The sequence below is a fragment of the Arachis hypogaea genome, chromosome 5, assembly GCF_003086295.3.
Source record: "Arachis hypogaea cultivar Tifrunner chromosome 5, arahy.Tifrunner.gnm2.J5K5, whole genome shotgun sequence".
NCBI classification, from domain to species: Eukaryota; Viridiplantae; Streptophyta; class Magnoliopsida; order Fabales; family Fabaceae; genus Arachis; species Arachis hypogaea.
This window is the reverse complement of record NC_092040.1, coordinates 9,922,091-9,994,179: the sequence shown is the minus strand read 5'-3', so window position 1 is coordinate 9,994,179 and position 72,089 is coordinate 9,922,091. Positions and strand designations below refer to the sequence as shown.

Below are 72,089 nucleotides of genomic sequence, written 5' to 3'. Positions count from 1 at the left end.
TTGAATGTTTAAATTTGATATTCTCTTATAAACTCCCGAAGTGATTGAGTGGTCCATTTTAAATTTTAGATATCATCATTTATTGTTAAGCTTTAAGGCCTCACGATTAATATAAATGACAAGAAAAGATAAGTGTGTAGGAGGACTCTCTGAAAGTTAAATCTTTGATAATTAAGATCTAATCACTGTATCTATATGTTATAAGAAAAAGATTCACACTTTTATCGAATTTTTTTAATGGCTAATAGATTAATCACGTGCCACCTATGAGAATATTAGACAGGATGCGTGTTTTTGAGTACTAAACTTTCATTAAGATATTATCCTTTAACCACTTAACGCATACGGTAATTAATCATAAACTCTAGAAGTACATCTTTTATTTGTTGTTCCAAATTACTGATATTAGATCTTTAATATTTAAAACTGGTTTCTAGGATTGTTGACTAGAAATATGTTGTCCTTTGCTCTCAAACTATAACCTAGCTAAGGAAATTCAAGTTGGCTCCTCCATAACAAAAATGTATATATATAAGTTAAAGCTAATAATAACAATAATACTTGTGAAATTTTACAATTTTATCCAACCCGTGGCATGACATGGATGGCGAAGGCAAGTTGTCAAGGGAACCTAATGATGGTGTAAGAGGCACTAAAGAACAAACTATTTAGACATGTGATGGCAGCACAACTGACTTTGAACTTGTAAGCGGAGAAGGATAAGACTTAGAGATGAGTTGAAGAGCTTTCAGTTTGTAAAATGCAATCGATTAAAATGGCCGTATAGGACGAAACCAATACAAAAGTAGTGGCCACGTTGTGTAGGGATTATTGTTCCCGGCAGAACAAAAATAAATATCTCCTTATATTTAGGCAACCCTAATTATTACTAAAATGCTACTTGTTGTTTAAAATTCAACTTTTGTTCGGCTTTAAATTTAATAATATATTATTTTAATTCTTTAATTAATCAGATCCCTTATTTTTAAGAATTTATTATTATTTAAATAATTTAAATATCTACTTTTAGAATATTCATTATTTAAAAAATAAAAAATATTTATTTTTTATTTTTTCCCCCTAATGCACCACCATCACACCACACATACAGGTCTCTCTGAAATTCTTTTTCTTTCAAGACTGTATATTAGATATATACAAGACAAAACTATATTTAAATACACATTTTAAATTATTAAGAAGTAATCCTGAGTATTTCATTAACACATCTAAAATTTATGTTAAAATGGCAAAGTCACTACAAGAAAAACGTTTGATTATCGTCATTTTTAAGTTGATGGTATAAACGTCGTCGAAAATTACTTATTGGCAGATTTATTTTGTCCGACATTAATTACTGGCAGATTTTTCGTCAGTCTTTTCAATAAATTTGATGAGATTGTGTTTACATTCGACGGTAATTTTCGCGCCGTTTTATGTGTTTAAAAGCCAAGTTTTCGTTGGATAAAATTCTACGCTAATGTTAATTTTATTTTTAAATTTTTTTACATAGTTAAGCCACAATTAGTAAATTCTTTTTAATAAAATTGTTAGCAGAAATTTAACGTTGCCAGAAATCAAGAAATTATCTTATTAAAAAATAAATGGTCTGAAAGAAATAAAATGTCACAAATGTAGAATACAATAAAGTGACAAAAAATGTGTAAATTCTAAACCCTAAAGATCCCGGTAATCTTTGTCGTCATTGATGCCAGCGGCGTCGTGGTCCCCCTACTGAGACGGCGGAGGAGTTGCTGTCGTCGGTGCCCCACCAGCAGCATCGCCGCTTGAACCAGCAGCGCCGCTGCCTCCAGCACGCATCTACTGGCTATACTTCTTTTATCTACTGTCGCAACCGATCAAGCTACTTCAGCTTTTTCGTCTGATCCAAGCTGATGGCAACGCGTGCAATAATCTTTCGATACCTCTGCTCAGGCTTCTCTACCTGCTAGTGAAACTCCTGTGTTAGCTTTTGCACTTCCTCCCTTAGGTCAACAACTTCTTAAGGATTAGCAGGGCTGGTAGCAGAGGCTGAGGAAGCCGCTAACTTGGAGGAGCGGATGCCATTGGTGAAGAACGACCCCAACCCGAAGCGGCGATTCTTGTGGAATTCAAAGGCGGTCTCGAACAAAATCCTATCGGAATCCACCACTGAGGTCTCGAATTCGTCGGCTCCATTAGGCGGCTGAGATTGCTAGGTCGCGGTCTTCAACCTCTGCGTGTACTCCTCCTGTATCATACACGTTAGTTATGATTAGGATAATAGTTAAATAATTGACTTTAAACTAAATAAAGTTGAAACTTAGGATTAATTTATACTCACATAATGGGCCGCAGACCACTTGTCAGCAAATCTCTCCCTATTTGCCTTCAAAGTATGGGTATATTTGAAGGTCTCTACCAGTGTTACCTCACGGTCCAATGACTTAGACTACAAATTAATATATCAATCAAGCAATAAAATAAATGAACAAATTAAACAATGATAGATGAATATAAGTATGAACCAAAATACCGGAAATCTTAATTCTAAGTTCAAAAATATAATTTTAATTTTTTTGACTTCACTGAAAATCTTATGAAAATTCTGACAGAATCTCCCCTAAAATTCGGATTTAGCCATCCTTAAAGTGTTCCATGCAACATTTGCCAGCAACCTCAGAGCCTAATCTAAACTATTCTAACTTATCCTAACCACTTAAATCCACTAAAACAGAAAATTAAACAAACATTTACTTTACTAACTAATTAATTAACTTGATAATCAAAAAGAAAAGTAAAAAACTAATTCAGATAACTACTAAAACATTAAACAATGCCAAAATCTTACCAGTTTGGTCTTCGTCTTCATGAAGGTCATCGACCTACCCATATACCCCGACAACCTAGGCGAAGCCGTGTTAGCGACGTTCGTCAGACGGTGACGCTTGAACCCGTCATTCTCTCTAAAATAAGCCTCCAATTCACACTTGATGTTTGGATGGATCCACGATATATATCAGGTGTCTTTCCCCTGACGAACGTCGCTCATCATCTGTTAAAGTCGTTTGGCTACCTGGTGGCCATAGATCTTTTTATTATGACATTTTATTCTGCATCCCAAATGAATTTCAATTGCACAAAGTGATTCACCAAGATTAGTTATTCGGAATAAAATACAGTTCATATGCAGTTAAGTAATTTAAACAAAATTGGATTCTTACCGCCCACTTCTGAAACCAACGCTCTCTCACATCAGTCGGGATCTGCATGTAAGTTGGCCACGGGTGATCGTGCATGGACTTAATGACCTCGGATATCTCCTGTGTGCAAGCATTGGGGTTTGGTGTAACCTGTCAGAAAAAAATCTCACATAAATAAACTTAAGATAAACAAACTTAACATAAACAAACTTAAGATATACAAACTTAATATTAAAAAATTAAACTCACGACTGCATGCCATCGGGCCAAATTCTCAGCCAGATGACGGGCGGTGGTGGAGGGACATTCTGCTTGGGGGAGTTGGAGGAATCACCCACCCAAGCTTTGTCGATGTCATCACTGCATTTGCAGGGGGCATAGCAGAAGGAGACAATCAGCTCGAATTTGGGATCATGATGAATTGTTGGTTCGATGGACCCACCTATGACGTCACAGGGGTTGACAGGATAGCCATGGTAGAGGGCGATGACTGGACAGTCTTGGGAGATTCGGTGAAATCCCGCCCTCTACTACGACCACGTGACGTACTCGACCTACCTCTGTTACCTATCATCATGTTTTTGCAGTGAATATATTAATAACATAACAAACACAAAAAAATAATAACATAAGAAGAAACTCAAAAAATAACAAATAATTCTAAAAGTGTTTTAGTTTAATAAATTAAAAAATAGAAAACTTACATAGTGTTTTAGTTTCAAAATAATTAAATTAGAATGAATAACTGTTTTGGTTAGTTTAGCAAACTAAAAGATGCCTATAAACCATTAAAACACTAATTGCAAAGAAAAAAAAATATTTCATAAGAACCAAAATGAATATATAGATATATAGTTCTCTTGTAAATTCTATAAATAGTTATTATAACACCAACTTAACAAAATCAAAAGCATAAACTAAGATAAAAATAATTATTCAAACTAACAATTGCACAAAAATATAGCAACCCAACAATTAATTATAACAATTTCAAAAATATAATTTTAATTTTTTTATTTCACTGAAAATTTTATAAAAATTTTGACAGAGTCCCCCTAACATTCAGAATTCTCCACCCTTCAAGGATTCCATCCAAATCAAATATCCATCAACCTTTTTCAACCGGTTAATTTTTTTCAATCATTATTAAGGTAACATAAAAACAACTCGATCATTATTCAGTCAAGTATTTTTCTAACAATTTCAGCAGCAGAAATCAGCAAACAGCTCAAGAATCTAATATATTTTAGCAATCTCATAGTCTAATCTAAACTATTCTAACCTATCCTAACCACCAAAATTCACTAAAACAGGAAATTAAACTAACTAATTAATGAACTTGATATAACAGAATTTAAAACAACCAGAGTTCAACAAAAATCCTTAAAGAGGAGTGGAGGTGTAGTGGCTACAAAAGCAGCAAGGGTATTGCAGCAATGATGGTTGGGGTGTTCAGCAGTGGCGGCAATGGCGGAGGCAGTGACGGCAGCATCAGAGGTTGACAAAGAGGAGAGATAAGAAAGTTAGAGAGAGATAGTGGGATGGTGAAAGGAGAGAGAGACAAAGGTGAGAAGTTAGAGAGAAAGACTGAATTTGAAATGAAGAGGGAGAGGTTTACGGTTCCAATTTAGGGCACGGTTACCGTTGTATTTACCGACGAATATTTCTGACGGTAATGTAGTGCAGATCAATAAAATACAGTGTTTCATTAAATGTCTCTACCGTTGGATCTATCCGACAGTAATCCCGAGGCTAAAATTTGGCTCCAATTTGTTGTGGTTTTTTGCTTAAAGTTACTGACAGATTTACCGTTGGAAGCGGCTATCCGTCGGTAAACATTTGACATGACAAATTCCTCATTAAACCCGTCGCTAGAGGTGGCAACATACACCCTACCCGCGGGTATCCAACCTGACCCCACCCGGTTGGGTAAGGTTGCTAATTCGATCCGCAGTGGGTAGGGTAGGGTGCAGGTAGGGTTTTCGTACGGGTTGGGTATGGTGCGGGTTGAGCCTCAACCCTACCTAACCAACCCGCACTCTATATATGTATATGTTATATACTTATATAAAAATATGTTTCAAGTGGATGTTGAACCAAAGACCTCTCACTAAATGCAAAAGATTCTTAGTTACTAAAAAAAGATTATTAATTGATAATTTAATAGTTTTTTTTAACATAACAGCTAGTTCTATTTTAAAATATCATCAAGTTATATAATAATGTTGTATTTTTTTGTAACACGCGGGTTAAGAACAGGTAGTGTTAGGGTTGTGATATTCTCAATCCGCAGGTAGGGTTAGAGTTGGCTCCAAATCCTACCCTATCCTACCCATTGCCACCCGTCGCTAAATCCGATGCTAAATTTGATTGTAATCGTCGCCACTAATTCGACGGTTTTCAGCATTTTCTTATAGTGAGATTAGTGTTCACATCATAAGATTAAACATAATATTTTGACCGAAAACACATCCAAAATTGAGTGAACAACATAAAAGTATCTAAAATTCAGAAGAGAAATAAAATGTAATACCTTATTTTATTATTAGTTGAGTTTTTTCATTATGTATTTAAACACTACTATTTTTTGGACCAGCACAAGCAACTTTTTTTTATTAGCATTTTTGGGTGTCGACTGCATGTTAGATACATGAAAGTAGATTCAATATACATCCAAATGATTTGTTTGTACATCCAACATGATACTAATGCATGCTAATTATTTCATCAACACATCCAAAACTCATCTATATGATTTGTTTACAATTCCAAATTTATAAGATTACACATCTAAAATTATAAGATTATACAATTAAAATCACAAGATTGCACACCAAATAATTTTTAAGCAACAAAAATCACCAACAAAAACGAACAAATCATCAATACAAATATGAGAATAGAACAATCACGCAACACTAAAACATTAAAGCTCCTTTGTGATAAACAAACAATGTTAGCAAATTAATCTTTCATATAAACAAACAAATAAAGAGGCATTCAAAGAGAATCATTACCAAAAAAAAAATCACAACCTCTCAAATGGTTTTTTCTTGTTGAACTCTCAACCCAACATTCACGTATCTTTCAATTACATAATATTTTTATGCAGACAACTAAAACTCATATAATTGGCTTTTTTACACAATAAATTCTTCGACTCACTTAGACTTTTTTCTTTCAATCGCAACCCTCTAACAAAATTTCTAAGCTAATGAACACTTGCAAGAACAATAATACTCTCATATTTAATTTCTAAAAAATTAAAAATGGTACAACAAAAATACAAACACATCCAATATTAACATGAATAACATGAGCACATCCAAAATTAGATCATTTATTCAGATTAATTACACTAATATTCCAAACTCGAAATCAACATAGTAGTGAAAATGAGGGTTTAGCATATCCAAATTATATTCATATTACAAAACCCTAATCATACATAATTGTGTAAGCATAATTACCTTAGACGAAGAAGGATCGCGATGGTAGATGAGACCCAGGATGAAGGAGGTGCGCGGTCGCCGATGGAGTTGCGTGTCACGAATGGAGAAGTTCTTCACGGGGACGGGGAGGGAGGCTAGTCGCGAGGGGAGGTGCGTGGCGCGAGAGAAGATGAACATGACGAGGAGGGAAGGCATTGCAACTCTGAGTTTTTAGTTTTTACAGATGAAATATTTTATTTGATTACTGTAGAGGAGAGATAATTAGTTAAAATCTGTATTTAAAAAAATATTTTCAATTTTAATTTGGTTATTTTGTTTTTTAGATTTGTTTTTAAATTAAAAACGATAATAAATTTATTTGGATGCATTTATTTTAGATTTTTAAATTAATATTAAAAAATTAAATAAAAAATAATATTTAAAAAATATTTAGTTGTACTGTAATTAATAAGCACAACAACAAAGGGATGCGGCCAAATAAACTTTGTTTTGGCCACATAGGCTCCGTTTGGTTTGTGTATGTACTAATACATAGACATTAAGACATAGACACTTGAGATATATACATAAAATATTTGTGTTCATGTATGATGTTTGGATATAGAGACATGACAGTACTGTAGTGTCTAATATTATGTTTGATTAATAAGACACAAGAACACTACATAATTAAAATGACTATTTTACCCTTCTAATTTAAAATAAAAATTCAATCATTTTAAAATAAAAAAAGATCAGAGAGAGGCAGAGAGCCCAAATTGAGTCGAGGGTTTCTCCCCCTTACCTCAACTCCCCTAAATCTCCCTTCTCCCTAGTTGGCGTCATCCTTCTTCGCTATTCTGTGCAGTCCCCTTCTTCTTATTCTTCTTCTTCTGTGCGATCCCCTTCTTCTTATTCTTGTTCTTCGTCTTTTGTGTGGTGCCCTTCTTCTTCTTAATTGTTGGTTTTAATTGTTGCGAGTGTATTTGCTAGGTTCAGTTTAACAGAGAAAATGGGAAGGCATGGCTCATCGATGGAAAGCACCATGTGTAGAATTAGCATCGAAGAAAAAGCCAATGCCAAAAAGCATCTCCTTCGCACTTGGCATGTATCTACCATACCATTCCTAATATTTACAGCTTCAACTATATCTTTCAGAGTTCTGATTTCGCAATTTAGGATTTAAGGTTTAGTGCATTTTGGGAATACGGTGCTTGATATGTCTAGCTGCGCCATGCCAAGTTCATAATTTTAACAGTTTACATAGTGTAATTATATCCCCAATTTCATAACTTTAACGGTTTAACTAAGTATTGATGAATGAAATTAAAAACTGCATGTGTTATAGAAGTGTGGATTAAGAATTAAAAGATTAGTAATTGAAAAGATGAAAATAAGTCATACTCTTCCATATATTTTGGGATTAAGAAGAACATATATATTTATATCAATGTTTCTTGGTTACTTTGTACAAAGCATATGATGATTTTCTAGTGGCATGGAAGTGAATTAGTAACAAAGGTAATATTTTTACATTGGTTCTCATAAATGATTCATTATAATGGTATGTTCTTGGAACTGGTTCTATATTATTTTAGCCCTTTTACATGTATGTATTAATTGTGTTTGATGAATTGTTTGTATGTGGACAACAATATGCTTACTTTGGATCTATTTAAACAATGTTTGTCACAATGTATGTTTCAATCTAATTTTTTTTTTGTATTTTTTTCAATATTTTGAAGCAAACGAATTTTTTTTGAATATACACTGACCAAACGTGATGGTAAAAAAAATTTGTATTTTTCTAGAGGAGCAAACTTATAAGGTAAATTTCTTTGTGGACCAACCTGCCTTTATGGATCTTCATTGGGTATGCTTCAGTTTCTTGTTGTGTTTATATTGTTAGAAAATTTACTTAAAATTAGAACTAATGTAAAGTGCTGAAGTTATGAGCTTCAAAGGAATATAGTGTGTGTTGTAAGAACAAAGCATGTTTTGAGACTACTAAAGTTGTTATTGAAATTCTTTTTGCAGGGAATGTTTGTGCAATTCTTTCTTCAGGGAATGCTTGGTTGCTATGCACAAATAGAAGTTGGTCATGGATCAAGTATTCAAGGGCTTTAGACAACTGCAACTTTTGACCAAATATTACTTTTGAAAGCTGTATTTTTTTTGTTATTTGGCATTGTATTTGTACAATGAATCATGAAGTTCAATTGGTATAGTTTTAAGAAATATCCAATTGTATGAATTGAAAATTGTAGGAATTGAAAATTAAATGGAAAGTGGTTTACATGAAATTCATTTTAGCTTGCTGTTTGTTATCAAGAATGAGTATTTGGAGTATATCTTGTTTGCTTTGAACAAATATGTAAGTGCAGGAATTTAGAACTCAGGCTGCAAACATCATGTATAAAATTTACACAGGAAGTGCATTATTTTAGAAAGTTAATAATTTTGTTGTGATTTTAAAAAGTGCACGAACTTGCTGTGATATTAGAAAGTGCACAATTAAAATTGTGATTTAACAAGTGCCCACTTTTATTGTGATATTGGAAAGTGCACAATTTTGCTGTGATTTAAAAAGTGCACAACTTTATTGTGAAAATTGACGCTGCACAATTAAAATTTAACTCTACTTAAGTGCAGAAAATTAGCATAAATTATGCAGATTCAATAAAATTTTGCAGGAATGCACAATTTTAAGTGTAAAATTGCACAATACAGTTGAAGTTCACCTGATAAATAACTTAGTGCATAATAGCAGGAAATTAAGAGAAAAGAGTTTACCGAAATGTTTTTGAAAAGTCTAATAACTTTATCAAAATATCCTAGTAAGTTTACCAATATACCCTAACAAGTTAACAACTAAGACCAACTACACCAACAATAACTAAAAGTTGTCCATAATATCTCGTGCAAATGCCGCTTTTTCCTCATCTAAACTCCAAAAGGTTGCCTTCAATTTTGGATTTTGCACAAATTTCTTTGTGATTTGCACGATCTCCATTGTGTCGAAACCAAGACTCCTCAATGTTCGACCAAGATTCACTTGCTCATTAACCCCAGACATTGCATTGGCAAGTATTTGCACATGCTTTCCTTGATCCTGAACTGCAGCCTTAAAAGTTTCAGCCAAGTTTGATAGGATTGCAGCATCCTTGCTAATTTTAGTTGCACTTTGACGTCTTTGATTTCTCTCACTTGATGAAGCAAAAGAGGTCGAATAAGTATTGGGTAATTCGCTCTCAGCAGCTGCTAAATCCTCCATGTCAACATCTTCTCCGTCTAAACCCAAGCCACCAGCTGTGGCTGCAGCAAATGTAGAGCCAGGAGTAACATCTTCTTCAGCATCTTTTCCACTGCAGGCTTCAAGACCGGTAGCTCTATCCTTGCCGAAAATATTTCCAAGACGTTCAAACAACGGAAATGGCTTGCCTGGAGTATAGAGCGTCACATTGCGACCCTATACCATATGACAGAGTATACATTAACAAATTCATATGCATACACTTACATGAAAATTAAAATGTAGTTGTAAGAACAAAGAATAAAAGTGCAAAAAAAAAACACACATTTTCCCAAGCTTCCAACACTTGTTTACTATCTACTTCAACACACATCTTTTGAGAATTCCATCCAAAGCCACTACAACCCAACATCTCAGCCACATACATATATTTTTCTTTCAGGCGCTTGTGTTTATTTCTGATGTGCTTCACAGTGAGACCACATCCAGGAAACTTTTCGTTCATCTTATCTGCCAACTTCTGAAATGCCCCCGGTTTAAATTGACCGGCATCGACCCTCTTGCCTTCAATGACCAATTTCTCCATGAGAACCACAAACTGTTCAGTTTCTTGTTCAGTCCACTGGCGTGGTGTGGAAGCCATTTGTTGCTGGATAAGATATATGCACAATAATGAAAAGGAGCACCATAAAGTACAATTATTTTGAGCTATACATAAGAATTCTTATGCCAATGAGCACAAATTTACTAGCACGACTATAGTAGAATTTTCACCACATTAAAACAAATAATTACCAGCACAATATCAACACACTTTAACATTTTCAAGAACATTATATACGTTTAACATCTTGTGAAACAATTAAAACAAACTCTTATCTAGTTGTGTCTTTAATTAGAATACAAGTCATCAAACTAAATTGTATGCTAATACACATGCCACAAGGGAAAAAACTCAAATGAATTCAAATATAATAATAGTCGACGACAATTGCATACATCATAAAATTATCAAAAACAAAAATTCTACGTGCCATGTTCTCCTCTCCATATTTCTCACATTTCAGTTGCTAGGTCCTCACGCCATTGAGTCCACTCGTGGCTACTTTCCACAACATCAATTGTGTCGGCTTCATCAACAATAGTATCATCTCCTATGGGTATGTGTTTTGGTGAAAGAGTTGCATCTTCTTCAGGATCAACATCCATATTCATACGAATAAAATTTTGTAACAAACAACAAGCGATAATAATGTGGCTTTGAATCCTAATAGGGTAAAATGACGGACTTCGTAAAATCGCTCATCTTTTCTTAAGCAATCCAAAGCACCGCTCAATCACATTCCTAGCCGAAGAGTGCTTCTTATTAAATAACTGTAGACGATTTTGTGGTGCACGGTTACCTTGAACCCACTCATTTACATGATAGCGAACATTTCTTTAAGGAGATAAAAATCCTCTACCATTGGTATAGCCAGCATCCACTAAATAATAAGACCCTAAAACGGAAGGATGAAAAAAATATAAGAAATAGGGTAGAATTCTTTAATAAATAGTTAAAACTCTTATGAAAAGATTAATTTAGACATACCAACAGGTATTTTCAAGCCATTATGTCGAGTAATTGCATCCCTAAGTACCCTTGAATCAGATGCCGATCCTTCCCAACCGCTAAGGACATAGACGAAATTCATATTCCGATTGCAAACTCCTAAGACATTGGTGGATATTCTAGATTTTCTCGTCCGATATCTAGATTTATCATTCTTCGGGACAGTGACATCTATGTAAGTTCCATCTAATGCTCCTAGACAACCCTATCAAATGTTAAAAAAAATAGTTATTACACACCAGATAAACTTGACCAGCAAGAAATTGAGCTATATACAAGACCTACCTTAAACCATTTCCATCTGGGATCCACACAATCTTCCGGAACAGGATCTGCCGTTGCAAATAATATACTTTGAACACGCAAAACCGAACACAATACCTTGTGAAAATACCTACTTATAGTTTCACCAGACCTATAGAATCTAACTTGTACGCTGCGATTGTTGGTATGGTGAGCTAAAATGATTAAGAAAGTAGCTACTTGCTCACCTATGCCAACATGACCATCTTCGTCCAATCCACCCTGAACTTTTAGCAATTCACACAAATTGGCAAATGCATTCAAACTCATTCGTAGCTCCCATATGCAATTTCTATCTCCACCCGCCCCAATAATATTATCTAATGCATCTCGCCTTAATGGCAATGTGTTCACTCTTCGACCAATCGAAGAATGACTCCGCCTTCTATTCCTAACATACATATATAAAGTAACTAAGATAAATAACATTAACGTGTCAAACTGCATTCTCATAATCCAGTAATATCCAACACATAGCTTAATTTGCTCAGAACGATCCATCATCACTTCCTAACAAACAATAAAAAGTAAATGCGTAAAAATAAATAAATAATAAATATTCGGGACCAAAACATTCAAATAAGCTTTATATAATCACCGTAACAAATCCAAAAGAAGCAGAGCTAGCAACACTAGAGCGGGTTGGGATCCAACTGCCGTCCAAGAAATTTAATATCTACTACCCTATAGTTACCATCAAAGTCTTTTTCCACAAACCATTACTCTAAATTATAAAAAACAAAATAAAAAACTTGAATTCAATAGTTTAAACTTCCAACTCCACAAAATAAAAGATCCATGACCCACACCGAATTCATACTTATATAAAAGCCTCTGAATTTTCTCATTAATATCTCAAAACTTTCAAATTCAGAAGAGATTACAACTTGAATTTCAAATCTAATGCAGTTTTAAGTTTAAACTCAAACTTTTTTGAGAAAGATGAAAGACACCTAAACTATGTGCTTTTCATTAAATAATATATTTCAAAAATTGTTTGCTACTCATACAACATAAACAGTTTTCTTGCTGTTTGAAAATACAAGAAAGGCCACCAGACCATGACAAATATTATTGAGAGTTATTTGTTGAATCTTTTTAAACATTCATTATACTAATCCTTACAATAATCAGATAATAGCCCCAAATATTAACTAAACAACAATAAAACCCAATACTTCTAATTTGCTCATCATCCCGCATTAATCCCCAAAACAAATTTCAACAATCACAATACTTCACAGCCTACCAGTATTATTTGTTCCTTATTCACACACCAATATTTTTTCCAAAACTAAATGTATTAAAGTTCATGGTAAAAGGGCAAGCGAAGATAAAAATTAAAAAATTGAGATAATAAAAGAGAGGGATAGCATAATCACAAACCTTCAGTGGAGTTCTCAAGAACAGAGAAAGAGAAAGATTAGAGAAGCTCCACAAAAGTAGCCGTTAATGAGAAAATTCCAGAAAAGATTTTGAGACTTGTTAAGGTTTGTCAAAGGTAGAAGAAAAAGAAGTCTGGTAAGTTAATTTTAATAAGGATAAACAAGTAAAAAAAAAATAACTTAGATCCGTATCCATCATTTTTTGTCTGTAACTCATCATTTCCTTGAGACATAAAATACGTGTATTATATATGCTCCTGTGTGTAAGCGTATCTTTCATTTTCTGTGTCTCATAAATCAAACAAAAAACATGTTCTACTGTATCTATGTCTTAACCTGACATACACACAAACTAAACGGAGCCATACAGTTAATATGTTACATAATCACATTATTCATCAAATACTTAATATCCTGCATGAGTGCATGACACACAAAAAAAAAAAAAGGTTTGTAGCAAAAAGGAAAATTAAAATTGAATTTTATTATCTGATGAAATGTACAAGTGTCAATCAGTCTTTCAGCGAGTCATATTCTTTTTAAAGATAAAAGAATAAGGCATTGATGAATAGGGTGAAATGATTAGAGAGAGGAAGAGCTGAGTTGTAAGAAGATAAATGGGTAAGAGGGGGAGTTGTGTGGGACAGGGAAAGGGAAGGGAAGTCAAAAGCCACAGGCTTAGAAATGTAGGGCGATAAAGACACATTGTCCTTGCTTAAGAGAGGGGCGCACATGCCTGCAACTCAACTGCATCAACGTGTCATCTCCCCTTAGGTTCTTCCGGGGACCTCTACCTCTATGCATTTTCCACGCGTCACCCTCTCATTCACCTGCCTATTCTCTTAAGCAACACCGCCAGTCTGGGACCCTCTCTCATATTTTTTTATTAGTATCATTATTATTAGTAGTAATTTCTTTTAAAGAAAATTCATAAAATAAATAAATATCTTAAAACCGAAAATTTTAATTAATCATTTTAATATATACTATTAGTTAATTTTTTTATAATTTATATTATATACTTATTATATCCAATAAAAGTATATAAGAGAGTGCTGTGTAATTTTTTTTCCAAATAATATATATTCTTATCATATATAATTCATAAAAAAATATTTTACTAACTTCAAGAGTTAAGTCCATAATATTTTTATTTTAGTATAACATATTTATTATTTTAATTAATTTTAAATTTATTATTATTCATATTTAATTTATTAAAATTTATATTTCCTATATTATTATTTAGATGATTAACATGTTTTAAAAATACATTTTAACAACGCTATAACAAATATTTTATTAATTTTTTTTAATTATTGAAAATATCATTTTTGTACATTTTTAATATATTAAAAATATCAACAACTCAAAAGTTTTCATTATTATACTATTAAAACATATCCTTAAAAACACAAATTAACTGAATCCTTATTATTTTACCAACATACACTATCCCAAATTCTCTGTTATTTCGCACAGATTAATTTCTTTACCCCCTCTTGATTCAGCTTGGAAAAATCAAAGAACAAAATGTAATAAAGATAGTCCTTGTAAAGCTCTCATAAGTTTGAACTCAAATTCTTTCTCTTAAAAATACTGTTTATTTCATATTATTATCATTATTATTTCATGTTTTGAAAATATTTAACATGTATGTTACAATATTTATCAAAACTATTTAATTATTGTGATTCATCAGGTTAAAAAATTAAGTAATTAATATGAAACTATTAAAATAAATTTGTTAACAGTTCTTTAAAAATTAATTTTAAATTATTATTTTTGATTTATTACCTAATAAATTATCTATGTAGCAACAACTTTTAAGAAAAAATAAGGAAAATATTAAATATTCTCTTTTATATTTATCTTATCTTTAAATCAATACAAATTAATTCTTTTTTTACTAAAAATATTAATTCCTAAAATTATGACCTGGATGCTAACAAACATGCATTTCTATCTTATAGTTAAAGTGAGGGTACCTTTGTCGGAAAATATTTTTGTACAAAGAGCATATAAAAGTTTTTGGTCCATTAATCATTCTTTTTCAATTATTCGTACTTATTAATTGCCATCCAGCTCTTTAATTAGCCTTTTTCAATTATTCGTACTTATTAATTGCTATCCAGTTATTATATCTTTATTCGTATTTACAATTTAACACGAGAAAAAAGAACCCATTTAATCAAGATTCTTTTCCCTCATATTAAAATTATTCTATTTTTATATCTTTATTAATACCTTTTAGAATGTTTATACTATAATAGTTTATAATGATGAATATTTTAAAAAATATTATAAAAAATAAAATAATATTTTTTATTATTTAACAATATTTAAAAAATATTTCAAAGAAAAGACCAAAATATATAAAAAAACACCACTTTAATTTTAACAACACTTATATAAACACTTATATAACTACCGTAACCACGAAAACATCTTTGCCGTAAAAATTTCCATCTATATATATACCTAGAAAACTAAGTCTACAACAATTTTATAACGCCCCACGGCACACAAGATTCTCACGGCGAATCAATTAACATTGGTTAATGGTTAACTACGTCTGTATTTTTGTTAAATATTCACCTAGAACTGCTATAGTGATGCTTCCGTATCCAATTAGTCTGATCCATGATTAATTAATAATACGTTTTACTAGAAGGCGATTAAGGGTAAGGGACATATGTAAGAAGTTGATTGGAGATCCATATATATGATGATGAATGTTAGATAGCTAGGGATACGTAGGTGCGTAGCAATCAAGGCACCTAAAAATATGAATGTATATATGATTCCAATTTTCTACTATGGCGTGAAGTGGGAGTTATTACAAGACAATGAGTTACCATATATGGTGAAAGTGTTTAGCCTTAAATAAGAGAAAGACAAAAGGCACTCCTGTCAAATATGAAATACCAGCATATAAATGTGTGAAAGAAAACAACACTATCCCCCATTACAAATGGATTCAACGAACCTTGCCATGAAGCTAGCTAGAAAATTGGACGGAGATGAATTTGTCAACAGTGTCAGGAGCTATGTGAGGAATGTGGATAGGGCATACCAATAGATGTATAACATCATTTTCAACCCAAAAGCTGCTTGTGTTTTTAGCACCTTTTTTCCATTTTTGAGGGTGGAGCTAAGGATAATTATTGTAAAGCTCTTGTGTACTATATACATTTTATTTCTGGTAAAATAAGATAAGATACAACTTAAAGCACGATTCTTCCACAAGTTTACTACCTAGCTAGATTTTTTTATTTGTAACTGTATCTAAAGTAAGGGATAAGGACGAACAAGGTCACCAGTGAAAAGAAAAGAGATTCTCTCTCTCTCTCTTGTTACTTAATTATACATATAATCTTGCATAATCTTTCATCGAGGTTAATACTAGCTAGCGTGATTGTTAATTAGATAGATAATAATATATTATGATCGATATTTGCGTGCATTTGTTTAATTTAATGGGATGATGATATGGTATATGCCAAAAAAGATGCGCGTGGCACGGACATGATTCCTTTTGGTTTATGCTTTTGAGTTGGAATATTAAACTATCCTCTTAATTCAAACTTTATTAGCTAAACTAATCAAATCAAATTAAAGCCTTTAAACAAGTGGGTGTCATGTTTATTCCGACACCTCCAGCCCTTGTTTCCCATCTTCCAACTTTCACTTCATTTTCTGGTATCCTAATCAATTAGATTTTCAATCATACACCCTGGCTAATCACACTTCTCCATCACGAAATATAAATTATATATACTTAAACACATTCAAAGCATATTTGGATTATCATTGATCTCTCCTGAACACAACTCACACTACTTAATTATAACTAACTAAATCTAATAGCAATGAGCTAAGGTAGTACTAAAAAGAAGTTATGACAACGAAAATTTCATTGAATCCTACAACAGACATAAGTTAAAAAGTAATCAAGTATCAGTTAATGAAAATAGTACTAAACTATCGCATTAAGTCAGATAAATACGAATAAAGTAAGTGCGTCCACAAATATTAAAAAGATAATTATTAATTTAAAGTATTAAAATATCCTTATAAATTATTATCTTTCTAATCTAATTTTCAAGGAGAAAAAGACTTGAATCCCCATCAATTCTTTAGCTCATGAGGAACATCTTCTGCACACAGTCTGAACACTATACATGTGTGTTAATTAATTTTGCTGTCTTTCTTTCTAATAAAGAAAACGTAACTAGTTAAGGAGCAGGGTAGTAGTAGTGGTCCCTAAATAAACTTTATAAATTTCCTTATTAGCAAATTGGGAGTGAGATCTAACACATAAAACTGATCAGATGTGAATGGGTATGTCTAATAATTTTTATGAACAAAACTCAATAAACAAATAGGACCCCTTCCCCCTTTCTATCTTTCTCTAAATATATGTCCGTATTCATTAACTTTTTATGAGCAGCTTTTTGTTGACACCTACATTTTACCAGTTACCACCACTTTGGATTGAATAGACATCAGTACTCTTAGCCTAACAGAAATTTCCACCATGAAAAATGAACACTTGTAGCTTTTTTCTACTGCCGGGCCCTCTTTATTATTTCCAACTCCTTCTTCCATCATTATACTTGCTTACTTTGTGCATAAAAACATGAGATTAAATTACATATAATCATTATTATAGGGTCATCTCAACCCTTAATAATCATAATAATAAGCTTGTATGTTCGATTTAACTAACGCATGGTATAATGATTAATGATGATATTCGATTATTCTTGTAGATATAGAAGGAGGTGCATGCATGTGAAGGATGTGAAGTGGTCAACCATTGGGTCAATTTTGTTTGTGTTGTATATATGTGCCAAACACACAGCAGTTCCATGTTTCCCTCTTTCCGAACTAATCGCTTTCAAGCTTTACCCTCTAAATCTGTGCTAATTAATTATATTTATATATCGTTTACTTTGTTATGATCCCAACTCCAAGCATGGTTTTTGCTGTTGGGCGAGTAAGCTTCCAGAGTCTTACATGGTTTGTTTATCTGTCGTATACTATGATATATAAAAATATTATTTATACATGAAAATCAATCATTAAAATCAGTTATTAATATATTTGTATATAAATATATGAGTAATTTAATTTATTTTTAATATATATTTATATTTTAATATATGTTTTTTACTAGTAGCTGATTTTAATATATACGTAATATAATTGTATAATATATTTTAATAAAAAATATTAAAAAATTATCAGAATTTCACTATAAGAAAAATATTGAATACCGTCAGATTTAGCGACGAGTTTACTGACGAATTTGATATTTCGACAGTAATTCGCTGATAATAATTGGAGGAAAAACATAAAAATTGGCGGCGAAATTACCGTCAGATTTATCTGCCGGTAAATTTCAATTAATGGAACACTACGTTTTGGTCATATGCAATGCATTATGGTCGGATTTATCCACCGATAAATTTGACGGTAAACCTAATCAAAATTCAAAATGCGCGGCCCTCTACCTTCACTTTCGAGAACACCATTCTCCTCTCTCTTCTCTCCTCTGCAACATCCTCCGGCTATCCTCCACCAGCACTGTCTACCTCCATTCTTCTCCAAATTCTACGTCAAATTGTCTGAATCGTGTTTCGTTGTCTCAAATAGAGTTGTTTTATCTGTTTTCGCAACTGTTGGAAGAGCTACTGTTACTGCTCCCTCTGTCATCGAACCTGTGTCTCTCCCCCTCGTTTATTAGGTAGATTGTCTTCATTTTTTTTCCTATTCTATTTTGTTTTTATTTTTTAATAAAAAATTCTAAACCCTTTTTTGTCCTAATCCTTTTGTTATTGCATATATGTTCAGTTTTTATAGTTATTGAATTAATTTTTTATTATTATTTTTAATTACTTAAATTTTTTGTTAATAATTATTTATTTATTGTCGTTATTGCTGTTATGTTTTTTGTTGATTTGTTAGTGATTATTGCTGTTATTATTCTTGTTGATTTGTTAAATTTTTTGTTAATAATTATACAATTTTTCAAAATTTCTGCTTTAAACTTTATTTTTTATGTCTTTCTTATGTTTGAAAACATGTCGTTGAAGTACCTTCTTGTATCGTTTAACCAAATAATTAGTGCCACAACGCCTTCCTTAGCTAATAACGTTTAAGAGGAAGGCTTGCCTCATATATCTCACACTTGTTCCAGTTGTTACTGGTGTTATTGTTGCCAGCAGGATAAGTAAGTAACTTTAATAAAGTTGTGAGTTTTAAGTTGCTGGAGTTTTAGTGCATTTTGATTGATCTCTTAATTTATTAATTGCAATAACATTATAGCAAGGTATAGAAAATATTTGGACTTTAGCTTCTTTATGCTTTGTTATATTTTATTTTCAGCTTTCTTATGATTTTGTGATTTGTTTAGGGTGTAGAGATTTATTCAATTTGATGATTTTGTAATTTATTGAATTGAAATTGTAAATTATATAAAAATTATTTTTTGGATCTTCAGTTCTTTTATTTGTTATTATTTAGCTTTCATATAAATGGTAGATTCTATTCATAAATGAAATAGTTTTAAAGTAGAAGAAAAAAAAAATATATATATATATATAATTATTTAGTTCATCTTTTGTATTTAGAATTTTTCTTTGTGAATTTTTAACTAAAAATTATAGACAAATTATTATAAAAAATTCTAAAACTTTAAATTTTGTTAGTTTAAAAATGATTAAATTTAAATATTTAAAATTATATAATAAATTTTTAAATAATTTTTATTAAAAAAATTAAACTTTTAAGTTTACTGTCAGATTTATTAAAAAAAAATAGACAGTAATAAGCTCCAAAATTTCGCAGCTAAAAGTTTATATCCGTCGCTAGATCTGCTGGTAATTAGTAGCGAATAAAAAAATCCACTGATAAACAGTTAATGGTGAGGTTTATATTGTCAGGTTTATTCCGTCACTAAATCTAACAGTAAATAGATTTTCGACAATTTTTTTTGGTAAATCTGCCGATAAATTCGAGAGTATCCAACAATTTTTTTGTAGAGTTTATTGTTTTTGGTCATCACTTAACTATCAACTCAATTTCTTTAGTCTGGTAAGAGGAATGTTAGAGGACCATTAGTATTTATTATTTTTGGTCATTAATATTTAAAAATAAGAGTTAAAATATGTTGTTGAATTACCAAACTAAAAAAATTGGGTTAATGTCTAAAAATAATAGTTAAAAATAATAAATTTTAATGATATTCTAAAATTTTTAATCTAATAATTTAACTGTATATTTTATTCTATGTTTTTAAATATTAATAACTAATTAATAATAAAAAATAATAAATTATTGTGATAATCTTATAACATTTTTTTAATTTTTTTATTTATATGCTGGAAAAAAAAAGGAGAAAACCTTGTTTTCAACGAGCCCCCCAAATTGCGCCATAATTTGGGCCATTATCTTGTTCTTGGGTCACTTATGACTTAGGAGTAGGCTGATTAAGCTCTCACTTCAAGGTGGCTCCACGCATCGATACAATGCAATTGCAACTTGTTTCATGGATTCGCGACCAAACAAATTATTAATAAATCCATAAATAAAACTAGTAAGGTTTATGTATGTCAGCGCATGCCACTTTAATCTGTTAATTCTTTTCTTTTAGATACATATATCTTTTACTATATGAGGTAATTCTATTTGAATTGAAAACACACATATTCATTTTCTAATAATTCTTATTAATTTATAAGATTCGAATCCAAAATTGTGTGACGGTATTTGTTAATTAGACAAAAATAGCGATGATGACAATGTGATAATTTAATTGGCAACCAAGTAAAATCGTAAATGCAAGCTCATTGGTGAAAAAGATGCAATGGTAGTATGATCAAATTCTAGGAAGGAATTAAAAAAAAGAAGAAAGAAAGAAAAAGGCATTAACATAAAAGAAAGAGTCTAATTAGCTTTCCATTGGAATGTAAAGCCCTAGCAAGTCCCTTTCATCAAAAGCTTATTAAGACCACTGAAAATAAATATATAAAAATAAAAAAGGTTGGATTATTCCGTATAGTTAATTAAAAGCAATAAATCTCCACACAGCTAAGTCAGTATCTTCGAGAGGATTTGTATAATAATCAAAGATTCTGTGAGTTGCATTAACATAAGAATTTTTAATTTAATCCCCTGAATTAAGAAAATGATTAAAGAAGAAGCAAACGTACGAAACGTGGCAGGTGGAGTTGTGTGGATGTGGCATTGCTTCGTCCTTGGGTTCCAAATTGATTAAAGGATTCCAAGCTGGCTGTCCTTCATTCTGTAAAACTACCACTGCCTAAGCACATGCTTCCCACTCATTTTCTTTTTATCTTTTTTCTATTTTTTTATTTTCTCCTCAGTTTGGGACCCCTTTCCTAGCAAGCTCATAACCAATGCTTTTATTATCACATCCATTTTCGGACTCCTACTCAATTAGTAGGAGATTACACACTCAATTAATATTATTTTAAATTTTACTATTTAACTTGATTTCACTTAATTTATAAAAAGATCTATGGATGTGTAATATTACATTTAAGAGAAATTGCCTTTGAATCTTTAGTTAAGGGCTAAACTCAATTACAGATGGAAGTGCGTTTAATGATTCCTGTTCTGGAACAGTTTTATGTAATAATAAATTACATTTTTCGTAGTTTTTTTCTTAAATGAGATTTGAAATGTAAATTTTTTGTATAGTTTTTTTTAGTCTATTTTATGTTTGAATTATTTTTTTGCAAATAACAAAAAATAAATTCTAAATTTTTTAATTATATAAAATTTAAAAAATTATTTCTACATTAAAATTAGTCGATATATATTTACATAATATATATATATAGTTATTAATATATATTTTATAATAATAATTAATTTTAGTATATACAATCGTATAAATTTTAATATTATATTATAAAATCACTTATTCAAAAATTTAATAATTATATATTTAAAAATACTATATATACACCAAAAAATAGTTATCAAATTGGTCACTGTTGTGTATTTATATATATATTTATATATATTGACTCACATATTTTTTTAATTAAAATATTATTTACATATTAAAAGCAATTATTAAAATAATTTATTATATATTTATGTATAAATATATATTTTATATTTTAATGTATGTATATTTTATATTGATAATTAATTTTAATATACATTTAATATTATTATTTTTAACTAAATATAGCCACTATAATAATCACACCAGAGACATAATAAAAAAATCAAGTTTTATAATAGACGAATGATCAAATTTATACAAAGTATAGTATAATAAAAAAATGTACAAGGTGTCAAATATAAGTTAGAATTTTTAAAATAATTAAAGACTGTTTTGTCCATTAGACACGTATTAGGCATCAATTTTAGGTGTGTGTCAATGTCCAGAAGATATATGGATTCTCGGGCGAAAGTTCATCGTTAATTAGATTAGATTGATCCCTCTGGAAGAAGCTGTACTTTGATCCGAAGACAACTAAACAAGAATCTTCACTCTGGTCTTTCTTTTTAGTTTTTCTGCTTTTTTCTTTGTTATTAATTTGTGCCGATATACTCTTTCGTGATCCTTAAGCCCCCCTATTGATCTTACTTTGAATTCTCGCCTTAGAATATATATTCTTCAGTGTTATATATAAGTACTTAAAATCGGTCCAACGGAACTTTTCGTACTTATGTGAACTACGTATGAGCCATATATGTACATGAATAAGTACACACCTTCCTTGACTTCAATTCGAAGTAAACTTGTACTGGCCAGCTAGTAAAATACGACAATGTTTTATGGTTAAAAAAAATGCATAAATGAGGATCACATGTTACTAAAGAGGAAGATTTATAAGGATCGGATCACCCGCTTATAAAATAGCTTATTATACTTTTACTTTTCGTATACCAGAAATTGCATAGTTTTTAGTCATGGTATATATGCAGATCAAGTCATATATAAGACTTTTTCTCTTGTATTAATGGAAGGCGTGGAATGTGAAACATGTGTATCTATATAACTATATTTTAAGGAAATACGTGAAGGTATGACTCAATGAGAGATAAGATCACGTTTTGGAGACACTAGTATTCTTCATAGTTTTGTACACACTTGTTTACATTTGGTTAATTTAATAAACTATATTTTAATCTAATTTTATAATCACGAGCTCGATTTTGCAATATATATTATATACGATATATCCTATCAGTGTGAGGTAAGACACTAAAGTATATATGTATCGATTCAAAACAATTGTGCTGCATATTTTGATATATGATGGCACTAGATAAAATTAGATCGAAAAATGGTTTGATCGTTAGAACATCTAGTTTGAAAATTTGATACTCCAGTAATTTAAGCTTACATTTGATAATGTTTAACCTTATATACATATTGAAGTACTAGCAGATCAATATTGTGTTTAGCGTGATTCCTATGACCATCTTTACTTTTATTATTTTTTTGGTTTGTATATTAGAATTTCACAATACAATAAGGCAATAAAATGTTACACGCTTACCTCATGAGGTAATTAGCATATCAATCTTGATATCTGTGATAAATACTCCACCCCTCCTTCATAAAATTCAGTATAGTCCTAAGTAACTGCTGCTCATTAATTCTCGCAAAACCCGAGTTGAATTGTACGTTGATCGTTAATTTTTCATTATCATCAAGGCATCTGGAAAGTCAATTAACTTGATCACCTAATATAAGCCCTTTTTTTTTAAATCACGGTTTGGATAATTTGGAAAAGTTGACCAACAAACTGGTCATTTTAATCAAGGCCGACAATGGGTACAATTAGCAACACACAACAAGGCAAAAACCCCAATCTAAGGGCAACTATGCAAGATCAACGTAGGCTTATTGAATGGATGTCCAACGGGAGATAGAACTAGAGGTTTTTGAATGACCAAGTTCCTTTTTTTTTGGACATTGGTCATTAAAGCCCAAGCTATCTAACCAAACTCCAGCCCAATCTAAATTTCCCAATTCATTCAATTTTAAATTTTCCTATCCTTTCCCTGCTTTGTGCTCCAATTTACCACCGCAGGTATACTCTTCCATTAAGGCAATTAGAATATTAAAGACGTTGCAACGCTGTTGTTCTTTTCAGAACCTATATTGATATGAATTGTGACTGATACTTTCGGTTGGGTCTCCTCTGCTGCCTGCGCTTTAAATGAAGCTTCGACGTTGAGGGTGCACAAACATGGAAACTTCTGCTTCCTCTCTTCTGAATTTGTAATTTTAATGATATAGTACTTTTCGATTTTTAGCCTATTTGTCCCGAAACTCCTTTCTTGTACCGAGCCCGCTCCCTTTAAAATAAGGTTTGTTATATCAATTTGATTGTATGTCTTGTTTCAGTTCGAATTGTTGCTGTCGCTGAAATTTCACTCCCACCGTTTCTTCATCTCCAATTTCTTTAAACAAGATCGTGGAAGTCTTGTACTTTCTCAAGTCAAATTTACTCCTGTTGGTTCTCCTTAAATTCCAGATCTTGGTATTGATTTTGATTTATGTTGAGTTTTCTGAATTTTCTACATTTTCTGAACAACATGTAGTAATTACTGTTGTTCTCAGTTGTTGAATTTTTTGAATTATTATGTTCCTAACTTTTTTATTTATTTTTCTTTTCCAAGAGTTGTTGTCAACGTAGAGTCTCCATGTTGATAATACGCTGCATCTCCAGTGGTGGTTGCATACTCCAGTTCTGACGAAGAAAATCTGATGCTGCCATTTTAGCAACTGTGTGAGCAAGCAGGTCCCCTTCTCTGGGTATCTATGTTAGACTACAATTTGGTAATCTTTTTATTAGTTCTTTAATATCATGTAATATTACTTCAGTTTCTCCAATGGAAGTATTTGATTTTATGGTTTGGATTAGTTTTAAACTGTCTTGATTCAATTAATATTTTTTCTTCCAAATCCAAATTATCAATAATAATAATAAGGGCTTGCCTAATAGCTATAGCTTCAGCTGTTATATTTGAATGGGTACTAATTTTTCTAGAGAAGCCAAACACAATTTTTCCATTATTGTTTCTAATGACGATAGATATTGCTCCTTTTCCATCCTCCTTCCTGAAAGCAGCATCCACATTAGCCCTTAACCAATCTTCCGGTGGAAGCCTCCATCTGATTAAGTGTGCTGTTCTATTTTTCTCGCTCTTCTTTTCTACAAAGAGAAAGTATTGGGAACTAATATTAATTGTGTACGTGTACAATGAATTAAAAAAAAGTAAAATTAAAATTAAAAATGAGATCATTAATTAATTATTTAATTTCAAATTTTAAAATTTGAAAATTAAGATTAGTATTTAAATCCATTCACACTATATACGGTTATTTCTAATCTTACCGTAACCTCCAATACACGTCCAAGCCATACCGAGGCCGCCGCATCTTCCCACTGACACCGTCCTCACCTCCGCCGGTCAGCCCGATGCGCCTCGCCCTCCGACACTCAGCCTAACGTTGCTGCCGCAATTTTCGTGCCTCTCTTCCGAACCAGCTTCGCTTTCTCCTATTCCTTCAAGCCTCTTCTCACTGATGATATCACCATGTTTTTCTTCTTTTTCGGATCCAACCATGGTTAGCTTCTTTCATGATTTGAGCCCTATGCTTCAGCTTTTGTCATGATTAGTCTATCAAAATTATGTTTCACTACAATAATAGTTTCTTCTGTTTATTCATCTTCTTCTTCTATTTTAATGGTCAATTTAGGATGGTCATCTTTGTAGATATGCGGATGGTTATTTTATTTTTATGTAGGTGATTATTTTGATTGGATTGAGTTTAGTTATATATAATTAAAATAGGTTAGATGTTCAATTCATTAGGCATGTGGATGATTATTTTTATCCTTAAGTGGATGATTATTTTTATTAAGAGTGAGTGGCATGTGGCAAGTCAAGCAGCGACAAAGAAATGTGATGATTATTGATGAATGTGAGGTGGCAGCCGGTTGAAAAAGAAGAGAGTATTGGAGGATTTCAGATGGTTATTTTTTTTGAAATAACTAACTGAATTTTTTAAAAATTTGAAATTTGAAATTGGAGAATTTAAAAATTGAAATTTGATGTGAAATAATCGAATAAGAGCTTTTAAATTTATTATTTCGTGGGTAATTTTTATTTTTAACTCATATTGGACCAAATAAGCAACCCATTGTACACACAGATACCCCATTGGCTCTCTAGTGGGACTCTTCTACAAATTGCTGGTTTGTTGAGTTCCAAAATAGATTCTTTATCAGTTTAGCTCTTTTAATTGTCCATTCTAGTTGAATATTCTGTTGATGAAATATTTTCTGATTTCTTGTCTTCCACACCTCCCAAGCTAAAAAAACCTATTCTACTTATTCTCATCTCTTGATGATCTCCTCTTTATTTTTTTATTTTCTCTATATATTCCATCAACCAGTCCTCAAATGATTTTACTGAATCTACTGTAGATGTGCACTGACATTTAGCTTCAAACCAAGTGGGTCGCGTCCATTCGCAGAGAAGTAAGACATTTCAAAGCGATACGCTTCTCATTTTTTTTTGGTCATGGGCTAAGCCCAAAAGCCCTACACAAACCCCAACCCAACCCGCCCACCCAATTTCCAATTTCCAAATTCATCCTCTCCCTTACGGGAGTTATGCTGTGAGCCACCGAAAACTTTCTTCCATGGCCTCCATGAGAAGCTTATAGCTATCCACTTTCGAAATGCTCCAGGATTTGGAATTAAGTTGCGAATCTGTTGTTGAGGTCCGAATCAGGTCTCTCTACTGGCTTCAATTCAGTAAAAAGCTCCACCGCAAAGGTTAAGGATACATCCTTCAGGTTGATGCCATGCTTGACCACCCAGATGAGGATATTGGTGCTTCTCTCTGAAGAATGTCTGCAATGGTACGTGGTAGTTCAGTGCACCATCTCTGACCCAATTGATTTGTAATTGCTAAATTTGCTATGGTATGTACTAATTAGTTTCTTTCTCTTGGAACCCAGGTGAATCCATATTTGTTGAAATTTTTCTGCAGTTCAAAAATATCTTACACAATTGGATCAATCTCTTGAAGGCTATTTGTTGATTTAATTGTCTGCACCAAAGGTAAACAATCAGATTCAATTAGTATCATATATAGCTGTAAATTTTTTTGCCAAAATTAAGGCTTTTCTTGTAGCTAATGCTTCTGCTGCAATACTAGATACAACTTTTATTCTATCTGTGTACCCAACAAGAAATTTTTCAAAGCTGTCTCTTGCAGCTACTGCTGTTGCTCCATCGCTAGACACTTTCTGAAAGGCTGCATCAACGTTCAGTTTCAGCCAATTTCTTGGTGGAGGTCTCCAGGTAGCTCGCTTTGCTTTATTCCTTTTATTCTCTGTTTGCTTCTGAATTGATAGATCAATATTTGCTCCGTATTATTTTTCTGATATTCTAGCCTTGATAATAGCCTCCTTAGGATTGATCTCCTTACTGTTGAATATGGCTTGGTTTATGATTTTTCATATCTCCCATATTAAAAAAATCATCTTCCCTATTCTTTCCTCTTTGTCAGTTCCTCCTTCCTCCTTAATTCTTCTAATTTTCTGTAAAAGTCAATCTCCAAAGCTTGTGATGTGATCCTGAGAGGGACAATATTGGCATTGGCTCCCAAACCAAGCTACTCTCGTCCATGAACATAGTAACAATGTATACTCGATAGTCTCCGGTTCCATGAAACAAATCTGACACGTAGGGGAGTTGACCATTCTTCTTTTAAACAATCATTCATTAACCGGCACTATATTATGCGCTGCTCTCCAAATGAAGCTTTTAATCTTTTGGGGAGTTTGGACATTCCATATCTCCTTCCATAATTCTTCCAAATTCCTACTTGATGAAGCTTCTTCCAATCTGTTACTTTGGCTTTCCATCTTAGCTATGTGATATCCAGTTTTAACACTATAGCTTCCATCCTTTCTATATGGCCATGTAAGTTTATATTCTCTTCTCAAAATGCTTGTAGGAGTCTTAAGGATTTTTTCTTTGACAATATTAGTAAAAACTCCATCAATCTTTCTCACATCCCACCCTTCCCCTTCTTTCAAGAGTTCACTAACATAATTTAACTCAATTCCTTCTTGTCTTTGAATTTTTCCTTCGCCCACCACCCAATTATCATCCCAAACATTAATCCTTGATCCGTCACCCACATTCCATCTCCCATTTCTACGAAGAAAATTTCTTCCTTTAATTATACTTTTTCAAGCCCAAGATGCATTACTATAACATTTCGCATTCCAAAAATCTCCTTCAGAAAAGTAGACCGCCTTCAAAATACGTACCCATATTGAATTAGGATTTTCTATGATTCTCCAGGCTTGTTTTGCTAAAAGAGTTAAATTTTGGCCTTGAAAATCCTTGAACCCTAACCCTCCATTTCTTTTGCTTACACAAACCTTATCCCAACATTTTCAGTGTATGCCTCTTTTTTTTTCCAGAATTCGCCCACCAAAACCTTGCTATCCTAGTATTTAATCTCTGACAGAATATTTTTGGAAATTCAATAACTGTCATAACGTAGTTAGGAATAGCTTGTATCACGGCTTTAATAAGGACTTCCCTTTTGGCTTGGTTTAGGAGCTTTTCTTTCCATCCTTCGACTTTTTCCATCATCTTCTTCTCTATCAAATTCAGAGCTTTAATTTTTGACCTACCCCAAATCTCTGGCAGCCCTAAATACATTCTTGGATTATCCCAACACTTTATTCCAATAATTTCCTCTATGTTAACTCTACTTTGTATGGGTACTTGACTACCAAAAATAATTTTCGATTTATCCAGATTGATCATTTGACCTGAGGCTTTTGTATACTTATTAAGAATCAAAATGAGATTGTAAATTTTCTCCTCTCTTGCTTCTGTAAAAATAATGCAATCATCCTTAAACAAAAGATGAGTGATTGGAGAGGCTGTAGGAGCAATTTTGAACCCTGAAATTTCCTTTCTTTCTCTTGCTTCCTCCATGAGAATAGTGAAGACTTCAGCCGCCATTATAAATAAGTCTGGAGATATAGGATCTCCCTGTCTCAGCCTTCTTTAGGTATAATTTTCCTAGTGAGTCTACCGTTAATTCTAATCTTATACGTAGCACTTCTAACACACTTTATTATTAAGGAGACCCACCTCTGGTCAAACCCAAAAGCTATCAACGTAGCCTCCAAAAATTTTCACTCTAATCTATCATAAGCCTTATTCATATCTATCTTAATAGCTAGGCTTTTCGATCAATTCCTACCTTTTTTATTAATACTGTGAAAAATCTCTTGAACTATGATAATATTATCTTGGATCAACCTACCCCCTAGAAAAGCACTTTGGATAGGCGAGATAATCTTATCCATAAACCTTCTAAGCCTTAACACTATAATCCTAGATATAATTTTGTATATATAATTACAATAACTAATAGGCCTAAGTTGATTAAGATTTTCTGGTTGTTTCACTTTAGGAACAAGAACAACAATAGTCTCACTTACCTCTTCTGGCATAATACCCTCCTCAAAAAAGCTCTTAACCACAACATAGACTTCCTTTTTTATTGTATTTCAGTGACTCTGATAGAAAAGTCCATTCAAATTATCTGGTCCAGGGACTTTGAGGCTGCCCATGCTAAAAAGAGCCTCCTCAATCTCTTTTTCTGAGATTTTTTCTATGAGTTGTTCATTCATATCTTGTGTAACTCTTTTTGAAATCCTATTTATGCAATCTCTGAAATCTGATTTGACTGAGGATGTAAACAACTTAGTAAAGTGCTCCTCCACTATATTCAAGATTCTATCTTTTCCTGAGACCCATTGGCCCTCCTTATCTTTTAATCTTTCCACTTTATTCCTATTTCTTCTTTGAATCGTTGTCGCATGAAAGAATGAGGAATTTTTGTCTCCCCACTTTAGCCACTTTAGCCTGGATCTCATTCCCCAGTATTTCTCTTCTTGCCTCCATAACTGGCTTATCTTTTCCTTGATTTGACACTTTCGTACTTGCTGTTTTTCATTTAAGTTCGCCTCTTGAAGCTTCTGTAGCTCAACCTTCGACTTGTTAATCTCTATATCAGCTCTAGCAAAAATGTTCCTACTCCAATTCCTTAAATTTTTCTTGCAATTCCTCATCTTCTTTAGCAGCCTACCCCATTCGTTATTACTATGCTCCTTTTTTTTCCAACTCATCTTAATAATTTCCTCACATTCTTTGTGGTCGATCCAAAATGCTTCAAATTTGAACGACTTATCTGCCTTATACTTAAGATGTAACCTCAAAACAATGGGCGTATGGTCTGAGCTCACTGTTGGCATAGCTATCAAACTTGCATTCGGAAACTTGTGCCTCCATTTCCAATTAACAAGAGCTCTATATATTCTTTCCTTAATTATTAACCTATTTCGAGGACTGCTAAACCAAGTGAATTTACCTCCTTTTAGGTCGATGTCCATGAGACCATTTGAATCCAAAAAATTCTTGAATTCCACAATCATATTCCTCGGCTGTTCATGCATGCCTTCCTTCTCTTCTTGAGCTAAGACATCATTAAAATCTCCTATAAAGAGCTTAGGTTCATTCATGTTAAGATTGCTTGTTGTGAGCTCCTCCCATTCCTCCATTCTCTTACCTGGTTTTGGGTTACCATACATGAAGCCTTCTCTTGATTTTACTTACACTACTATCCTTAACTCTATTCTCCATGAGAAATACAATGGCGGATTTTATCTGTTTACACAGATGCAAAAGTTCCAAAACTGCCGCAGGAGCCGCCACCCCTCGACAGTTCCAACTTATGATGCTCATGGCTGAGGGTGGGGCATGATAAGGCCTGCCTCCTCAGTCATGAATTTGTTTTCTACTTTACCTTCCATAATCCAATTCTTATCTGCTTCTCCAACATTCTCTTCACTGTCTCCACTCTTGCCTTCTTCCTTCCTTTGCTTCTTTATATTCTTTGTCCTTTTAATGTGCTTATCATCTGACCATTCAGAATTAGCCAGCAGCAATACTTCATCTTCATCTCTTTTTCTTTTTAGGTTTAGACCAATTTCCATTTTTTGTACTAGTTGTATCTCCCAACCTGTAGTTTCAGATTCTGTCCCTTGTTTTCTATTACCCCATTCTTCTTTACTTGCCAATTCGCAAAGTAGTCTGTTCCTTTCTCAAATATCTGCAATTTAGTATCCTTCTCTTTCATGCTTACCTCATTGATGATTGGTTCCCTATACATCCACTGACCTAATGCCCTTTGTTGTTGTTCATCCTCCTGCGTCCTTTGTTTTCCTTTTCCTTTTTCTGTATCTGCACCTCCTTTGCCAATCTTGTCCCTTCTCTCTTAGCAAAGTTTTTTAGTATTTCTCTGATCGTTCTTTGTTTGGTGCCTCCTGCTGCCTTGTCTCCACTTTCCAGCACTTTATAGCTATTAACCTCTTGCTCCACTAGATGAGGCTTCAGCCCGTCTTCTTTTGCCTGGTTGTTAGTTTGTTTGACTCTATCTTGTGTTGATTTAGTTCCCATTCCATCCACTAATTGAATTGGATCCACTGTATTGGTTGGCCATATATTCCTAGTTAGCCCAGAGTTTCTTTTCAGCCTTTCTTCCTTATTTCTAATGTTCTGGGCCTGTTTAGAGAAAGCCCAATATCCAGTTTCCTTCTCCACCTCCTCATTTGGCTTATTTACCAGGAATAAAGCCCTTATTTCATTATATTCAGCCTCCAATCCCTGAAAATCAGGGATTTCCTGCAGAGTTCTTACCTGCTTCCCTGCCTCATTCTTCTCATTCTCTCTCCATGTTTGGTTTTTCAAGAAACATTCCTCCCTTAATTCTTACTGCATATTTAGATCAGTTCTGATCACAATTTTTTCTGTTTCTTGTTCCTCTTCATTCTCTCTGCCCATGTTTTGATTTGCACGCGCTTGTTCTTCTTCTTCCTCATTTTTCTTGCTTCTCTGACCAGAGCTTCCTATCTCCATGGCTGATAATGATCGAACCTGGTTTATCCCTAAACCGGCTGAATACTTTGGTTTAGTCTGGTCCTAGCAAGCCATAGCCGTTGGATTCTTGCAAGTCTTCCTCTCATGTCCTATTATTCCGCAATTAAAGCAATAACATTCAGGCAGTCTTTCATACTTGAAAAAAATCTAAAGCGGTGGCTAATTCTCCCTATCCATAAAGAAGCCCGTAGGTAAAGGCTTTTTTATATTAATCCCCACTCTGACTCTTAAGAATGTTCTTCTAAGTATCCCATCCACCATTGGATCTTCAGCTTCAGCTAGCACTCCCAGCATTTCTCTTATTAACCTTTCTGTTTCTTTGTTCATATGATTAAGTGGTATACCATGAACCTGTATCCAGAATTCTATATAGTCATGATCCACTTTAAAGACTGATTCCCTTCCCATCCATAGCCTGAGATTAATTAGATTTTCTCTAACATTTCAAGGTCCATTCTGAAGAATCTGGAGCCCTCTCTTCCTGTCTCTGAAACTGAATATCTTCTTGAGGCCAACATCAGTGACAGTGACAGTAACTCCTTATGGGTTTTCCCACATTCCTAATAGTGTATTTTTGCAAGTTTTAAAATTGATATCCTTATAGCCAATAGCATCTGCAAGTTTTAAAGTTTTTTCTACCACATTCAAACAATCTTTTTTATAGCCAAGAGCATCTGCATTATTGAGCTTGAAGACTTTATCTTCTATAGATTCCATTCTACAGCTTGTTAACAGTTTGTTTCCTTGTACTTTTATACTTTCAGATGGCACTATGAATCTTTGAGTATATATGCTGAAGTGTTGATGGAAGACTCCTATTGAAAAATCTAGTGTTCTAGAAAAACTCTCGTGATGAGAGAAAGTTGCTCTCCTAATGAGAGAATTATGAGAATGATTACTAAATAGTGGAAATCCCTATAGTAGTAGTACTTAGACGCTTCTGATTTTAAAAGGCCGGGTAAATCATTATGGGCCTCTGTAATGGTTTACTACTGGGCTCAAAGGGCTAGAGTGAAATGGCTCAAATGGGGAGACCGAAACACGGCCTTCTTCCACGCTTCAACCATCCAAAGGAGAGATAGGAACCGCATTGACAGGCTGAGGGATGCAAAAGGGAGATGGGTACAAGGTCAGGACAAAATCCTGCGGCTCATAGAAGACTACTACGCTAAGCTTTTCACTTCCAGCGGGCAACCTAACCTAGCGGAATGCATAAAAGAGGTCCCCAGTAGAGTCACTGAAGAAATGAATGCAGATCTAATGAAAGAAGTCACAGAAGATGAGATCAAACAGGCAGTGTTCAGCATGGATAGTACCAAAGCTCCAGGGCCAGATGGTTTAAACGGGCTTTTTTATCAAAATCATTGGAGCACCATAAGCAAAGATGTATGCGCTGTGGTTAAAAATTTCTTTGAAGGAGGCTCCATACCAAGACAAATCAATGAAATACAGGTGGTGCTCATCCCAAAGATTAAGCAAGCAGAAACCTTGAACCAGTTGAGGCCCATAAGCTGCTGCAACTACATCTACAAAATAATATCTAAGGTGATAGTGGCTAGATTGCGGGGAATAATAGACAAGATCGTTTCGCCAAACCAAAGCGCATTCATCAGGGGAAGACTCATTCAGGACAACATAGTCATAGTCCAAGAAGCAATTCACAGAATAACAAGTAAAGGGAAAGAAGCCACAAACGACTTAGCCATCAAGCTCGATATGAATAAAGCTTACGATAGGATGGAGTGGAAGTTCATAGAAGAAGCGCTAAAGGCGTTCGGGTTCCATCAAGAATGGGTGAAGCTCATAATGGAGTGCATCGGAAGCGTGACATATAAATTTAAGATCAATGGAGCTCTAACCAAGGAAATCATCCCACAAAGAGGATTAAGACAGGGAGACCCCCTTTCCCCTTATCTTTTTATTATAGCTTCAGAGGTTTTTACTATTTTAATGGACAATGTCTTAAACAAAAGGATTATTACAGGAGTTAAGCTAGCACCTAAAGCACCAATTATCACTCACTTATTGTTCGCTGATGATTGTATCATATTTTCAGGGGCAGTAGAGGAGGAAATCTATCAACTAGTACAGATCCTGAACCAATACACCTCGGCCTCTGGACAAGTGATCAATTTAGAAAAATCAGGAATAATCTTTGGTAACCAGATTCCGATCCAAACCAGAGTCAACATAGAAGACATTCTCAACATCCCTGCTTGGGACAACCCAGGGAGATATCTGGGACTCCCGGCTCATTGGGGAAGGGCGAAAGGCAAGGCTCTAGAGTGGATCATGGAAAAAGTGGAAGGAAAAATAGAAGGATGGAAAGAAAGCCTGTTAAATCAAGCTGGGAAGGAGGTCCTCATAAAAGCAGTCATACAAGCAATTCCAACATACGCCATGAGTATCCTAAGGTTCCCCAAATCCTTTTGCAATAAATTAAATACCAAAATCGCAAAGTTTTGGTGGAGGAGTCAAGGAAAAGAAAGAGGGATCCATTGGAAGGCGTGGCCGGAACTATGCAGGAGTAAGAAAGAAGGAGGACTGGGTTTTAAAGAGTTTTACCACCAGAATACGGCACAATTAGCCAAACAGGCTTGGAGAGTGATCAGGAACCCGGAAGCTAAATGGGTACAAGTACTCAAGGCCCTATATTTTCCAGATTGTGAATTTTTGGAAGCGTCAAAGCATCAAAAGGGCACATGGATATGGAACAGCTTATTGCATGGGAGGGAGCTTATAAAATGTAGAGGAAAATGGAGCATAGGCAAAGGAAGTGGAGTGAAGGTATGGGGAGATAACTGGATTCATGGATTCAACGAGCCACTCAATAGAGGAAGTATTGACAATCAAAGAGTAGAAGAATTACTAACATCCTCTAGAGATTGGGATAGAGAAAAAATCCAAAGAAGTTTTCCACCAGTTGTAGCAGGAAAAATAGTCCAGACTCCAGTAAGTAAGATCTCCAAGGAGGACAGGTTATTGTGGCCCTTCAGGAAGGATGGAGAATTCACAACCAAAACAGGGTACTATGTGGCAAAAAAAGAAGAAAACGAAAGAAATCGCAACAACAGGCCCTCATCAAGCGCAGTGTTTGAGGAACTATGGGGAGGGATTTGGAACATGAAGGCACCCCAAAAAATCAAAATGTTCCTGTGGAAGGCCGCTCACAACATCATCCCGGTAAGAGCTAATTTAAAGAAAAAGAGATTATTGAACAATAGTGTTTGTCCGATCTGTTTGCAAGAGGAAGAGACTGAAGAGCATACTCTCTTGCTCTGCGAATGGACTAGAGCAGTGTGGTTCGGCTCACAGTCACAATGTACGCCAACAAGCAAAAATGTCAGATCGGTGGGTGAATGGCTACAACAAATGTACATGAAGTGTAAAGAAGCCAGCAGACCGGAAGCGGACCAGAATTGGAGTAGAATAGGCATCACTATGTGGACAATTTGGAAGGCAAGGAACAACCAAGTGTACAATAACATAGAGCCTAACCCAGAGTCTACCATCAATCATGCAAGAATAATAGAAAAAGAGTACAACAGCCTAATAAAAGAAAACAACTCCAAAGTCAGAGAGAACAACAAAGGGAGACCAAAACCTGTCATTTGGAGACCCCCTCCTTATAGCTGACTCAAGATAAACTCTGATGCTTCGTTTTCCTCTGGAACCAAGTCAGGGGCAACAACTTCAGTGATCAGAGACCATATAGGAAAAATTCTGGGGGGATCAGCATCAGTGATTCAAACAAACTCAAGCCTATCAGCAGAAGCACAAGCAGTAAGGGAAGCTGTAATTCTAGCAGAAAATCTAAATATTCAAAATGCCATCATTGAAACAGATAGTTTACAGCTTGTTCAGACCCTCAAAACAGGGATTACAATTTGGGATATAGACCCAATTATTCAAGACATAATTGATATTCAAAAAAGACTCCCAAATTGTGGATTTACCTGGACCCCTAGGGAAGGAAACAGGCTGGCCCATTCAATAGCAGCTCTGAAACTCAAAAATCAACTTCCTGCTATTTGGCCAATAACTCCCCCGCCCCAAATTGCAGACATAATCAGAAAGGAAAAATTGGACTGCCTGTCCGGAATTCTCACCAGCAAAGCTAAAGGCAGAGTTGGAGTAGTCAATAAAGCTCATCTCGCAAGCTTCGCTTGATCTGCGTTATATAAATAAATTATTAGATACTCTCATATATATATATATATATATATATATATATATATAAGCATTGACAGGTTCAAGGAGTTGAATATTGAAGCAATTGAGAAGAACTTATCACCAAAGCGGCAAAGAGGGGAAGGCCTTGTAAGCTTGTATTGAGTCCCCGTGAAACCTTTCTCGCCAGAGCAGTGTCGCTTGACTAGCGAGCCGCAGAGCCTTTCCGTCCGGAAGAGTTAGAGGAGGGGAGCGATTTTCGTCTTCTTCTTCTCAGGAGCGCCGAAGCGAATTGGGTCACCGCCAAATGCCAACCTGAATCAAAGACATTCTCTTCTTCTCTCAAGTTATTAGCCATGGTTTTTCTGTTCTTCAGGTTTAGCGTGTTAAGTGAGAGAGAGAGAGAGAAAATCCATAGTTTGAATTAGGATAGTTAGGCTGGCGGGTCTGGGTCTGGGTCTCGGTTCCTTTTAGGGTGTGGGCCGGGTATCTGGCCTTCACCAGGTCCAAAAAAAAAAAAAAACTCAAGTGTTGATGCTGTCTGCCTTTTGAACCAGCATATTATTGATTGGGCTTTATTGTATTCTTTTGGAGACCAAAAAATAGTTGTGTCTTTTGTGAACTATCTGCATTCTCTGGGCTTAAGGTCCAACCTTGATTCTGCTAGAATTGCAAGCATAGGATCCATTTAAATTTAGTAGTAGTACCCCAACAAAGAAAAACAATTGAGAAATTAGTCAATTTAGTGTTTACTTCTAGAAGATACTATGGTTTCGTAGTTGGTCAAGGTCTTCCATGCTCCATACTCCATAGTCCATACTGATTTATTTACCAACATATTCAAATTCAGTAAAGCATCGTCTTCGGGTCCCTATGATTCTTGAGTGATATTTTTGTTTTATTCTTTTCTCACGTACCATTACCAACCCTCCATGACCCATACGACACGAGCTTCATTTATTTATATATATTTTTTGGGGTGGGTTTGGGTTTCAGTTGTAGAATTGTAGTACAGTAAGGGTAGGAACGACGTCGTTTTGAGGAGGAATAGGAGGTTTCCATTTTGAATATCCAGCGAGGTTTGAAGGTGACATCACTAATCATTCCAATGTATAAATTCACCGAAAACAAATCCAACACAAAGCCTCTGAAACTCTGAACTCTCTCTCATTCTCATCCTCTGAAATCTTTCCAATTCTCCTTTATTTTTCAAACAAAGCAGAACACAATCCAATTCAATCCAATCCAAGCTACATTGTAATTCTTAGTTACGGCAAACTTTCAGATTCCTCAATTCACTTTTTTCTTTTCTATTTTTTGTTTCCTTTTTGTCATCGAAATTCTTGAATGGGGAAAGGAGGAGGTTGCGTTCCCAGTAAGAAGAAGGTGCCGCATGTTGCCGGTGACTCTCCCTCCTCCGCCACTGCCGGAACATCCCGGACCGCGCCGATCCAACGTGACGACACCTCCGCCGACGACACTACCGAAATCGCCCAAGCGTCGTCGTCTGAGGTGGTCGCCGCCGCTACCGGCATGGCGAGGCTGAGGATCTTCATCGTGTTTTATTCAATGTACGGACACGTGGAAGGCCTAGCGAGGAGGCTGAAGAAGGGCGTGGACGGCGTTGAGGGCGTAGAAGGGGTTCTTTACAGGGTGCCGGAGACGCTCTCGACGGAGATTCTTCAGCAGATGAGGGCGCCGCCCAAAGACGATGGCATACCTGTGATAACGGCAGAGGAGCTGGCGGCGGCGGACGGGGTGCTGTTCGGGTTTCCGACGAGGTACGGGAGCATGGCGGCGCAGATGAAGGCTTTCTTTGACTCCACCGGTCAGCTGTGGAAGGAGCAGAAGCTCGCCGGAAAACCCGCAGGGTTCTTCGTCAGCACTGGCACTCAAGGAGGAGGTCAAGAAACCACTGCGTAAGCCTTTCTTTATTCTCTTTTTCTTTTGTTCTCTATCTATTCCCGCATTCTTGTATTATTCTGTTGAAGTTCCCAGTCTTGTTCTTAATTTGAGCTAATCATTTGTTTTTATCAGTTTCAATAGGCTAAAAATAAATAAATGCATAGATAGAACTATGTATGGCTCCTTGATCACATATATCTTTAGAGATTTTGATGTTTCAACTCTCAAGTCGCAGTTTGGTCCATGCATATTCTTACCAACTTGACATTGAATGGAAAATGTTAAATGTAAACTATTATGATATAAATAGGAAATGTTTTGTGGAATTTGGCTGGTTGAACAAGATTTTCAAGTGCCATAAGATATACATATGTTTTCTTCCCCAGCAATTAACCATATAAAGTCTGCACACTTAGAAGTTAGATGATCAGTCTTCAAATCAATATTAACTCTGTTTTTGCTTCTGGTTCACACTGCATCATATTTATTTTCTACTTGACAAGAGAGGACGAGGGAGATTTCTATTATACATTTTGCAATTGGTTTGTATGATTGGCTGGGAATCGGGATGTTCATTTTTGAGAAAGAATGAACTGAAAGAACTAAGTAGCATCTTTGAAGGAAAGATAGCAAATTACTCTCTGAGCTGAATTGTTAGCTCTTAGCAGTCGTAGATTTATATATTTAACGTTTTTGGTGGGTTCTGAGAATCTGAGGGGCTTTCTTCTGGTGTCTTGATCAGTTATCCCATGTTTTGACTAACTTTATTTGATAAGTGAATTTTAGACTAGTGGAAATTCCCATATATTCTCAAGTTGGTATGAGAATGCTCCATGTTACTAATGGTTCATCTTCACATAAATGACCAAACTTCAAAAAGGATTTCAGTTGTATCAAGCGGAAGTTCTCAAAAGATGATTACACAAAATCAGGGTAATGGGCAAAACTTTGGTGAAAACTTCGTATTCTTTTAAAGATGTTATTTTATGTTCATGAGGTAACTTGAACAGTGTCATTGCCTCACTGGTCCTGCAATGGTAAAAGAGTTTTAGTACTCTGATTATCATTATTGGAGATAAGTCTTGTAGACAAGCAATTAATTTGAAATTGTGCTTGTAATTGTAGAAATGCATGGGTGCAGTCTGAGAGTATCACATATTGTTCTCTACATTTCCAAAAATAAATATTATATTACTTGGTGATGGAAACTAGAAGGTTTTCTTAGAAACGCATGCTTGAAAGGGATTATATAATGTTTGATTTTGCATCTTTTTCTTGTTGCAGATGGACGGCAATCACACAGCTGGCACACCATGGAATGCTGTTTGTTCCTATTGGATATACATTTGGACCTGGAATGTTCAAGATGGAATCCATTAGAGGGGGTTCGCCTTATGGTGCCGGAGTGTATGCCGGTGATGGCACAAGGGAGCCAAGTGAAACAGAGCTCGCACTTGCAGAGCATCAGGGCAAGTATATGGCTCTTGTGGTCAAGCGGCTCAACAGATGATGGTGGTGTTTTGAGTTTTGACTGTTTGCCCCCACCATTTTATTCTATTCTTGTTGGTCATGAGTATTATTTTTAATTTTTCACCTTTTACTTTTTAGCCTTTGATTTTGCTGTCAAATTGGTTCTGGCATTCTTACCATTGCATTGTTTGTGAGGCGGAATTGTAGCTTTCTTCCACTAACAATTCCCATGTTGTTCTCTATCTGCACTGTTTTGGAAGCTGTTGATGTTCATAAGTTTACACCAAATAAAAATGTGAATTTGTGTAACTGCATGTCTTATTTCATTTTGTTAAAATATCTGTTAAATAATAACGAAAATTAATTTTGCAAAAATTTTATTTGTAATTTACGTAGATTTTAAATTCTCATAAATTATTAATAAGTTTATTTCTAAAAATCTTTTTCACTAATGTGAAAAAGGACCATTGCCAGAAGTAATGTCACAAAATAAAAAAATAATTAAAATATGAAAACCTTTAAAAAAAAAATATTGCACAAAAAATAAGAGAAGAGAATAATAATGTTGATGATGTTGCTAATGGTGTTGACGATGATAGAAGAGATAATGATAATGACAAAATTTGATTGTATAATAAAAATAGTAAAAATAGAAATTATAATGATAATGATGAGAAAATAGTAATAATGATAATAATAATTGATTCTATTGTAGAAAAAAACATTGTGAAAGATCTAAAATTTCTATAAATTATAAATAAAAATTTTATAACTTTAATTTTTGTTATTATTTAATAATTTTTTTAATAGAATAACTATACTGTCTCAAAATAATTTTGTTAATATAATTTTTTGAACAAAAATCACTTTATCTTTCCAAAAAAAAAGGATAAATGACTGAATTGGGTGTTTACCACCGGAGATTATCAAAGATATCAAGTTCAAGAGGTCTCTCAGCCTCAGGACCCACTTTGGCTAACTTATTAATATATCTACTGAATTATTTATTAGTATGTGTATATATCTAAAAGAAAAAGTTTTAGGAACTAGTATTTTTAAAATTTAATTAGTATTTAATTAATAAAAAAAGTGTGTAATTTTCTACTAATAAATATAATTTTATATATTTATTAATAATAATTAATTGATAATTATATTTTATAAAATGTGCTGTCCTCTAATACTATTGTATCTAGAAACAATTTTTCTTTCTTTTGACGTGCAGCTCAATACTTATTTTCTCTTTTAATAGGTTTTCGATAATATTACGAGAATAAGCTAGCTGTCCCGTTGTTACCCATTAAGATATTACTAATTCGGGTGGCAACAATACTTTCTTTTGAAGACGTGCTCAATTTTGATAGGCGCAAGATTTTTAATGCTAATATTTTTTCATGAACCTCAAGTCTGCAAGCAAGGCCCCTAAAACTCCAATCTGTTCACAGCTCAAGGAAACTAACTTAGTGTGTGTTTAAGTCTGCAAGCAAGGCCCCTAAAACTCCAATCTGTTCACAGCTCAAGGAAACTAACTTAGTGTGTGTTTGTACTGTGGTTAGTTAAATTAGAGTTTGAATAAAAGTAATTTTATAAAATTGATTTTGGATAAAAATAAATTTGTGTCAATATAATTTATGTTTGATAATTTTTTATTAAAATTAATTTTGATAAAATAAATATTATTTGAATAATATTAGTTAAAATCATTTTTAAATAAATAATTATTTAAAAGGATATGATATTAAATTATAATATTATTTTTTTATACATGTTTAATTTTTTCATATTTTTTATATATTTTTTATATAATATATTTTTAATACTCTTAGTATTCTTTTTTAGTATATTATAATTTTTAACTATTATTATTTATGATTAATTTTTTATTTAATTTATTTTACTTAATGGAATCAATAAATTCTATTATAAAAAAAATAATAATAAATACAATACACAAAAATTATAACTATAAAAATATATAATGTCAAATAAAAAAATAATAAAAAATATAAATAATAAATAATAAAAAAAGAGTTCATATAGAGAGAAATGATAAGAATTTTATAAATAATACAATAATATGTATAAAGGATAAAGTTGGTAAAAGAAAAATAAATATTGAAAGTATTGACTAAAAACACGTTAGTGTAACAGAGAAGTTAAAAATTATTACTCCTTATAAACGTGATTTTATGAACAAAATTACTTATGCATTTGTAAAGAAAAAAAATAGCCAAACAAAAAAGTGAAGCTTTTAAGAAGCTCTAACGTACTTTTTTCCTTCAAACGTGGTTACCAAACACGGTGGATACTATCATGAAGATTTTACTATTGTCTTCATATGAAGATACTTCTTTTTTACCATTAGATGATAAAATGTATGGTTTGATTTTGATGTGTTGCAAAAGTGTTATTTTTTTTAAAGTGTGGCTAAACAAACAAAGTACACTTTTAACACAAGAATCTTCATAAAAAGATGTTTTTAGCATCTTCATTTGAGTAGTTGCCACCAAACACACCCTTAGTCCGCAACTTCTATAAACCAGACAAAGAAAATGATTAAAGTTAATTATTTTTCCTCCCCCTATTCTTAGAATAAAAAGTGCATGCTTTTTAATAAATAAATAAATAATGCATTACAAAATTAAAATTTCGGAGGAAATAGGAAAGATAGGAATCTGAATCCGTCGTGGACCTCGCTTCGAGGTGCGGCTCAGTGTCACTATAATATATAAATGCGTCGCTGAGAACCGAACTTGTTTTGGAGGCTAAGCTAAACTGTGATTGAGAAAAATTAGCGAAGTAGAAGAAAATGGAAGACACACTCTCTGCTTTGAGGTCATTGATGTCTTCTCACTCCCCTTCTCTTGATGCCTTAGTTGTTCCTTCCGAAGATTATCACCAGGTAATTCATTTCCCTTTCACTTTAGATCGAAGATTTTCAGCTTCTTCCGTTTCAAATTCCTTCGTTCTTCATCTGATGATTGTTTCTCTCTGTTTCTGCAGAGTGAATATGTATCCGCAAGAGATAAGCGCCGCGAGTTCGTTTCCGGCTTCAGTGGAAGTGCTGGTCAGTATCAATCTACAGAGCAATCAAATCAAAATTTACTTTATGCGTTTTCGTTTGATTTCTTAGTTTATTCTTATGTGGCGATTAGTTTAGATCGAATCAGGATTTTGTTTCTGTAGTTTGGAAATTTCAATTAACATCGTGTGACAATTTCATCCCTGTAATAAGCAAGATAGTCTTGGATTATTCTGTGGTTGAAGCTTTCTGTCTCAGCTCTTCTTGTGAAATCTATGCCGCTATTGAATTTTCCTATTGTATTTCAAATCTGACAAAATTTGTTAAGTCAAATTTTGTATTGTTTTCCATTAAAATTACATTCAGGTTTGGCACTTATAACGGCGAAAGAAGCACTCTTGTGGACGGATGGACGATATTTTTTGCAGGCAGAGCAACAGCTTAGTGATCAATGGAAGCTAATGCGCATTGGCGAAGATCCTGCTGTGGATGTTTGGATGGCTGATGTAAGTACCATTTTTTTAAGAGAATCCTTTGATTTAAATGATTGAAAAAAGACAAAATGAGATAGCAGATTATATTTTTTGTGGTTCTCTCTGTCTTTGGCATCCCTGAAGCATAATGTTATGACTTGGGTCAAGATTGAAACTGTGTCTACATCATGGCATTTTTGATATGTTGTCCACAACTAGCTTCTCCTTGCTTAGGGAGAGCTGACAGAGCATATAGTCCTGTACGCACTATAGCACTCGATTAGTCTTGTCTCATCCATGAGTTGTTTCTTTTTCACTAGAACTTGCCTAAAGATGCATCTATTGGGGTTGATCCATGGTGCATTTCGGTTGATACTGCCCAAAGATGGGAACGTGCTTTTGCTGAAAAACATCAGAAGCTGGTTCAAACGACAAAAAATTTGGTAGATGAAGTATGGGCAAAGCGACCTCCAGAACAGATTAATGCTGTTATTGTACATCCATTGGAATTTGCAGGTCGCTCTGTTGCAGATAAGTTGCAAGACTTGAGAAAAAGGCTTGCGCAAGAGCGAGCCCGTGGCATCATTTTCACAGCTCTTGATGAAGTGAGTGTATTATCTTAATCTATCGTCCTTATTTGTTTGCTCTTCCCTAACTCAAGTTTTGAGTTTGAGGATATTTTTGCGTCACATGTTCAGCATTTTCAATATCACTATCTTCATTATCCATGTTATTTATGATCCGGTTACAATGCAGGTTGCCTGGTTATACAATATCCGTGGAAGTGATGTGGCATACTGTCCTGTTGTTCATGCATTTGCTATTGTGACAACTAATTCTGCTTTCCTTTATGTCAACAAGGAAAAAGTATCTGTTGAGGTAGTTTGACTAATGTCTCGTCAGCTTTGAATGTTTCGCACTGTTTTCTACTGGCAGGAAGTATAAATTCCTATACAATCATGTTAAGTTACTAATAACAGTTTATTAAGAACATTTATCATAGGATTTGTTTCCCCCTATTTATGTATATTAATCTTACAAGAATGATAGGGTTTCAGATTTCAGTATTTTCAGTACTGGTCATTAATAGTCAACCGTTGGAAACATTTATTTTATGGTCAAATTAGATCGAAGTTTATTTTACTTATGAAGATAAGAAATATCTGTCAACAGAGCAGTATTTTGGTCTATCCTGATATTTGGAAGGAAGATATGTATATAGAAACTTAGTAGTAGTATTTTTTTGCCAGGTAAAAACTCATCTAGAGGAGAATGGAATTGGAATTCGAGACTATACAGCCGTGAGCTCTGATGCAGCATTGCTCGCAACTGATGAGCTTGATGCTCTGTCTACTGCCAAAGGTTCTCTAGCTGCAGTTACAAAGGAAGCAGAAAAGACTCACAATGAGCTCAACAAGGGAGTAAATGGTGAACATCTAGCTGAAGAACATAGTAATGACTTTGTATGGGTTGATCCAGGAACATGCTGTTATGCACTGTATTCAAAATTGAACTCTCAGACAGTTATTCTACAGCAGTCGCCTTTGGCCCTTGCAAAAGCTTTGAAGGTTGTTAACTTACAGCCTTATAATGAAAATGATTGTACTTGGATAGGTTACTAATATTGATATTATCAAGTGAACTCTAGCTTATTTTTATTTCCTCAATACTTGTAGAACCCAGTGGAGTTGGATGGATTAAGAAAGGCGCATGTTCGGGATGGCGCGGCTGTTGTGCAATATCTTGTCTGGCTAGATAAGAAGGTTTGCATTTGGATCTGTGTATCTAGATATCATTTATGCTTTGGATCAGGATAATTTATATTTAAATTTCTCTTGTCTAAGCTATTATAATTCTTCTTCTGTATCCACAAATACATACACCAAGTTCTGCAGTGTCAAATAATGACTGAAAAAACTTGGTTGAATGTGCAGATGCAGGAAATTTATGGAGCGTCTGGTTACTTTTTAGAGGGTAATTCTGTGAAAAAAGAAAAAGGATTGTAAGTATCCTCCAAAATTCAAAATGTCTTGAGCACAGACATGCTTATAACCTAATGTATTGAGAAAAAGTTAGTTTTATTTGTTGACAATATGAAACACCTCCCCTTTTTGAAAATTAACATACTCTTCACCAGAACATTTTCTGTGAAATAAACAAGATTTATTTGACTTTACCTTTGTTAAATGGTAATTCTTTGTTAAATACTGAAGATGTTCACGTGTTGGGATGTCTTAGAGTAGTGAGCTTGAGATGCATCTGTCAAAAGGTGAATTTTATATAATATACTTATAGAACTTTTTGAACGTTCCAGGGAGTCCTTGAAATTGACTGAGGTGACTGCAAGTGACAAACTTGAAGGTTTTCGAGCATCAAAAGAGGTGGAGTCATCTAAGCAATATAGTATTTATTTGGACGATACTTTTTAGCAAAAATTTATATTTTATTTAAAAGAAGTCAATTGTGGAGATACCAAAAGTTTTAGCTTCTCAGTCCATACAATTTGATTTACAAGACTCTCTATTTAATTTTTTAACTATTTTTCCTGAAAAAAAAAAGCTTTCTTTAATCCAAAAGAATTTTATTGCAAGACACAGCACCACCTGTACTGTAGGTGGAAATATTGTTTTAACTAGCATATATGACTTTCATTTGGACATTAGGAAGAGAAAAACGTTTAACCTGTATCTAGTTTTATTTCTTCATGGTGCTACAGAAAGAGTTTTTTTTTTTTTTTCTTTTTAGAAAAAAAAAGTAGCAAAAGGTTACACTGTTGTATTTCCTAGGATTGGCTAAAGACTGGCATGCTTTTAACCATATCCAGCTTTATTCCTCATGGTGCTGTTTGAGTGGAATATGTTTCTTTTTACAATTATCAGAAAGGTTACATTGTAGTAACTCTTTTGACAAAATAAAGACTGGCATTCTCTCTTAAATACACATGGTAGCGTTTATATGGGCATCTAGATTCATGCATCTGTATTCAATCAAGTTTTTAGCAAAGAAACGGCCTTTTTTTCCCTCAATAATTTGACCCCTCTAAAAGCACAAACTTTCATGCTATATGCAGTCAGATATGATAGTAAGTTCTCAAATGTTCAGTACATAAATTGCTTTCAACAATTCAACTATTCTTCAAGTCCATTTTATTTGCCCCCATCAGTGTGGTCCCTAAAGTATGATAAAATGAAACTGAAATCGTATCAAATGGAAGCACATTTTGATGTTACACTAATATTTTTCCCTGTTTTGCTATTTTCATGCTTTCAGCATTTCAGAGGATTGAGTTTCCCTACTATTTCCTCAGTTGGCTCAAATGCAGCTATCATTCACTATTCTCCACAGGCAGAGACATGTGCTGAACTTGATCCAGACAAAATTTATCTAGTTGATTCTGGAGCTCAGGTTTGTCCAATATTTTGAACAGTTTGCAGAATAGACATTTGCTAAAGTGTGCCACGTATATCATATTATTAGTTAATATCTATTCTTCATTGTTTTAATCTCCATATGTCTCTATATTGACAAGAAGTTCTGTTTCTGTCTTTTTGAAGTATCTAGATGGAACAACCGATATTACACGAACTGTTCATTTTGGGAAACCTTCAGCACATGAGAAAGCATGTTATACAGCAGTATGTACCTTTACAGCTTTACTTGCCGTTTCTGTGAGTTACATAGTTTGAAACCTATACCATGAATAATTTAATATCAAATTATTTTCACTTAGAGGTAAGTGGGTTTTTTTTATTTGGGGAACAAGTTTTGAAATTATTTTCTGCTGTTAGGATTATTGGAAGGGAAAATGCTTTATTAATTTCTAATTTTGGGTGCGGCCCTTCCCCGGACCCTATGTTAATGTAGGATGTTTGTGCACCGGACTGCCTTTTTTTTAAAAAAAATCTAGTGAAAAGACAAGGCTTCGGTATTGTTGACATTGTTAGCCTGACAACCCTTCCCCGGACCCTACGTTAACTCTATTCAGTTATCTTCTAAGTTCCCTATTTTCTTCTATCTTATGAACTGATATGAAAAGTTGGTCGGTTTGCTGAATTTCATGCAGGTCCTCAAGGGTCACATTGCTCTTGGAAATGCTAGATTTCCTAATGGAACAAACGGTATAACTGAACTAGTCTCAGCTTCATGTTTGTGAATCTAGCTAATACTTCCCTTTCTTCATGCTTTCAGGTCATGCTCTTGATATTCTTGCTAGAGTCCCACTGTGGAAGGATGGTCTTGATTACCGGCATGGTACTGGACATGGAATTGGGTCCTACCTGAATGTTCATGAAGGTAATGAAGAACTATCACTGTTTTTATATTGTATTCATTTTTTTCCTCTTTCCTCTTTCCTCTTTCGATTTTTTCCCCACACTCTTACAAATTAAAATCCAAAGTAATAGTATCTTATAAATTATGCAGGACCTCATTTAATCAGTTTCAGACCACAGGCTCGAAATGTACCACTTCAATCTTCCATGACTGTTACAGATGGTTAGTATCCTAACAGGCTGCACAATTGGAATTACGACATGCTTTTTCCCATTCTTATTTACTAGTTTTGTATTATGAAGATGGAATTACAACTATTTGATTCTATATAAATGCATTTCTAGTAGTGTAAAGTAATTTATTTTTTCCAGAACCTGGTTATTACGAAGATGGAAATTTTGGGATAAGATTGGAGAATGTGCTCATTGTCAATGAAGCTGATACAAAATTCAATTTTGGTGATAAAGGGTACTTGTCATTTGAACACATTACCTGGGTATGTCTCAATTCCAGTGTTTGGGTTTGAGATGCTTCTTTTTTACTACAAGGCATATTTCTGAGCTGTTGATATACAATTGTATTCAAAATTGGACGGTTCCCATTCATATGTTATTTACGAGTGTTTTCTCTTGTGCAGGCACCATACCAGACGAAGTTGATTGACCTGAACCTTCTAATGCCTGACGAGATAAGTTGGCTGAACGCGTATCACTCGAAATGTAGAGATATTCTGGCACCATATTTGGATGTCGCTGAAAATGCATGGCTACAGAAAGCCACTGAACCGGTAGCTGTGTGAGCTTTGTTCTGAGCTGGGAATGTCAACGACTTCAATATCTGCACTGTCCTTAGTTTCCACACATTACAACTACTATTTGATGCCCTGTTGAGGTAGCTGTTCCTTAAAACTCGTACAGCATTGAAATTCCGAATGCGTATCCCCTTGGCATCAATTTTTCTTTTGGTGACTTCTTGGCATCAGTTTATGCCTAGTTGTTTTCTTACTTGTTATTAGAATATTACTATCAACGTATTACTGTAAAGTGATGAACAGTGATGAACCTTGTACTAAAGTGAAAGAAGTGAACTGTCGAAACGACAGCTGAAAGTGGACCAGGTTTTATTGGAAAATACTTTTGTGTTGCCTGACGGCTCGAAATTGAATAGGTGCTCCCTGCTTTAAAAAAAACAAAACAAAAACAAAAAACAAAACCAATGATGATTAGTTTTCCTTGGCGTAGATTGTCCAAGAGCTGCGACTATTTGGGTGAAGCTCATCAACTCCGTTGCTGCAGCCCTGTTTTTTAATTTTAACATCAACTTTCAAGGATGGATTGAATTAAACTTACAAATTCTATTGGTAAGTCACCATCTGAGTGGATAGATGAGTTTTATGTCTCTTGTTAGATGATATGGAAGTGGAGAAATTGAGGTTTTCTCTTCACCTTATGTAAGACGACCTAAAAACGTTGTTGAAGTGATTAGGAATTTTCTCAATAATTATAGGAAAGCCTATGAAAGAAGAAGTTAGAAATGCACAATAAATGGAACCAAAAGCCAGGAAAGCATATGGATGTCCCCTTCTATTGGGTGGGTAAAATTGAATACTGATGGTACAGTTTCAGAAGCGAGAAATGTGGTTGGGTCATGGGTGTGGTGGTTTAATCCAAACATGGAATGGGATGCAGGGCTTTTAGGCAAAGATTGGCAATAGTCAAGTTTTTCAAGCAGAGATGTGGGGGATTTTTTAAGGTTTACAAATAGCTTGGGATTTGGGAATAAGAAAAATTATTGTTGAAATAGATGCCTGAGATCACTAAAAGAGAATCTCACAGTCAATACAATTTTCTTCTAAGAAAAGTTTAAGATCAGCTGACGAAACCATGAGAAGTTAGAGTTCTGCATATTCTCAGGGGAGACAACACCTGTGCTGGATATATTTTCATTGATAAACCTGAACCAAATTTAGAAATTCTCATGGAGCAAGATTGGAGGGTCTCCAGACCCACTAGTCAAATTAATTAGTTTATTTTTTTTGTGTTGGGCTTAGGCCCATTACATTACTAAAAATTTTTTTTTCTAGGGTAGTGTTTGGTGAAGTATCTTTTAGGTGGACTTTTTTTTGGTGATTGAAAATATTTAAAAAAAAAAAACACAAGCCAAGCTAAACTAGCTAGAACCAGTAGCCTCTTGCACTAGGATTTGCTCTAAATCTATACCAAGCTTGATCCAAGAAACATGAGCTGAATCAATTCTTACTCCAGATTTAGCCAACCAATCAGTGACACCATTAGCTTCTCTTCGAATCAGATGGAAATGGACCTCCCAGTCTTTGGACAAAAGATCTTGGAGTTTTAACACAATATCCTTCACCTCATGTGTTGTGTGGCCGGTGCCTGGTGATATTACTCAATACAAGATAAGCATCGAGCGAGTCCGTCTCACAAATAACACTCGTGCAACCAACTTCCCAGGCTAACATCAACCCTTGCCAAAAAGCCAGTAGCTCACAACAATAAACAGACCAGAAAGGAAGAGCACCTGAACGGCCCAGCACCCATCTCCCTCTATCATCCCTCAGAACACAACCAAAAGCAGCTCGCTGGACTCCCTTAAGAACACTAGCATCGCAGTTGACCTTGAGAGTGTCATTGGGTGGAGGCTCCCACTTAAATTTCCTTTTAATATCTGAATAGATAATCCGGTTGTAATGAAAGTTTCTAAGATCAAAACTCATATTTCTAGCTAGGATCGCCACTTTTTTTATCGGACCAAACCTCATTCAAGTTGAAAACCTCATGACATCGATGCCTCGATATCCACCATATTCCCGATGCGAAGAGGCAGTCCTTACTAGATATTCCCTATTTGAGCCAAGAAGCTAAATCGGACGATCCTCTAGTCTCGATGAACGAAGGGTCGAGAATATTCTAAACAACTTTAGCCCTATCGCAATCTCTAAAATAGTGCATAATTGATTCAGAATGACCACCACACCTCTTACAAATATCACTAAGTGTTAAATTGTGCTTGAACTGGAGCGCATCAGTAGGGACAACATTGTGAGGAAAAAGCCAGAACAAGAACTTGATCTTCTCTGGAATGAAAGGCTTCCATATACAATTTCAGTCTTCGCTTTCATCCCATTGGAATTTTCTTTTTGCCAACCAAAGATATCCATTTCTAGAAGCATACTCCTTTGAAGAGGCAGCTGCCCAAACCCACCCTAGGCCATAATGGTTGTTACCAGAAACAGGCAACTCAATTAGGGTCGAACGGATATGATAAGGAAGAGGAGAATAGAGCTTGCTAAGATCCCATCGACCATTGCAAATAACGTCATCTAGAGAAAAGGTGGAGATCATTTATATGAACGTATGGAATTAAGTTTGCAAGCTTACCCAAAGGAGACCATTGATCAAACCACAAGGATTGATCCAAGGTACCACAGCACCACGCAAAGCCCTTTTTCAAGCTATTGAATGCTTTTATCACACTTTTTCAAACATAAGAAGCCCCAACAACCTCCACATAACCTTCCTTCCTTGTTAAGCAGCCTACCTTTCTAACTAGCTAGCCTCCCTTGGACCTTGTTAATAACCTCCTGCACCATCTTTTTCACCGCTCTATTGTGACCAATGTTCACCCCCAGATATCTACCTAGGTTTTGAGTGAAGTGAATATGAGAAAACCTTGACAAGACCTCCTTCCTCCGCTGAGTGAAATTCTTAGAGCATTGGGCCTTATATTTGGCCAGATTAACTTTCAATCCAAAAGCCTTTGTAAAGAGATCAAGAACCTGCATAACCATTTCAACCTACAACCTTGTTGCTTCGCAGAAAAGGAGAAGGTCGTCAGCAAACATAAGATGTAAAATCCTAGGTCCCCCTTTGGAGATGGCAACAGAGACCCAAGATCTATTAAAAACATTAGATAAGGCACGCCAATTGTTTCATACACATAACGAAGAGATATAGAGATAGAGGGTCACCTTGTCTCAGCCCTCTCTGAGGATTAAAGTTCTGTAACCTCTCACCATTCCATAGGATTGAAAGAGAAGAAGAGCAAACACACCTCATGATTAAGCTAGTTATTTTCTGAGGGAAGCCAAAACTAGTAAGAGTATGTTGAAGAAATCTCTAATCTACCCTATCATATGCCTTCTCCAAATCAATTTTGAAAGCCATAGTACCTTTCTTGGACTTGGTCTTGCGCATAAAATTAAGGATCTCTTGCGCAATAATGATGTTCTCGCTTGTTCCTCTCCCTGGGATAGATCCCCCTTGAAGGGGGCAATGACCTCCGTAAGGAAAGGGCGGAAACGATAACAAGGACTTTAGTTAAAATTTTGTATATGATATTACATAGGCTTATAGGCCTAAATTCTTTTATGATTGTCGGCCTGTCCACTTTCGGGATTAGAACAATAAGAGTCTCAAAAAAGGAAGCTTCTAAAACTTCACCTGCAAAAGCTTTACACACAATCTTCCAAACATCCTTTCTAACTACGTCCCAATACTCCTTAAAGAAAATAGCTTAGAAGCCATCTGGTTCAGGTGCTTTGAAGGAGTTCATCTCCATAACAGTCCTCCTCACCTCCTCAATTGAAACTGGTTCAGAGAGAAACTTGCAAGCCTCTTGACTAAGCTGCGGCAGCAGGGAAACTCTGTCAAGACCACCAAAATCCACTTCCTCTCTAGAACAAAAAAGTCTCTAGAAAAAATTATTAGCTTCCTCTTTCAGGAAATCCTCATCATTCGACCAAGTTTCATTTTCTAACATAAGGCTGTGGATTTTATTTCTTTTCTTTCTTACAATGGTTTGGAGGTGAAAGAAGCTCGTATTTCTGTCTTTGAACTTGACCCATTTTTCCTAGATTTTTGGTACCAGTACATCTCCTCTCTTAAAAGGACAGAATTTAGCTCTTGTTGAAGTCATTTTTTTCTTCCCTCAAACCAAGGTCATCACAAGTCTCCAAAAAAATCTGGACTCTGTTAATATTCTGCTCAAGCTCTCCTTTTGTAACAAAGATGTTGCCGAAAACTTCATAATTAAATTTTTTAGTATCTCTTTTCACAACAGTCAGGCTTTTGGATACATCCGGAGACCCAGAGTCCCAGGCCTTGTGAACCACTTCACGGAAGAGGGGATGGGTGGTCCACGCCGCTTGGAATATGAAAGGACGATTTTTCTTCCTCTTATTCATACCAGCAGGGTTACACATGACCAAGATAGGTGAATGATCAGAGTGATACCTTCCCAGAATTTCACAAAAAGCCTCAGGATAAAGCAGACATCAATCTTCATTAAGAAAGACCCTATCCAATTTTTTTGCTACATTCAATCCCCCCCTTAACTCTCCTATGCTAAGAAAACTTCCTTCCCTTCATACCCATATCCATAAGTCCGCAGCTATCCATGGCAGCAACAAAAGTAGGAGATCTGTTAGCGTTGAAGGCCCCCTTTTCACATTCGTTGAGACGAGAACTTCGTTGAAGTCTCCAAGAGCAATCCAAGGGAATGAAATAATAGCAGAGAACTTTTCAAGATATTCCTAAAGGATTCTTCTATATTGCACCTGAGGATGGGCATAAATAACGCTGCACACCCATGCATTAGACCCTTTTACCACTTTAAAGGAGACACAATGCTCAGTAATATCAAGAATTCTACTTTCCTTCCAAGACTCTTGTACCAGAACCCAGATACCCCCACTCTGGCCCCTAACCTCAGAGATGCCAATACTATTAAAAAGGATTTCATCTTATCAAAGACTATATGAGTTTCAATAACAATAAAGAAGGTAGGATGATGATTCTTCACAATCTCCTTAAAGTGCACGCAGGCTAATTTACTAGAAGCCCCTTTCACATTCCACGCTAAGATGCTTATGTTTTCACTATCCAAGCAATAAACAATAAATTTATAAAAATTACACTACCTGCTGTATAGCTCAGGCACCTTTTCCTCGGCGATCTCCTTTCCTTTTCCAACATTGGGCTCATAAAGCTTCTGGTTCCTTTCATCCTGCTCCTTAGCTCCTGCATCTTATGGTGAGTTCTGAAGGAAGTGTGTCTTTAGACGCTTTCTGTTATAATGGATAAAGGGAGTATCTGATTTGCTTTCACTTGTTCCTGCCACTGTTCCCTCATGAGAAGGAGAAAGATGTTTGGTGTTATTGCCCTTGGACTAATTATCAGACTTGCATGAGGAGAGATGTCCATATTTCATTGGCCTTTTTAAGAGATTAGCTACCACCACAGGTCTTTTTGTGATGGGCCTATTATTCTTGGGACATTGGGATTTAAGATTCTTGTCAACATCTCTTAGAACTTTCCCTTTTTTTAACCACCTTAATCCACACCCCAATTGCCTCCTCCTGATTAGTTGCATGAACATCTCCTAACTCCGCATGCACCTTATTAGGCGCTGACTTTGGATATCCCTGATTTCTCTCAGCAATTGAAGACTTGCCAAAAACGGAAGCATCTTGCTGCTGCTCTGTCTCTGCAGAGTCAGCATGCTGGTTATTGTTTTCCAGCAAAGAGAAATCTTCCTCCACTGCTTTAACATCATTAACCTTCTTGCAATCAACTGCAAGATGACCATAACATCGGCACTTCTCACAAATTAGTTCAAGATGTTCATAACCCACTTTGTAAATAATATCATCCACTTCAATCGCAATACGTTGCATGGCCTTTTCTTGGTAGTAAAGGATCTTCAGCCCATTGAAACGAACCCATACAAGGGTGGAATCAAAGGATTCTTCTGTCAGATAGAACTCAAATGACCAGGGTTTAACTGCCAAATAAAAGCCATCAATCATCCACGGGCTTCCAAGGAGAACCTTCTCTCAATCTTCCAAAAGATCATATTTTACCAAGAAGTAGTCATTACCAACATCTAGAATTTCATATCCTCCCTTAAACTTCCAAATGAAGCGTAGTCTATGAGATAAAGTAGTGTAATTGACATGCTTGCCAAGAACCTTCACTACAATGGAGTCTTTGTAGAGTTTAGCTAAAACCTTCCTTCCTTCACTAGAAAAGATCACTTTAGGCCTTCCCTCATTGCCTCCCTCAACCGCGGCAAGACGATCCCCCTTCAGAGATTCATCAATAACCAAGGATTTAGGTGTCGAAACCCTTACAACCTTATCTCTAAAAGATACCTTGCTTCCGAAAGTCCCTTGCGTGGCTGGCCTCCCCCACCCTTACTTCCTTCTTCACCCGCCTCCTTCCCTGTACCTCCTACTTCTTGTGAATGACCTTCTGACAGTGCCTTAGCATCCTTGTACATTCCACATTGATCCCCTTACACTACCATTCTTTCTCTCCCGCACGCACCTTCTCTCATTTGTTGTTACACTCTAATTCTTTCATGTGGATTTTCACTACCAACATATTAGATATATAATAAAATCAGCTACTAGAATTAGTTATTAGTTTAGAATATATTAAAATACAAAATACACATTAAAAATAAATTAAATTATACATATAGTTGCAGAGATAGAACTAAATTAAATTTTAAAGAGGGGCTAAAAATTAATTTTGCAATAAAAAGAGAATAAAATAAAATTTTTAAGAGGTTAAATTAAAATTTACACAAAATTTATAAAAAAAAATTTGAAATTTGGGGAGGGGCCATTGCCCCTCTTTTTGTTGTATGAGACTCTGCCTCTATATTTGTATAGAAATACATAATAATTAATTTTGGTGTGGTTAATTTTATTGTATAAATAGTATTTTTGTTTACGACCTATAATTTAGTTATTTTACGCAATCAATGAACTTGGTTTTAATTACCGAGTTCTATCGATGATAGATCAACTGTAAGAAAATTGAGATACATTTAGATCTTATTCTATTTTATTACTGTGTTGATATTTTTGGTTGGTTTAAACTTTCTCTTCCTCTTTTCGTATTACCTATCCCATCCCTCATTACAGCTTCCTACTCCCAATCCCATTTAATGCAAATAGGATTCAAGTTTGGTCATGTGCTGACAAATCATATTCTTTTGCACATGCTTTGGGGCACAATTTGGATATCCAAAAAGATAGAAGTCAAGTAATTTAAATTTTTCAACAAAGAGAAACAAGTCTGATTGTGTGATGTTTTGAAATTGTCTATTGTGGGGGAAAGTTGAACCTAGTTCTTAAAGAACTAAGTGAGTATATTCCAATCAGTTCTCATTAGTGCCGTATAAACAGGTGAAAATTTGTAAAGTTTGTCTCTAAACTTTTGCTATTTACAAACAATTCTGCTAAAAAATTAAGAGGAGTTCAGCCAATTTCTGCTAACTTTTTAATGGGCTGGACCTCGAAACTTATCTTAATAAAAATAAGTTAATATATATGATGTTTCTTCTATTAAGTATCAAAATGTTTCTTTTTTCATACTAAATGGATGTTCTTTTATATATTTTTCGAATTTTTTGTATTGCAAATGTGAATGTCTCTATTTCTTTAAGAATTTTATAATTTTTTAAATTTTATAGATATTTAATTATTTTTGCTAAAATATAACTAGATATTTCTTTTGTTAAGTATTAGGCTATTTTTTTTCATATTAAATGAATATTTTTTTTATATTTCTGTAATTGTTCAAGGACAATTCGTACTCCACTCCTTTTAGCTAAGATCAAGTGTGTAGTTTGCAGTCTAAAAAATGGCAAAAAAACTTGAGAACAAAGCCAAAGAGGCATTCTTGGATGACGATTTTGCCCTCGCCATCAAGCTCCAGAACTTCATAGAAGCCGTTTCTGATGCGAACAAAGCCATTCAATTGAGTCCTTCACTGGCTAAGGCCTACCTTCATAAGGAAACTGCGTGCATTAAGCTGGAAGAGTATCAAACTGCAAAGGTAGCACTCTAAACTGGTACCTCTTTTGCTCGCGACGATTCAAGATTCACCAAACTCATTCAAGATTGTGATCGCTATATTGCAGAAGAATCGAAAGATAGTACCTAATAAGTGCAGAGTCCTGGTGTTGTCAACTAAAGTTAAAATCCGCCTGTGGGTTGAAATCCGATATTTTAATTCTTGCTCAGAGCGGTGCCAGAAAAGGAGTGGGTCGCGATAGGGAGGCGGAGAAGACTTGATGGTGAGAGAGAGGGGTCTGTGTGTGATTGTTGGAGGTGGGTAGGTTAATGTGAGAGAGAATAGGAAGATTTTTATAGGTTTTAATTATGTTTACTTAATCAATTTTAAATTTTTTAAATTTTCAATTTAAAAAATTTAAAATTAATTATTAATATCATTATAATTAATTAAGTTGTTCAATTCTTGACTGATTAGGAATTGATTCCATATACTTTTCCATTTACAAAAGGCACTGGTTAGATTAATTAAAGCATTGAGTATTTGTGCTAGTCTCATAGTCCTGGAGCACAAATCTCCCTCTCCCAATTTAAAAGAATCTGTAGTATTGTGATAATAGTATGCCCAAAATCCAATCTATCATGATTGGCTCTTGTGCAAGTGGAAGATTATTGGGAATAAATAGTATGACCACAATTCAATTAATCATGTGTCAAATAATTTGTTATTCTTATTATATTAAAATATTAATATAATAAGGTTCTTGATTAAATTTAGAGATTTATCATTGTGATAGTGATCATAATATTAAGAGATAAATCTTTTATAATTTAATATAAATTATTCTTGGTCATAGGATTATTAAAAAGAATATTAATAATCCGAAAAGATATATATATATATATATATATATATATATATATATATATATATATATATATATATATATATATATATATATATATAAAATGATCTTCATTGGATGAATATTAATAGATCTTATTTATCAAATTATATATATAGATGGTGCATATAGAGATATGACCATTGAACTGACTCACTTTGAGAATTTCTAATGGTTATAATTACTGTATATTTGTCAATAGGATATTCTCAAGATGAACATAGTAATAGAATTTTCTTTGACCTGCGACTGTCATATTAATTAACAATGTATTTATTATACTTTGATTCCGGATACCTAATATCCTAGGGTGCTAGTTAAATGGATATTGGGTATGATTTAAATACTTGTAGAATTAATGATTAGTCAATAAGGAATCCATCAACTCTCGGTAAAGAGTTTGAGCTCTATGATTATAATGACTGAGATGAATAAAACCTTGGACAAGGGGATTGAATTAATAAAGAGATGAGTTTCTTGGGTCATTCACAGTTTATTATAATAATGATAACAAGTTAGAGTTTGACAATTAAACTATACTCTAAAGATTAACCAAGAGTTGGAAAGATGGAAGGAATTATACTTTGTTCTTCTGAGGTTCTTAGTAAAAATAGATTACTTCAAACTATCGGGTCGTTGAGGAGTGTTACTACCTGCTTAGTATTGAACCTATGGGGTCACACACTAACGAGTGTTCTAATCTTTGCTATAGAATTATTTAATTATTATTTTGATTCGATTAAATAAATAATTACATTAATTCAAAATGGAATATTATTATATTCTTTACAAGCACCAAAAATATAATAATAGTATGATAATTGAGAATATTAAATGAGATTTAAGAATAATTAGTTATTCTGTTTCTAAATTTGGATGAGATCCTAACTGATTCTGTGTTATGCTTAAGGATTACCATGTGTTCATAACACGCAGTGGAAGAAAAGAAAGTAATCCTAAAGATCTATTTTGTACTTAAACTTTATTCCAATAATAAATATATAGTAGATCAGATCTAAATACCTGAGTACGCTAGTAAAAATCTTTTTCTCCTTCGATGGTACGAAGGCGCTATGCGTATCCACACCGAGACCAACCTTTGCTGTCAACTTCTTGACCAATGGACATCTGATCTAAATTGAAAAACCCTTTGCAACTCTTTGCATGCCATAAAATTCTCCTCCAAGAATCAGGCTCACATACGTTTATGTGTGTAGAGGTAAAGGAATAAAACCCTTGTGTTTAATTTCTCTACTCTTGACATACATATATATAGTATGAGATTTATTACTGATTTTAAATTTAAATCTCAATTCAAATTTAAATCATATCTTGAAATTCTAAATCTGAACTCTTCAAATTTATGAATCATATCATAACTCAATTTGAAAACATAATCAGTTAGGATCTCATCTCATCCAAATTTAGAAATAGAATAACTAATTATTCTCAAATCTCATTTAATATTCTCAATTATCATACTATTATTATATTCTTAGTGCTAGCAAAGAATATAATAATATTCTATTTTGAATTAATGTAATTATTTATTTGATCAAATCAAAATAATAATTAAATAATTCTATAGCAAATATTAGAACACTCGTTAATGTGTGATCCCATAGATTCAATACTAAGCAGGTAGTAAATTTAGTCATACTAAATTTACTAATCAAGGTTGGCGTCTAGCAACACTCCTCAATGGCCCGATAGTTTGAAGTAATCTATTTTTACTAAGAACCTCAGAAGAACAAAATATAATTCCTTCCATCTTTTCAGCTCTTGGTTAACCTTTAGAGTATGGTTTAATTGTCAAACTCTAACTTGTTATCATTATTATAATAAACCGTGAATGAAACAAGAAACTCATTTCTTCATTCATTCAATCCCCTTGGCCAAGATTTTATTCATCTCAGTCATTATAATCATAGAGCTCAAACTCTTTACCGAGAGTTGATGGATTCCTTATTGACTAATCATTAATTCTACAACTATTTAAATCATACCCAATATCCATTCAACTAGCACCCTAGGGTATTAGGTGTCCGGAATCAAAGTATAATAAATACTTGTTAGTTACTATGACAGTCGCAGGTCAAAGGAAACTCTATTACTATGTTCATCTTGAGAATATCCTATTGACAAATATACGGTAATTATAACCATTAGGAATTCTCAAAGTGAGTCAGTTCAATGGTCATATCTCTATATGCACCATCTATATATATAATTTAATAAATAAGATCTATTAATATTCATCCAATGGAGATCATTATATATATATATATATATATATATATATATATATATATATATATATATATATATATATATATATTGATCTTTCCAGATTATTAATGTCTTTTTTAATAATCCTATGACCAAGAATAATTTAGATTAAATTATAAAAGATTTATCTCTCAATATTATTATCACTATCACGATGATAAATCTCTAAATTTAATCAAGGACCTTATTATATTAATATTTTAATATAATAACAATAACAAATTATTTGACACATGATTAATTAGATTGTGGTCATACTACTCATTCCCAACAATCTCCCACTTGCACGAGAGCCAATCATGATAGATTGGATCTTGGGCATACTATTATCATAATAATCTTCCACTTACACTAGACCCAATCAATCATGTATATAATTTTTCAATGCACATTTGTGTTTATCAAAACTCTTTTGACCTTAAACACCTTTGCTCTTGAGCATGTTTGCTTGACCTTTTGCAAAATACATCTAGCGCATAATAAATATCACGTTTTCTTAAAATATGAAATCTCCCACTATAATAATACATAATTTTATTTTAAGGACAATCCTTATTGAACATGATTATAAAAAATCTAAGTAACCATTACATCTATCTTTATAGAATCGTATCATTATACAAATAAGCTACTTTTTCGAAAAGTTAGTTTGACGATCAAACCTTTTATACTTTCGGGAGAAAGTATATCCTCTATTGAGTGGTATATAATTCTAATAAAAGTAATTGTGCTCCCACTCTTTTTTTAAGATGGAATTTATTTTCTAAAAAGGAGTTTAATCTCTTATCATAGACACTTTGCCATAAGAAGAGTGATAAAAATAATGTCATTATTTCTTTAGGGTAACCAATAATTCTCATTTATTGGACCTAATATCAATTCTATTATTGTGCAATCTCTTAACACATATAAGACATCTCCAAACTCTAATGTTCTTGAGTTTCAGCTTATGCCTTTTCCATATCTTATATGGGTAAAAAATTGATCTAATGAGAAATTTGTTAATTTAGCAACATTTCTAAAATGTAGTACAAATATTTAACAATCAGTGATACTCAACTAAATCAAATTTCATTTTTCTTAAACATGATGGAATATATAGAGTACTAGTATTTGTGTATGGAGTGAATCTCATTCTCTATTCAATAGAATATCAATTAGATAATTAGAGATTTTATTTTAAGCTCTTATAATAAAAATACTCAATATCTTTATTATTGGTCAAAGCAACCCTTAAGAACAATTTTGATTCACATCCACAATACTCATATTGAGTTTTTCCAAAAAGATCACAAACCTTAATCATATTAAGGAAAATTTTGTTTGTAACAAAATAAATCTCTAAAAATGCTTGTAAGAACAATTCTCGCTGAAGTCATTTGGCTAATGGCATTCCAACTTCTAAAGTTGCTTAATTCATAATATATTGCCCAATACTCCCATTAGTTTAAATAAAATCTTTGATTGTCATACAATCTTACTTTGGGCACCATACATCTTCTCAAGATATTCAGTAATAAATAGTGGGTATATGCTTTTGAAATTAGAACTCATGGTTGTCAAAACAACCTATATTATAGTAAAATAATATTTTAGATACTTCACGACAACCAGTCCTCAAGCTCTGGTGGACTCCCCTCTCAACCATTACCCAACCCAAAGGGTGGTATTAATGCCATCACCCTAAGGTCCGGAACCACATTGCAGGAGAGGAATCAGGAGGAGCCAAGCCCACCAGAACACGCCTCAGCTGAAGAGGTAGTAGAAATAGAAGATGTTGAAGAGGAAGAGGACATACAGGACATAGCTGAAAAAGAAGAAGCTCAACCACAGGAGGAAGCACCAAAAGGCGCAGACACTGCAGAAAACACCACTCCCATTCCATTTCCACAACTTGCAAGGAAGCTCAGGAAGCAGTTGAAACCTGACCCCAAAATGATAGAAATCTTCAAAAAGGTTGAGGTAACTGTTCCCCTTTTTGATGTCATTCAACAGGTACCTAAATATGCAAAGTTTCTAAAAGATTTGTGCATACATAAAGACAAAATTAATGAATTAGAAACTATTCCTTTAGGAAGTTCTATATCTGCTTTAATGGGAAATTTACCTGAAAAGTGTAGTGACCCAGGTCCTTGTATAGTTAGTTGTACTATTGGTGGTGTAGTAATTTATGATTGCATGTGTGATTTAGGAGCATGTGTTAGTATAATGCCTTTATCTGTATATGATGTTTTGGGGCTCCCTCCCTTAAAAAGGTCGGCAGCTCGTTTTGTGTTAGCAGATAAAAGCATTATTACAGTAGCTGGAGTTGCTGAAGATATTTTAGTGAACATTAAAGGGCTCACATTTTCCACTGATTTCTATATCTTGGAGATGCCCCATAATGACTCAGATAAGCCATCATCAATCCTACTTGGGAGACCATTCCTGAATACATCAAAATTCAAATTAGATGCTTTTTCAGGAACATACTCCTTTGAGATAGATGGCCGAATGGTAATCTTCAATCTGAATGGAGTCATAAACAACCCTCCAGAAGATCGTTCTATCTTCCAGTGTGACATCATAGATGAAACCGTAGCTGAATTTCACCAGGAAGAGTTCGAGGATAAGTACATAGGACAAGGTCTAAGTGTGGGGAAGTCAAAGCCAGACCATAACCAGAAGTTGGAATTGAAACCTCTCCCTCCATACCTCAAATATGCTTACCTTGAGGACTAGCGGAAGTTTCCAGTTATTATTGCACAGGACCTCACTCCTGAACAGGAAGAGCAGTTACTTAGTGTGTTGAGGAAGCACAAGAAAGCAATTGGGTGGAGTTTGGCAGACATAGTAGGCATCAACCCTCAAGTATGTGAGTATAGAATATTCTTAGAAGAGGGAGCAAGACCTGTCCGCCAACCCCAAAGAAGACTAAATCCCACTATTTTGGAAGTTGTCAAAAAGGAAGTGACCAGACTATTGGAAGTAGGTATCATCTATCCCATTTCAGACAGTGAATGGGTTAGCCCAGTACAAGTGGTGCCCAAGAAGTCTGGAGTAACTACAGTGAAGAATGATCATAGAGAGCTCATAGCAACCAGAGTACAAAACGCTTGGAGAGTCTGCATTGATTACAGGCGTCTCAACCAAGCTACTCGTAAGGATCACTATCCACTTCCATTCATTGATCAAATGCTGGATCGCCTGTCAGGTAAATCACATTATTGCTTTTTAGATGGTTACACAGGTTATTTCCATATTCATATAGTTCCTGAGGATCAGGAAAAAACTACCTTTACATGTCCTTTTGGGACTTATGCTTACAAGAGAATGCCCTTTGGCTTGTGCAATGCACCAACTACTTTCTAGAGGTGCATGATGAGTCTTTTTTCTGATCTTATTGAGGACTGTATAGAGGTTCTTATGGACAATTTTAGCGTTTATGGTGATTCTTTTAGCCTTTGCTTAGATGGGTTATCTAGAGTATTAGATAGATGTGTCAATACAAACCTTGTATTAAATTTTGAAAAATGTCATTTTATGATTAAACAAGGAATTGTACTGGGACATGTTGTATCTAATACTGGCATTTCTGTAGATCCAGCAAAGGTGGATGTTATTTCTAGTTTGCCTTACCCCTCTTCTATGAGGGAAGTCCGTTCGTTCCTTGGCCATGCAGGTTTTTACAGGAGATTTATTAAGGACTTCAGTAAGGTAGCACTTCCCTTATCCAGATTACTGCAGAAGGATATTGAGTTCGAGTTCAGTGAGGATTGCAAACAAGCGTTTGATAAGCTGAAGACCGACCTGACACAAGCTCCAATTGTGAGAGGACCAGACTGGAACCAGCCGTTTGAAATCATGTGCGATGCTTCCAACCATGCAGTAGGAGCAGCGCTAGCTCAGCGTGAAGGTAAGGATCCTTTTGTTATTGCTTATGCGTCTAAGACTTTAGACACTGCCCAGTCCAATTATACTACTACTGAGAAAGAGCTTCTTGCTATTGTTTTTGCTCTGGATAAATTCCAAGCTTATTTACTTGGTACTAGAGTAGTAGTGTATTCGGACCATGCAGCTTTAAAGTATCTATTAGCTAAAAAGGAGTCCAAACCAAGGCTCATACATTGGATACTGCTATTACAAGAATTTGATTTAGAAATAAAGGATAGGAGTGGTAACCAGAATCTAATGGCAGACCACTTGAGTCACCTTGAGCACATCAAGGATGATTCTACTCTTATAGATGATAATTTCCCACTGGATAACCTGCAAGCAGTATCTGAAGTAGTCCCTTGGTACGCACCTGTAGCTAATTATCTAGTTAGCCACACATTTCCTCCACACTTTTCTAAGCATCAAAGAGACAAGCTGAAAAGCGAGTCTAAATATTATATATAGGATGACCCATATTTATGGAGATATGGCGCTGATCAGGTAATTAGACGTTGTGTGCCTCAATCAGAATTCCAGTCCATTTTAGAGGCCTGTCACTCATCTGAGAGTGGAGGACATTTCGGCCCTCAAAGAACAGCTAGAAAGATCTTAGACTGTGGATTCTGGTGGCCTACTCTTTTTAGAGACGCTGCTGAGTTTTATAAATCTTGTCTCCCATGCCAAAAATTTGGTAATATATTCAGGAGAGATGAGATGCCTCAACAAATTATGCTTTTCTGTGAAATTTTTTATGTTTGGGGCATTGATTTCATGGGTCCGTTTCCAAATTCTAATGGTTATTTTTATATATTGTTAGCTGTGGATTACGTTTCCAAATGGGTGGAAGCAATTCCTACCCGCACTGATGATGCTAACACTGTTGTTTCCTTTGTGAGAAACCATATTATTTGCCACTTTGGATCACCACGAGCAATCGTGAGCGATCAAGGCACCCATTTTTGTAACAGGAGACTCACAGGATTAATGAAGAAGCATGGGATAATTCATAAGGTTGCAACAGCATACCATCCTCAGACCAATGGGCAAGCTGAGGTGTCAAACAGAGAGATAAAGCGTATCTTGCAGAAGATAGTCAAACCTCATAGAAAAGACTGGAGCACCAGGCTACAAGATGCACTATGGGCATATAGGACAACATATAAAACACCCATTGGGATGAGTCCTTTCTGCTTAGTTTATGGAAAAGCTTGTCATCTCCCAGTTGAAGTAGAGCACAGAGCCTTTTGGGCAGTCAAGGAGTGCAACATGGGAATTGAGAAAGCCGGAGCTGAAAGGAAGTTGCAACTGCAAGAACTGGAGAGCCTTCGCCTAGAAGCTTATGAGAACTCCAGAATATAGAAGGAGAAGATGAAGGCTGTACATGATCAGCACATCAAGAGCAAAGAGTTCCAACCTGGGGATTTAGTCCTCCTTTACAAATCTTGACTGAGGCTCATGCCAGGCAAGTTGAGATCAAGATGGGAAGGTCCATACAGAGTAGAGAAGGCCGAACCATACGGAGTTTATCACTTAAGCCATCCTTTAAGCTCTGAACTTATCAAAGTTAATGGACAACGTCTGAAGCTGTACCATGGCGAGAAGATACAGAAAAATAAGGAGCTTGAGATCTTCCTCTTGGAAGATCCCCACATGGCAGAAGATTGAGCTAGTGGAGCGTCCAACTTACGGACGTTAAAGTAAAGTGCTAGGTGGGAGACAACCCACCATGGTATGATCGTTCTTTTCTTTTTAGTTTTTCTATTTAATAACTCTTCTCTTTATCAGCACATTTCGTGCATCTGCATTTGCATACAAAAAAAATGCCACGCGACGCGACCGCATCAGCGACGCGTTCGCGTCGCAAGGAGAGGGGAGAAAATAAAAAACGAACAGAGAGTTACGCTGGAGCATGGTTGGAGGCGTGCCAGTGGCACAAAGTGTCCCACGCGTCCGCGTCCTCCCACGGGGCCGCGTGCCCCATGCGGCCGCGTGCCCTGATTTTTGACGTAAAAAGGGGTGCACAACGAAATATTGTGCGTGAGTGGTGCTAGAATGGTGCTGGACGCACCAACCCTATCACACGACCGCATCGCTGACGCGTTCGCGTCATCCCTTCTGAAGCCCACTCACGCGATCGCATGCCCCGCGCGATCGCGTCACCCCAAATTTGGCAAATATATCAATTTGAACAGAGAGTTGTGCAGGCGCGAGGCTGCACTCGCGCCAATAGCATAACATGGGTCACGCGACCGCGTGACCGACGCGACCGCGTCAACTAAATTAAAGCGCAATCACGCGAACGCGTGCCCCACGCGGCCGCGTCGCTTGCGCTGCACAGCTCAACCAAAATTTCCAAAATATCTTATCTTTCTCTCCTCCAAATCCTAATTTTTCTTTTCCCTCCTTATTTCTTCCTTCTCCCTTCTTCCTTCTATCTCACCTTTCACTCTCTCTCTCTCTCACCTCCATTAACAAGGTTTTATTTTCTTTTTCTCTCCTTCCTTTTCTATCATTCTTCTTATTTTATATGTTATTTTCTTTTCTTTTCTTTTTCTTTTTATTATCCATATTTTCTTTCTTCTTCTTTCCTTTTTACATGGTGTTAGAAATTTATTTAAGTCATTATTCCTCATTATATGCTTGTGGATTGTTGCAAATTATTTGGCAATTATATATTATTTTCTTTAAAGAGTTGCTTGCATGTTTGCCTTAATACTTTCTATACCTTATTTACCATGCATGCTATGTGTTTGTGAAAAAGCCCGTATGGCATTATGCACTTCTCTATTATACTTTCTACTATTCAAAGCATGTTTTTCACAAATTTTCTTTACTATTTTATTAACTGAGTTTAATTTCCAATACAAACGTGATAGTTTGTTACGAAGTGATGCTTGATCTATGCTACTCATGCCCTTGCCGGCATGCCAATAAACATCTTGCGTCTACTTCCCTATCGTGCACTTATTCTATTTCCTTTCTTGATCTTTTCACATGTTGTCATGACCATGTGTTTATTTCATTCATCTTTACCGTGCACTGATTTTCACTCACTCTATCCCCTTCCTTGCTTTATTTCTTTGGATTTAGCTTACTTTCTTTTTCCTTTTTCAGAATGGCCACCAAGAAAGGCAAAGAGAAAGTTACCCCTAAACCCACGTCAAGGAAAGGAACGAAGAGAGCATTAGTGGCAGGACCTTCTTCAACTGCAGTCAAGCCCTCAACAAAAAGAATTAAAAGGATTATCAAGGTTGATGAAAAGGAGAGAGCCTTCCCAGCCAAGGACACTGCCGATTCCCAAATCGCTACTGTGAGCAGATGTTTCCTATTCTGGCAGCTCGAAATTACAACAATGAACACCTTCTTATCCTTCTGCCTCGTATCGCTGAATTTGTTGAGCCACAAATTGCACAAAGACATTAGGGATTCTTATAGAGACAGCCACGGCAGGTTAATCTTTCTTGGGTTGTTGAGTTCTACTCCAACTTCCACCTGCCGACTCTGCAGTCCATCTATTTACGCCAGAAGCAAGTCCCCATTACAGAAGAAGCCATACAGTAAGCCTTAGATCTCTCACCTGCTCCAGAAGGATTGGACGCCTTTCAGAAAGTCGCAATCAAGCGCCAGGTATACACCTTTGACTGGGACGCTGTTCTCAGAGTTATCGCTCGACCTGGCAGTAAATGGATCTTCGGATACCATCGTTCCCGTCCTAAGGGAATCTCGGCTTCTGCACTCACCTTAGAGGCTCACGTATGGGCACAGATTATGTCCCATTACGTCTTCCCGAGTACTCATGAGTCCTCCTTCACAGCAGACATGGCCGTTCTACTATGGTGCATCCTCACAGACCAGCCTCTTAATTTACCAAGACATATCCGGAATGCTATGGAACATGTGCAGATCGCGGGCAACCTACCTTTCCCCGCATTGGTCTTTGATATTATCTCAGCAGCCGGAGTATCCTATAGAGCTGGAGACACCAAAGCCATTCTTCCACGGGATGATCAGTATGTCCCTAACGGGAGATATCTCAGGCCACAACTTGCCACTACCAGCCAGTCCACAGAGGATGCTGCAGCTCCTCCCCCATCTACTAGTCAGCTGCTGCATCAAATACTAAAGCTGCTGGAAGCACACTAAAAGAAAGCCAAGCTCCGAGAGCGCCGCAACCAACGCCGTTTCAACTACCTCAAGGAGCTCCTCACAGGCAATCACAGACCTGACGACGATCCAGGACTCCGGACTCCACTTCTTTCACCAGCACAGGGAGCCACGACGGTCCCGACTGTGGAGACACCGCCACCAGCCCACCACTGTTCCTAACAGATGGCACCAAGGACGGTGCAAAGCCTTAAGTGTGGGGAGGTCGGTTAGTACCTGACTTCCGGAGGTAATTTCTCTTCCCTAGCACCAATAAATCAGGATATTTTAGTTAGATTTTCCTTCTTTTATAGAATAGGATAAATTACATAGTAATAGGTTAGTTGCATGCATGTTCTACTTGATTGAAAAGACAATAAGTTTCTTCTAAGACTTTATCTTTGGAACAAAAATTTCACTAATTTTAATAATTTTTTTTGATAAATCTGCTTGAAGTTGTATTTGGAACATGATTTTTGAGCTAAAGAACACACAACCTGTGAAGATTTGAGCCTTTATGCATGGTTACATTATTTAACCATAATTATTTTATTCTTGTGTGTTTACTTCTCTATGATTGTAATCTATATTTTATTTCATCCTATATGTCCAATATTTACTATGTTTGTATGATTGCATATGATTGAGGCCATTATTTGTTTAAACTCACTTATCCAAATTAAGCTTACCCTTTTCAATTACCTTTGTTAACCACTTTGAGCCTTTAAATCCCATTTGTTTTATATTTTACCACATTACTAGCCTTAAGCGGAAAAACAATTGTATATCCCAAATTGAATCTTTGGTTAGCTTAAGATAGAATTGTGTATGCTAGTTAAGTATGGAAAATTGTGGGAACAAAAGTTATTAAGAGAATGTGTCATAATAATACAATGGGAATTTAGATACCTACTCATGTGAAATTATAAGAATTAAAAATCTATGTGCATTAATAAGCTATATTTATTTTTTTATGTTTATAAAAAAAATCAATAAATAAATAAAGGGACAAAATTACCCCAATGCTGAATTAAGAATTCAAAGATCAATGCACATATGACAAAATTTGATACATGAGTATAGAATGTAAAAGGGAATTCTGGGTGGCTAGGTATGAATTCTAAGGTTATATAAAATATATAGGTTGGGTTAAAGCTTGGGTTAATTAAATATTCAATTTATAAGCTCACTTAACCATATATGTATCCCTACCCTTACCTTGGCCCCATTACAACCTTGAAAAGACCTCATGATGTTTGCATTGGTATATTAACTGTTGTTGATTGGTTAGGAGAAGAACAAAAATTAGAGAGCATGATTAGAGAAGGATAGAGTGATTACCCTATACACTAGAGAGATTAGAGCGTACATACATCATCAGTGAGGGTTTAATGCTTGAATTTTCATGTTCCCTGCTTTCATGAGCTATCTTCTTGCACTTTTATCTGCCTTACTGTATAATGGTAGAATTAGTGGAATTTGATTTATAATTGTTTTGAAGAGCTTATTTACTTTTGATCAAGTGGGCAAGAATCATATAGTTGCATTCATATATATAGGTTGCATTGCATTGAATGAGTTTCTACATGTTCATACTTATTTATCTTATCTCCTTCAGTTAAGCATGAGGACATGCTAATGTTTAAGTGTGGGGAGGTTGATAAACCACTATTTTATGGTTTATATTGTGTTTAATTGTGTGGTTTTATCATGATCCTTACCCACTTATTCATTAATTTAGCATGCATTTATATTTCCTTCTTGAAATTATTACATGATTGAAAACTGCTTCCTAGAGACTTTTAATTATGCATTTTAATTCTCCTTTATTCCATTCGATGTCGTAATCTGTGTGTTAAGTGTTTCAGGCTTTATAGGGCATGAATGAGTTGGAGATTGGAAAGGAAGCTAGCAAAAATGGAAGGAACACAAGAAATTGAGGAGATAACCAGCGAGAAGTGACGCGGCCGCATGGCTCACGCGTTCGTGCGAAAGATGAGAAATTGCAGTGACACGGCCACATGGCTCATGCGACCACGCGGATTGAAAAAGCACAAGTGACGCGGAAGCGTGGACGACGCGACCGCGTGGCAGGGAAAAACGCAAATGACGCGTCCGCATAGATGATGCGATCGCGTGACGAGCGCGATCTGCATAATCTGCAGAATTCGCTGGGGCCATTTTAGACCTTATTTTGACCCAGTTTTCGACCCAGAACAGCAGACTAGAGCCAGAGAATATGCAGAAACCAGAACAACAATTCATTCTACACAGTTTTAGTTTTAGATCTAGTTTTTACTCTTCCTCTAGGTTTTCTCTCTTGAGACATTGATAGTTCTTAGGATTTTATTTTTTTACCATTTTTTGCATTGGGATACTGAGAAGAGTTATTACCTCATCAAGACTTCGTCATTCTAGTTCGTTTTCTTTACTTGGCTTTACTCTTCCATATCCCTTGCTTTGTTAATTTTACCATTGAAATATTTTTAGGATTATTTAATACAAGGATTACTTTTATTTTTAATTGATTATTTTGATCTTTATTTACAATGTCTTTCTTCAATTCCCTTTCATATGTTATGAATTTTACATTCACAATGAGCGAGTAGTTTCCTAACTTGATGGGGAGTTGATTGAAAGGAACCCTTGAGTTGGAAGGCTTAAAAGAAAGATTGTAGTTGGGTTTATTGTTGGATTGCTCTCTAGTCACTAACACCAATCCCTTTTAATTAAGTGGGTTGCAACTTGTGAATGGACATAGCATTCCAACTTGTTTGACTTTCCCTTACCTAGTAAGAGATAACTAAACAGGATAACCTTTAATTATCAATTAATATAGAGAGTAATCCAACAATAATTGGGCTTCCAACTAATCAACTCCCAGTCAAGGCTTTTATTTATATTATTCAAATTCTTCAATTTTATCTCCTGTTTACTCAACTCAAACCTTTTTGAAAATATCTGATTAATAAAATAGCACACTTTTCTGCAACTCGTTGGGAGACGACCTGGGATTCATACTCCCAGTATTTTAATTTTAAATTCCTGTGACACCTTTCTAAATTGATAAGTAGATTTCTGGTGAGTTAAGAACTATACTTGCAACGTATATATTTTAATAATTTTTAATTCACCAATTTTATTAGACAATATTATTTCAATAGGATTATCATGTCCATGAAACCTTTTTATACATAAGAACAATTCTCAATGTATAGCCAATTTATTACTTTCAAGTATGTCATACAAAAGATGGACACATTTAAAAATTTAAAATATAAAAGTAAATCAAGAAATCTATATTTCTGGCAAAATTATTTAGAATCACGAATGAGTATTTTGGTTGTCAAGTTGTTACTCATACCTATTCCAAATAAACATAATTAAATTGTATCCCATACAATTATAATCCTAAATAATTATCTGGTTGTTAGGTAATTATTTAACTAAATTATATTTTATATCCCTAGGTAGTCTATGTTCAAGCATAAAATTAATTCTTCTTATACATCATCATATGCATAAATAAATTCTATCTTTGAGTATAAGTGTCCTGGTTGTCAGGTTGCTCCTTGTAAACAAGAGATAAATTTATTTTTTGACAATCTCCTAACTTTTAGGATTTATCTCTATTGTTAGAGAATTTTTACCAGTATTCATGGATTAAATTTTATATTCCTAGGTTGTCTAGGTAATATATAAAATTAAATTTCTAATACATCAAATGTATATACTAATTATTATCTTGAAAATAAAACTCCTGGTTGTCAGGCGGCTCTTTATAATCAAGAACATTAAAAAAACTAATTTCTAAAATTATAGTATTTAAAACACATCAATCAAATCAAAAATTGATTTTTCATGTACTAACGTTTAACCTTAAAAATTATCAAATCAAATTTGACTTTTATATATACACTTATATATATAAGAAACAAACAAAAGATATTTTGCATCTTATTCCTTTTATTATGATCAAAATCACACTAAAATTTAATAAATAAATAAAATCAAACAAAATATTTGATTATAAATATAAATTTTATATTAAAAGAATGATAATTTAATCACAATTAAATAATTAACATTGAAATAAATTAACTATTAATTTATTAGAAAACATCTCAATGAAAATAAATACATCACATGCTTAAAAATAATTTGAATTAATCCTATTAATTCACAAACTTTAAGAAAATAGGAATAAAATTTTAAACACAACAAAGTCAAAGCTCAGATACCACTAAAGGATTACCATGTGTTCATAACACGCAGCAGAAGAAAAAAAGGTAATGCTAAATATCTATTTTGTGCTTAAACTTTATTCCAATAATAAATATATAGTAGATCAGATCTAAATACCTGAGTACGCTAGTAAAAATCTTTTTCTCCTTCGATGGTACGAACGTGTTATGCGTATCCACACTGAGACCAACCTTTGCTGTCAACTCCTTGACCAATGGACATCTGATCTAAATTG

The 72,089-nt window shown here is 34.6% G+C and overlaps 2 protein-coding genes across 2 annotated transcripts; both read left to right on the top strand.

Moving 5' to 3' along the window:
• The first annotated feature begins 37,118 nt into the window (after positions 1 to 37,118).
• LOC112800668 (probable NAD(P)H dehydrogenase (quinone) FQR1-like 2) lies at positions 37,119 to 40,072 on the top strand. Its single transcript, XM_025843022.3, has 2 exons — positions 37,119 to 38,307; positions 39,578 to 40,072. Exons 1-2 carry the CDS (start codon positions 37,736 to 37,738, stop codon positions 39,801 to 39,803), a joined length of 798 nt encoding a protein of 265 aa, XP_025698807.1. The 5' UTR covers positions 37,119 to 37,735; the 3' UTR covers positions 39,804 to 40,072.
• A 2,303-nt stretch (positions 40,073 to 42,375) lies between these two features.
• Positions 42,376 to 48,661, top strand: LOC112800667 (aminopeptidase P1). The gene is made up of 16 exons (XM_025843021.3): positions 42,376 to 42,665; positions 42,767 to 42,830; positions 43,152 to 43,291; positions 43,579 to 43,863; positions 44,015 to 44,137; positions 44,509 to 44,826; positions 44,935 to 45,021; positions 45,193 to 45,260; positions 45,573 to 45,639; positions 46,529 to 46,663; positions 46,813 to 46,893; positions 47,322 to 47,376; positions 47,447 to 47,551; positions 47,681 to 47,752; positions 47,902 to 48,026; positions 48,168 to 48,661. The coding sequence occupies exons 1-16, from the start codon at positions 42,573 to 42,575 to the stop codon at positions 48,327 to 48,329; spliced, it is 1,980 nt and encodes a 659-aa protein (XP_025698806.1). The 5' UTR covers positions 42,376 to 42,572; the 3' UTR covers positions 48,330 to 48,661.
• The last annotated feature ends 23,428 nt before the right edge of the window (positions 48,662 to 72,089 follow it).

Excerpts from the sequence above, each read along its gene's own strand:
- LOC112800668 (XM_025843022.3), top strand. The coding sequence starts at position 37,736 with ATGGGGAAAGGAGGAGGTTGCGTTCCCAGTAAGAAGAAGGTGCCGCAT. Across the intron at positions 38,308-39,577 it reads GGAGGTCAAGAAACCACTGC|ATGGACGGCAATCACACAGC; the intron begins GTAAGCCTTTCT and ends TTCTTGTTGCAG.
- LOC112800667 (XM_025843021.3), top strand. The coding sequence starts at position 42,573 with ATGGAAGACACACTCTCTGCTTTGAGGTCATTGATGTCTTCTCACTCC. Across the intron at positions 42,666-42,766 it reads CTTCCGAAGATTATCACCAG|AGTGAATATGTATCCGCAAG; the intron begins GTAATTCATTTC and ends CTGTTTCTGCAG. Across the intron at positions 48,027-48,167 it reads CATTTGAACACATTACCTGG|GCACCATACCAGACGAAGTT; the intron begins GTATGTCTCAAT and ends TCTCTTGTGCAG.